The sequence below is a fragment of the Anopheles bellator genome, chromosome 1 (assembly GCF_943735745.2).
Source record: "Anopheles bellator chromosome 1, idAnoBellAS_SP24_06.2, whole genome shotgun sequence".
NCBI classification, from domain to species: Eukaryota; Metazoa; Arthropoda; class Insecta; order Diptera; family Culicidae; genus Anopheles; species Anopheles bellator.
The window spans coordinates 20,373,968-20,441,782 of record NC_071285.1 but is presented as its reverse complement, the minus strand read 5'-3'; the positions used below and the strand labels follow the sequence as shown (position 1 = coordinate 20,441,782).

General features: G+C 46.7%; 2 protein-coding genes and 1 non-coding gene across 3 annotated transcripts; 1 reads left to right on the top strand and 2 right to left on the bottom strand.

Moving 5' to 3' along the window:
* Positions 1–26,258: 26,258 nt before the first annotated feature.
* Positions 26,259–40,219, bottom strand: LOC131215187 (polyamine-transporting ATPase 13A3). The gene is made up of 2 exons (XM_058209574.1): positions 39,510–40,219; positions 26,259–32,371 (listed from the first exon to the last, which is right to left on the bottom strand). The coding sequence occupies exons 1-2, from the start codon at positions 40,217–40,219 to the stop codon at positions 28,867–28,869; spliced, it is 4,215 nt and encodes a 1,404-aa protein (XP_058065557.1). The 3' UTR covers positions 26,259–28,866.
* Positions 40,220–48,980: 8,761 nt separating this feature from the next.
* Positions 48,981–58,761, bottom strand: LOC131215186 (zinc finger protein 358-like). Its single transcript, XM_058209573.1, has 4 exons — positions 58,742–58,761; positions 57,342–57,560; positions 49,980–50,082; positions 48,981–49,907 (listed from the first exon to the last, which is right to left on the bottom strand). The coding sequence occupies exons 1-4, from the start codon at positions 58,759–58,761 to the stop codon at positions 48,981–48,983; spliced, it is 1,269 nt and encodes a 422-aa protein (XP_058065556.1).
* A 6,934-nt stretch (positions 58,762–65,695) lies between these two features.
* On the top strand, positions 65,696–65,767 carry Trnah-gug (transfer RNA histidin (anticodon GUG)). The gene has a single exon. It is a non-coding gene; the product is annotated as a tRNA-His (tRNA).
* The last annotated feature ends 2,048 nt before the right edge of the window (positions 65,768–67,815 follow it).

Sequence of the window (67,815 nt, the reverse complement as noted above, 5' to 3'; positions counted from 1 at the left end):
ACGGAAAAACAAAACGATGCAAATAAATATTTGCCATCCAACACAGCAGCAGCAACCCGACTAGGCGCGCAGATTCGACGCCGCTGTCGCTCTCATTATTCATGCTTTCATTTAGCGCTAATTACATGCTATCCATCGTCGGGCATCATCATCAACCACGCGCTGGTGTTGCCGAGCGGAATTGGGCCCCAGCGGAACGCATTCCTGGCCCTATGTGTGGTCGGGTGGTTGTTGTTGTGTGACAGGCTGACAACGCCGACGAGCAGGATCCATCTCGCGGAGCGCCCGAGTTAATAGCGCCGAGTACGACCCAAAGTGAAACTGACGGCGCAGCAACCGTCCCCGTTACGGGTTCTGGGTTCCGTTTTGCTAGCTGCATGCTGCTTCCGCTATTCGCCGTTAACCCCTGATGCATTTGAACATATCCGCCGTGTGTTGGCGCTCCGCGCCGACGATGCCACCAGGAAGAAGCAAACGAAGGACTCGTCCGGAGGGAGGAGTATGGCCACAGTTTGCTGGCACATGTTTACCCCTCCGCTGTTTTTATGCTGTGTCACATTTGCGCTAACTGAACATTGTGGACCAAATCGCGTGGTTTTTGCAACGAATGCTTCCCTTCACGACCACGAATGGGAATTTGAAAGGCCCAGTAGCAGCAGCCGCGGTGAAGAAGATGTGTGCGCATCTTATCTACCACCGCCCATATGCTGTGAACCACCCCGCAGGCCGCGCGATTGGGTCCAACCGACGATCCGGTTCGACACTTTATCATCGTGCGGTGTGGTGCGGCCAGTTTGGGGTACTTTTTTCTTGTCTTTTCACAGTGGCAATTCAATTTCGCCACCCGACTCTCCGTGTGCGTGTTGTATGCCAAGGGAAGCCCTTTACAAGCCAGCAAAATTGGGGAGTAAAAACAAAAGAAGGGCACTTGAGAACTCAGAGGATTCGTCGTTGTGAAGGGCCGGGTGTTTGAGACCCCTCTTTGAGGTGCAAAAAAAGCACCCGCCGATTGAGGCGCCATCAGCACGGGGAAAAGGGCCAATTAGGGTGTAAATATGGGAAGGATAAACATGTATACCGCGAGGGAAGCTACTGGTGACCTTTGGAGAATGACGCGTTCCTTAGAAAACAAAGCAAGATTTGCATTTTTCAATATTAGCTCAGCTTACGACCTCCCCCCGGCGGGGTCTCGGCCACCAGTGAGTGTGTGAGGTACCGCAATCTTATCAACCCCCGGCTGCTGCTGCCGATAAGTGTGACGAAAGAATGCAAAGCGTCCTCGGCGAGTGCAGGGTGTCTGGTGATTTTTGTGTTCCTGCTGACAATTATGTTGTGTCCCGTGCACTGTGAGAGATGTGAATGTTTTAATAACATGTCCACTAATGTGACGGGTGACCCGCGGCGACGACGGGGGTCATCTATTGCGAGAGCTTGTGGTCTATTAGAGGTTTCGGCGTTACGACGCTTGAGCGATAAGGAAGTTGAAAGCCGGTGTTGTTGTTGGCTGATACTGAAACGGCCCCATTAAATGGGGCATTCTCTCCAACACTCTCAACATTCTCGACTAATTGAGCATGTGCCGCGACGTGGCTGTGATTCAACGTTTGCTACTTTCGCCCCCAGAACTATCCGACATCGAGAATCCGTTAGTGCTCCTGACGTTTCTCATTGCATTGTTCGGAAACGAGGATCGAAAATGTTGGAATGTTGAGTGCAACTGGGCGCACCATGCATCGGCTATCGCGACCGTCTTCGGGACGGCTTCCTCTTTCTCTGTCTGTAGAGGTCCCCCCAACTAGGAGGTCTACAAAGAAAGAGAGAAAAGCAATTAGAACAGATATTCATTACGAAGTTTCGTTCCTCTATCAGCCAGCAGCCTGCGAGACACGTGGAATGTGTTTCGTAAACCACCCGTCATACCACGCACATCACACTAGCTCCAGAAGCGCACTCGAGAGTCATCGCGACATCGCGTTCAATTAAAAACTAATTCTGGGGTCGTAATGAAATAGTTGCCCCGGATTAGAGAGATTGTTTGTGGGATTTTCTGCCGGATTGGAGCCGTGCGATCGTGTAATAAACTCACGACACCCGCAAAGTCTCAAACGTCAAAAGGCTGCACGAGCGCGGCACGATAGGCACTTGAGAAGTCATATCAAGCAAGCGTTGTGCTGTTCGAGCGGCAGACAGGAACGCACAACAGTCGGCTACTAATACACACTATATGTGGTAGATACATTCACAAGGCGGGGAAAAGTCTAGAGTTTCCCCTAGTCATTTTAGGTTTACCACCAACCGGACGTGTCCCAACTTGACTCGGGGAGTTTCGACGGAACAGAGTAGTGCCCGACCGAAAAAGGCGTTCTTGAAACACAAGTTCAACAAGTTTTGGTTGCAGGTCCGGAGGGTCTCTATAATGTCTTGCCTTATGGGAACTACATCGATGGGTGATAGACTAATGACGAGCAACGGCAACGTTCCTCTAATGGGAACGACTGGACACGTATCGCGATGTCGTGCTAGAAATGTACACTGCGCCCAATAAACTCCCTTTTCTTTGTCTCCTCTTTGCCCAGGACGCGACCGGTGGACCCCAAAAAACAGAAAACAGAAAAAGGATACATTTTAAAGCAAATGGCAGCAAACAGCAGAGAATAGGGAAATGTGTTCCAAAATCCCATTTTACCAGAAAATCGTATCAATACCTTCAACAAGGCACCGGACAGTGTGATAAGGCGTAAATATTTAACAAATCGAGTGGCGCACGCTTTCAAATTTAGTCAAACATTTTTTGCACTCACTCAAATGTAGCACGTCCTTGTCACTTCGGGGCCGGCACAGTTTTTCACTGTTCGCGTGGCGCTCGCAGTGCAATCCGCAGTGCTGTGTGCCCAGGCAAGCGGAAAGTAATAATTTATCATAAGCTTCAATCACCAGCCCTGCGCCGGCCTCGGGTGCGAGATGCGACATCGCGAGCGTTTTATGCCGCTTTATGCTCGAAAATGTCCTCCGGCGCGCATAGGCGCCCCCCGCACACCGAGAGAGAATCAATTATTCAACCGATGATCGGGCGGCAGCGGCCGGTTCGAGAGGTTCGGCCCCGCCGTTGAACCGTTTCTACTATTTATGGGGTATTTTTGTGTGGGGCCTTTTTGTGTTTTGTTACGCTCTGTGCGCACTGCTTTCGGTCGGCCATCACCAGCGACCGAGGCCCCGATCCGAGGCCCCGCGTTGTGATACACATTTTTTGTGTTTCATATTTAGATTAACAAAAACCGAAAACCGATGAAAATGGAATGTGGCAGCGCGTACATGTCGCGTCGTTGAATTCGAGCATAACTGCACATCCCGACCTGGGAGTGCGGAGGCACCAGAGTGTGCGACGGGTGCGTTTGAATTTGTGACGGTTTGGGTGATTTATGTCGTTTATGCTCTCGCACGACTCTATAGGAGGGCTACTAACTGGGTGACCGACCGGGTGGCTTAACTGGGCCCACCGACCGTACTTTCCACTTCCGATTAATGAACAATGCGCTGTGACTGGCTCCAGGCTCCCGCCGAGTGCGTTTTCAACATTTCAGCAGCGTGGACCTCAACGACCCAACTTCACCGCCGCCTTGGGCCTCTGCATTCGCAGTTTTCCATTTTCTTCTGGCTGCCACTCGGCCAACGCGGCAAAAGATAAATAATACACAGCTGATTCGCGCCGTAACGCTCATCACGCAAAGCCGGAAGCACACTTCAAATATACTCGCTCTGCCGGACGCGTTTTCCACTGTAAAAAAAATGAAAATAAAACTCTGCCACCCGTCCATGCTGCTGGCTGTGGTCAAAACGGAGGTGGCCCGGGCTCTGAATGTTGAAACGGTTCGTAAATTCGTTGGAATGTCGCTTTCGATTGAATTCTAGCTCTCTAATCGCCCGAAGGTTTGAAGGCGACACACAGCACAAAACCGGATGCATTCGAACCGGGTTGATGCGGTTTTGTGAAATCAAACCAATGACAGATTATCCACTGGGCAGGGCAGGGACTATAAAAAATGCGTGTACATTAGAGCCCGCGTGCGCAATGTTCCGAGTCACGGCTGGCATTTGGCCGTGAGTGAAGGCAGCAACATTCTTGTTGCCCAAGAGAAAACCGTTTTAAAAGCGACTCAATGATTGATCAAGCAAGACGATCACTTTTGCGTTGTGGCAGAAAATGTTGTGTGGTATCCGGAAAAGCTCACCAGTAGAGAGCATACAAAAAAAATAAAATCGATCATTTGGACGTTTGAAGCATAAATCTGAAACATGCAGCAAAATTATGGCACAGTGTGCATTGAGACAATAAAGTGGATCATCTTCTTAATCTTCTGTAGGGAAGTGCTTTGAAATCTCGAATGGTTAATCTTACATTTGGTTGACCTGACATGAAGTTTGCCTTAATGGTACTTCACCATTTCTACTCACAAAACAAAGCTCTGAGCTCAGTCCGAAATCGTTCAAATCTTAAATCAAAAAGCTCAATGGACATTTTGAGTACTTGTATCATAATCAAACATAAGCTCAAAGTTCTGAGTGCACGGCGGCCTTATACAGGGTGTTTCATCACGATCCAACTATTTAAATGTTGAATAACTCCGCTATTTGTCAGTCGATTTTGACAAATGAACAAGATTTATTTGGGGTATAGAATGCCGTTTATTAACAATTCACCCAAAATACAATATTGATCGAATGATTGTCTCCATTCGACACACGAAAAGCGGCCTCTTTTGAGAATTTTTCATTGTATTTGACAACATTTCGGGCGTAATAGCAGCAATTTTGAGCTGTGATATTAGCTTTCAGTTCTTCAATGGGCTTCGGTTGGCTGGCATAAACCTTGCTCTTCGAAAAGCCCCACAGAAAGAAGTCAGAAAAAATTCGGCATTATCAAGAACCCACAGTTTTTACAGTTTTGTTGAACGATTATATTTAATGTAGAACGCTACAATTTCAGCCCGATGTTGTACCGTAAATTGATCCATAACCAAAACGCCATAGACTAGCAAATAGCGGAGTTATTCAACATTTAAATAGTTGGAGCTTGATAGTACACCCTAAGTAGTATCGGTAAGGTAGATTCATGAACGTATAACTTAACACCCAGCGACTGTTGCAAAAAAGGGAGTCATATGAATTACAGTTTTAAAACAACAGACCGCATTTGATCGGCATCCAATATCAAGATGGTAGAATTCAATTACGTAAAATGAACCCACCTTTTGCATCCATATTTCCAACATTAAACATGAAATGGACTGTGATAGGTGCAATAAAAACCGTTCTTGTGTTATCCTTGCGAGCTTTTCGAAGCAAAAGGTGAGGTTTACAGCAGAGGCCATACCGCGCGAAGGCGCAAGCGCGCTTCACCGATCGGCCCTGGCGCGGCTCTCGATTTAAACGAAAACGATTTGAGTCGGTTGACCAGATACTTAACTCGCTTCTTTATATGGGCCCCCACCTCACGGAGGCACCTTGCTATGCAATTGGGGGCACACGAGCTACGAGCACGTGGGTGTGTTTTGCGGTTCCTCAGCGTTAAATGAAGGGACCGTGGGGTCCCTTTGGTCAATGTGTCTCGTTGTTAACCATTTATTGCATGACCGCAATTCCCCAGCCGGGGAGGGGAGAGGGGGGCGCACGAAGAGTACATCACATCGGCAACGACCGACGACGACCGACACAAAAAGGGCACATCACGAGACGGTACAAAATACGAAGCATTTATTCCTGACCACAAGCGACGGCGAAGGCGAGAGGACGTTTTCTGTGAGATCCGGGGAGGTCCGGAAGACAGACAGAAACTGAAACCCCTGGAACCTTTATTTTATGTCCCAGCCCCATCTTGGGGTCCCTACCGCGGCGCTCGACACGCGCTACGGAGCAGTAAAGGAGCTCCCAAATGCCAACTCGCACCAGACCAGAACCGACCCTCGGTGGAGTCGGGGACCAGCGAGACAGACGTAGACAGAGAACCGGAGCACACCACGTGTGCTTTGTTTGTTTGTTGGGTTTCAGAGTCCAAAGTCACATCGATCGCCACAGCACGCCCCAGCCATCGTCATCATAACGCACACGCGGTGGCCACCGCCGGTGACACTGCGGCGTCGTAAATTACCGCGCGAAAAAGGACATGAATGTCGGCGCCCTGGTGCCCTTGCTTGGTGTGGTGAAATTCGCAAAGCAAAACCGCTCCGGAATTGACCGATTTTATGGGCTACCCGCGGTGTGAGGTGACTGAGTCTCAACAAAGAACCTGCCAACCGGCCGGACATACTTGTTTGTAACGACATATTTATCCACGTTGTTCCTGGCTTCCTCAAAGCTCACACCAGGGCCGAAAATTAAAAAGGTAAAATTCGATGCGCGTCTGGTCGATGCAACAAAAATCGCTTCCTGTAAAATTACTTTTGCTCCACAAAAGTCTAGTAGAGCTACACAGCGCACGAACCTTAGGCCGGAACCTTAGTCCTGAATCAAACCAACCTGAAATCCGCGACGAACGTGATGGACTTGGCCGGCACGTCCCTCGGCGAAAGGACTCCCTGGGAAGCTGCTGGCGGCCGATCCAGAGCACTTCGCGGGACGAAAAGTCTCCAAAGTTATTACACTTTGCCGGCTCTCGGTGACACAGTCCGGGGTTTCCCCGGGCCCTGCGAATGTTTCAGGAAAAGTTCAAAATAATATTAAAATCGTAAACAGCGGGCGCCATGAATACCATACGCGGCCGTCATCGGGCAAGATGTAAAGCGAAACACAGCAAGGAACCCGGAAAAAACTAACCGAGTTGAACCCGGCGACCGGATCGGATGGTGGTCGATACAACACACCACCGCCATGAAGGACCCGGGACCCGGGACCGCGCTGCTGCCCGTGAAGCAGGACATGGCAATCTGACCTTATTGAAATTTGATTTTCATTGCTACCTTGCGCATCGTTCTTCAGAGCGGCTTCGGGCCGGTGTGGCAGCCTAGGCCGAGAGAGCCACCCCCCAGATATATATATTTGAATTGAAATTGTGTTTGGAAAAGTTTATCTGAATTTCATTTCCATCGCATCGAAGAAAGCTGACACTCTGTGCTCGGAGAGCCCGGCCGACATCCGCCGTCTGATACCGCGAAGTGTGGTGTTGGTAGTGTAGAGGATTCCTATTGAAATGTCCAACCATCAGTTAATATCAGGATCCCCTTCCGTTGGTTGGCGCGCAACCGGAAGCACTCCCTGTCCAAGTTCCCGGAGCGCGGACGACGACGACGACATTTGCATAGATATGGGTAAAGCAGAGGAAGAGGAAGTGTATCGGTGGCAAGGTCTACACCACCCCGTTACCCCCTAGATAGTACTGTGCGCACCCGAACGGACTTGTTGAACTTTCGAGGCCGAGGCCGTCGTCTGCTGGTGGGTAAGGATAAAACAATTTAAAACCTCATCCAACAGTGCAAGCTAGGATCGCGGGCAAGCAGCTCCCGGGGACATTGAAATGGAATACCTACTACTCTCGGCAGCAGGACACTCCTAAACGAGTAGGAAGCCAACGAATGTGGGTTGAAAACGCCCAGAAGTATAAACCCATGACCTTTGCCGTGGCCAGCTTCCTTTAGTGTGTCAGCCAGATTGTCGATCGCGCTGAATATTATTTTAATGTTTTATATCAAGCTCTCAAGTGCATAGGAAATAAGACTGATCATTCTTCAAGCTACTATACCAATAAGTACGAATCGAACCGGAAGAAGGCTCATACCGATGGCAAATGGCAGCAACATATCCCTTCACAAAACTTACGGGCGGCTTCGGTCACTCGCATAAAGGCAACCTCCGGGACAACGTCCAATCGGAAAGAAGGAGTTGTGGGGCAAACGAACAATAGACGAACGGCTACAATCGTTGTGAAAGACATCTGCCATAAATTATTGCATTTGGCCATTGTGCTGCTGCTGCCCCACCGATCCATAACAGTAGTCAGTGCCAGTAGTGCCGATACACAGAGCAGGGAGCCCGTGAGCGGAGGAATCCTGCAGACTGCGCCACCCATGTGTGCAGCTAGGAGAAACGGACACTGGGGGTGGTGCCCTATTTGTGACTCTATCTATTCACTTACATGAACTCAGCGGCTGGAGTCCACTGGATTGAAATCACTTCCCCAAACAGACCCCCAGCCACCGGGTAGGGAGCTTACGGTCTTCCTCTTGCTCCCGAGCGTCCCAGGAGCGTCAACAGAAGGACTTGCAGTAGAAGCCAATAGGAATAACAGGAAGAAAGTTCGAGTGAACAGCGTGGAGAACCGCGCACAGTCTCTATCCGTAGCGGGGCCATTGGGTTGGCACATAAAGTTTGGAACAAATAATAATTTAATGCAAAACCAGGTGTACCTTAGTGGCAGGAAAAAAAAACTACAAATTGTCAAGTGCTTCAAGGAAAATTCGGTAGAACGCACTACTATGCGCAACAAATATCCAGACTGTCCGGGTAAAATTAAAACCTTATTTATTCTGCTAAATGGGACAAACAGAACGAAAGTTGTTCTTCTGGGATCGTTTCGCATTGACTTTTTTGTATCGACTAAATACGGTATCCACGTAGTAGTTCCTTGAGCTGAACAGATAGCCAGGATTCGCATGGTGCCATTTGTTCACTGACTACGACAAAGTGTTTTTGACCATTTTTGTTCTGTTTGGGTTAGTTACAACCACTTCTGCAATTTCTTGTCTTCACAGCTTTTTGCGACACCAGACGCGGTCATTATCCTTCAGATTGAAATCGCTACCATTTGAACCAGGCAGACAAATTATGAAAAAAAAATAAAAAAATGTGTTGACGAGGCTGGTGTCAAAACCTCTAGTTGTCAATCAGTGGCGATTATCGAGCACCATTTTTTCCATTTGATTGACGTGTTGCCCATCAATTGACGGCGTTGATCGTTTCTCGAGGGTTTCTAAACTTTTTCAATCGTTTTGGAATGCTTTATATCATTTGTATATAAATCAGAAATTATGAACACTAAAAACTGTCTTTCGGTCGCTCAGAAAACATGAAAGAGAGAGAGAGTTTGAGAGAGAAAGAGTGCTGCAGGCACTAAAGCAATTTAAATCCCAAGTCTCGCTATTTTCGCTCACAGTAGTACCCAACCTCAAACAACTTTTTGAGCCACTCTACCGACATCTTCGACTAGACTGGTCGGCTGTGGTGCTCCACTGTCAGTCCCCGGAAGCAAGGTGCAGCAGAAACCAATAGACCCTCCAGCCACCACCCGCTTCGACTCAGACCCCTTTGAGCCGTCGGGTGACCAAGAGTGACTACTTGATAAATGACTTCCGCTGATGGACGTGCAACCATCACCACATCGCACATCGGACACAATGGCGTTGTTTCGTGTGGCATCCGTTCATCGCAAGGGATAAGACACGGAGCCACGCGGAGCAGCATGGGTTGGGCGTGTCTTGTCTGTTTTGCCTCCGGTTTATTCACTCGCACAAAATGTCCTTTTTGTCCTGCGAACCGGAGATCGCGGTCCATCTCTGCTTGAGTAGCGCATAATTGACTGGCTGGCATGAAATATTCATTGTTTTCCTATTTTTCCGAACCGGGCCAGCAGGCGACAAAATAAAAGAAACCGAATAAAAAACAATCCAAAAAAACAGAAACACACAAATGGAACTTCTTTTTGTTTCCGCTTTCGCGCTGTCCCCGCTCGGAACTTATCGGCGAAAACCGAAAAAAATGAAAACCAAGTGGCCACGCCGGTAGATGGAAATGATTTTCCTCCCTTGGCTGGTCTGGTTTTATGTAGAACCATCATTTTCGCCGCCGCCGTCGCCACCGAAGAGACCCCGGGAACGGCGGCTTTGGGAATAAAATGTGTTTTTATGATGTTTACAACAATGCCCCAATGCCGGAGCACGTTCGCTTTATGTCGGTGTTGCTCATAAAAAAGGTGACACACTACGACGGTGACGGGGAGTGTTGTAGGTAGGTAAGATTCTTATCCTTTCCGAGCAACACACGCGTACCGCTGGCTGGACCCCGCGGCGAGAGGGAACGTTGCAATAAAATCCGTTTGACCATTGTTAATAAATTCTGTACCATTTTAATAAACTCGAACTCGGGGTGGGGGGGACTCTTGCTTGAATTTTCCAAGCGGGAGCCAGGACTTAGGACGACTTGGTCCGGGGTGGGGTCTGCGTGTCATGGGTATCCGGTACTTTCTGCGGTTACTTCATTGCCAGCCACCCGCAGAAAAGACTAAATAGACCGAAACATCCCGAAAGTAACACAGCCGAGCGAGCGCAAACACCCCTTCTCGGTGCGGTCCTTCTAGTCTATTACCGACGCGAATTGTTAAATTGACCAACTGCAACTGTAACGGCTGGGGCCGCCGAAAATTGGGGCCATATTTTGGTTTATCAAAAAGCATCGACGGCCTCTGCTCGATCCACTTAGCATATGGCCCGTCCTCCTCTCGGTGGCAATCATCTCACGGTCACGGTTCCGGGGAAAAATACCTGCCGAGAGCTTCGGTTTCGCTCTTCTGTACCGGAGAAGCGTACGATCGGGGTCCGGTGGCGTTCCGGGGCAATGGCAAAATAGCCTGCTGCACCACCGGCACCGGCTAGAGGTTTTCCATCCCCGATATCCTGGCTCCATGCCAACGAGAGCACGGCACGGCATGGCATAGCGGCAGCATCACCAACCCTGGCGGTGTTGGCGCGGAGTTTTCGCTGATAGTAGTACTCAACCATGCCATAAAAGGGACTTTAACGCAATTTGTCGTAGTATATCGTGGAAATATCCCCTGGCCCAGTCGATAGTGATATCAAAGTAATATCGTAGTAATATGAACCGGTTCACCGCACACTGGGCCGGGTTGAAGAGCGGCAAACGCAAATGATAATGATGTTTCCATCGCAAAGCGCGTTCACTTGGGAGAAACCATAACTAAGACCTCGAACCAACGTTGGGGCGAGCTGCATGGTGGAATTAAGCGAGTAATAAGTGTAATGTGCTGTGGCTAAAGATATAACATAGTGGACAAAAAGTAACGAGAATTTTGATTTGAACTTGTTTGTGATTCCAATAGGAGCTGTTCAATGTTTCATTATACGTCAAATTATATACGTCAATTATACGTCAAAGTACTAATTAGTATTTGCGATACGGATCCTTTTGTAAACAGTTAAAAGTGAATTCTTATTTTCTCATAAAATCAAAGAATTCAGGATCCGAAATCGTTGATTGACACTTCCAGACCTTGCTGACCTAGGTGGAATATCGAAAGGATCAGTGCAATCCATTTTTGAGAGACCAATTGGGTCTTAGAAAAGTTAAATTTTGATTGGTGCCAAAAACATGATGTTTTTGGATCACATTTTGTGATCAGTTCGCGATCATTTCCCCCCAAACTCGACCCATCGTTCGTTCCGCAACCGCCGTATTCACCTGAATTAGCACCACGTAACTTCTGGCTATTCCCTAAATTCAAGAGGCCGCCGCCCGTGGACATCGTTTTGAATCTTTAGAAATGATAGAAAGGGTAACGAAGATCGCAATTGAAGGCTATACCGGAAGAAGAAATTGTGGCAGGTTTTGAAAATTGGGAAAAGAAAACGTTCGCACAAGTTTAATGCACCCGCCGATTGGGACTATGTTGAAGGGGATGAAATTGATTTAAAAAAAAAGAATTTTTGAGTTCTCGTTATCTTTTGACCACCGTAGAATGTGTGTACTGTACTCAGAAACAATTGTTAGCAACTTCTTGAATTTAGTAAGGATAATATTTCTTTGAACGTTACGTTTCGTTACATTTCATCTTAACTTTCCCAGCCGAAATTGGTAAACAGTTTACTATTAGTAAATTGCTCTAGTTGGTTTAGGTTTTACTATTATAACTTTCTTAATACGAAAAACAAATAAAACCTTGACTTGATGAACATAAATGTCATCAGTCAAGTTGCTGCGTGGTCAAGGTTCCAAATGACGCCTTTCGCAGGCCCGACCCGATCAAACGATCTACGATCTACGGTCTACGACCCCAAACACTGTTTACTTTATTTTTTATCAAACTTTGTTCCAAAACTATCTTTTTCCATTAATTTCCATCCCATCGCTTCGTGCAGATTTTGGCGGGCGGGACCCACAGGAGGCGCACTTAATTTGCTTCGATTTGATAGCAGAAAAACGAAAACTAACATCAGGACACGTCGGTTGGTGGTGTCGGCAGCCAATACCGCGCCCGCGCATATGGACATCTGGCCAAACTACCTTCGCGTTTGAGCATCGGATCCAGAGTTTGTTGGGTGCGAAGTAGCCTTTTGGCGTAGCCAAAAAAATCCGGTACACACCAGGCGCGGTCCGAAAAGCTGGTACGCCGCTGATAACAATCGATAAACCCCCCAAAACAAACGCCAGACCATTTGCTGTGGGTGTTGTTTGGGACGGACGGGACCCGTTTACACCAAACGGCAGTAGCCGCCCGTGGTCGTTATTGCTCGTTTCGGTAATATTAAATTTCGTGGTAGGCAAAAAACAGGCTTTTGCTGCCACAAGCTGAGAGAGCTGGCCCCGTGTGATGTTCAACTCGTCGCCCACAACGGGAATGGTCCAGCGATTTTTTGAGGCAACTTTTCGTAACTCGGACCACAAAAACCGGTGCTCGGTGGCGGCGCTGGACACCGAGAGCAGGCGCTGCTGAAAGAACCTTCCGCCTGCCTTGTGTGCGTACTGCAACCTAAAACCGAACCCGAAACGCGGCGGCCGTCTGAAAGTGACAAAAAGCCGCCGCCCGGCTGATTGTTGTTCCGGTGGAATTTACTTCGTTACCCGCGTAACTCGGGAGCCCTAAAAACGGACCAAGACAGGACACAGAAGGCACAGCAAACAACAGAGTTCGCAACCGGGTGGACACGGGCCAGGCGGGCCGGGCCAGGGCTCGGTTTATGCTCGAGCTGTGTGATGGGCAGTGTCTTATCATCGCAGCACCAGCGCCGGAATCGGTTGTGTTTATTGTCCATTGCGCGCATAGCTATGCAAACACCGGCCACAAGGATCGGAACCCTCACGCACTTTCGAACGCTGTGCTGTATGTGTGCAATCAATCTACAAAATACAAAAAATAAACAGTGAGAAATTTCCAAATTTCCTTTGAAATAAAAGCTCTCTCCAGAGAGTGTGGTGTAAACACCAGAGATTAATTATACGCGGTTCAATACTTTCAACTTCAGTCCGTTGATCAATTTCAAACATAATCATTCGCGATAACCGTGAAACCCGTGATTTTTGAGGGTGGGCCACCCGCTTGGAGGACCTTTCTTGGAACTTCATCGTTACGCCGCCAATAACGAAAAAGAAACGTTCACAACCCGTAATTCTTCTCACGGAAGGAAAACATCACTTTCTGGCGAACAACCGAAGCCGACTGGTGGCGCGCGCCAATTAGTTTGATTTTCCTCGATTGTTGTCACTGTGTTCGCGTGGAACCAATCGAGCACGAATCGGGCTAACGATCAACGGGCGAACTCGAGCCCGGATTGATTATATTTAATTTATTGCAACGTTTCGAAAAAAGTTAGCTTGGCCGAAGAGAGTTGCTCGCCTTATCCCGAAGGCTTGTCGGGTGAGAATGTTGCGCGTGAACTGGAAGATGGAAAAACCCCGAAAAAGAAACAATGCTGCTGGGGTGCGTGTTGTGGTGTTGTGTCACCTCGGTTCGTTCCGGGAAACCTGAATCCGACTCCGAATCAAACAATCTCGATGGGACACAGACGATGCAACAACCGAAGTGTGCATACATTGGCTCTGGGCTGTGCCCACCGAAAATTCCGATGCATTCATCGTGTGCCACGTGACAAATGGGCGCAACATGGAAGTCATCAGTCATTCCGCCATTCGTATGCAAATCGTACATCGGGGTTAGTGCTGGTCCCGCGTCCCCGTTCGTCCGAACGACCGCTCGCAACAGCACCGGGAGCCACGCGGGGATAGAGAAATCATAAATCTTGCCCCCGTTTATGTGTCTTCTCTAGACCCTCCTTTTTTGTCGACGGTAACGATTATGGATGACCACGCTCGCCAGCTTCCAGTGTAGCCGGAAGTGAAGTCCATCTCATTGAGAACGACGGTTCACACCGGCGGCCAGCCGGACCACCACGGGCTTTCGACAGCTTTATTCGCTGGGACACAACGCAAATTATGACATTTTTATGTGACAGCTTCAAGTCGCGGATTCGGCCATCATTTCTGGCACCCAGCCCGGCGGCGCCGCACAGCAACATGCTTCCAGGCGCAAGAAGCGCGAGTTTAATGGTGTTGAATGTGCCCGGAGCTACAAAACATAATAAAACTTACGTACAGAGGGGGGTTGTTATTAAAATGGTGGCAAATTTATCGCTCGCGCTCCCCGAAGCACCCCACCATATCGTGTGTAAAGGGCGAATGAAAGGACCACCACGCAGGATATCCGAAACCTCGCAGCAAACCAAATTAATTTGTGCCCGACCCATCGCAACATCGATTTAAACTTTTGCTAGGGTATCACTCAGTGATTGAATTTTTATTTTTGAATGGTTTAAAAGCAAAGGAAATCTATGAAAGAGTGTTGAAAGTGTATAAGGACTCTTCGCCTTCAATTAGTGGGTTAAAAGGGGGTTTCTGAGTTTAAACGAGGGAATAGTACGACCGATCAAGACAATCCATGTCAAAAACGTCAAAAAACAGACCTAACACATGAAATCGTAAAAAAATACAGGATATGGTATTGGTACATCGTCGAATCATTAAAAGAGATTTAGTATAAGGCCATCTCATTGAACAGTATAACCAATATTTTGCAGTATTGCAAAAAGCCCGCTGCAGCGCCCTATGGTATCAAACGACAAAACTTAATGAACAACCTAGTATTTAAACGCAGGCTAGCGTGGAAAGATTCCCAATCGGGGTCGCGGGCTTGTTACAGTTACAGGGCCACCACTTAAATGGTCCCTCGAAACTGCATCTTCTCGAGAAATTAATTTGGAACATTCAATATCCGGCTGAACCGGGAAAACCCACTGCACTGTAGCATCAGTTAAAAAGGTCCTCCCACAGATGCGACTCGAATGGGAAGGTGAAAAATGAAAGCTCGAAAAGAATCCGGCGAGACCCCGGAGACGCCAGGCCTGCCGATAACAAGGCTGGATGGCTGCTCCAAAAGCAATCAAACCTCCCACAACCGCGCACACACACACCTTTATGAACCTCAAACATCGTCGTCCTCGTCACCGGCGGGGTCGGAAGCATATTTCAAGTCCCACCCCGGGGACCGACACTTCGCTGAAGTTGCCGGGGCGTTGTTACTCTGATGTCGATTGTTGGCACGGATATTGTCTTTGAATTAGTCCCGACGGAGGAATTGCCTCTTTTCCCCGGGTTCCCTGGTTGGCGGATGACGGCAGGACCACCATCAGCCCCAACAAGATCGGAGAGGAGATCGATTTTTCCACACAACAGCGAGCGAGCCGCACAAGTCTGGCGAGTCTAATTCGTCCATTCCCGAAGGACCACCACACGGCCGGATGATACGCGACCGTGAACGATGATTTAAAACGATTTTATGAGGCCAAAGTGTTTTCGCGAACGCATTAATCCTTCGCCTCCATTGGGTCCCCCAAACAGCCCAGACACAATAGACAATTGTTTCCAATTAGTGCCTGTGTTAAGGCGATTGAAAGTTTGAAAACTTGCTGAACGAAACTCCTTTAAAGTGAAACCTTGCTACACGAACCCAAAAAGACGAAACCCATTTTCCGCGCGGCCAGTAACAGCGAAAGGCACAACGAAACGGAAGTCATCCTTCTTTTCCGACCATCGGCCACCGGGAGCACCGGGAGTTGCTTCGGCTTGTCCGCGGATGCGAATGCGCAGCGAACAGAAATAAAAAATCGAAAACTCGTCCGAAACATACCATTGTTTCTAGTGGCACAGGACGGGAAGGAAGGACGGGCCTGCCGGAACTGGTCTAGCGGCGGAAAAGAACCGAACACGCCAATGCCAGTGACACGTTTCCGTGCGAGCGCACTCTTTTCCCCATTTCGCCCCACCTGCACGCCATTCGCCATTTTCTCGGGGCGGACCGGGCGAATCCTTGCGCCGGTACTCTGCTTGTGGTGTGTGCGGATCAATTGTTCGGGACGCGACCCACACAAAAACCCACTACGACGGAAGTGCTCGGCAACGACGACGGTGTATGCTTCGAATAAAAGGAGCAACCTCGGAGTTCGACATCCTCTCCTTCATCGGTCTGTTCGAACACATTAAAGCCGGGTTGGGACGCAATCCGTTCCACCCTTCGGTGTCTTTGACTTTTCTTATCAAAGTTCACCAGCCAGCTCGTCGCGAGCCGTTCCGTTCTCCATCAGGACTCGTGTCAGGACAGACCCGCACGCTCCGGCAGCAATTCTCTTGCAGTTCTCGGCCTTGAGTGGCACGAGCGCCCTTCAAACAGGATGTTGGGAACATTAGGATCGGGTCGGGACACCGATAGTCACCCACACGGAACATGGTCTGAAAGACGAAAACAAGATCATGTTATAAGCTCTGCACTAATAAGGAGCCTGGCAGGGGAGCTAGTAAGTCTGAACTGGTACGCTCCCTGCCAACACTTGATCTCACATCCGGCACCAGGCATCTTGTAGCTCCTGCTCAAGAATCCCGTAGTAGCCCTTCATGAGTTTCGATTGGCAATGTCGTTGCTAGCTCCCGGGGAACGGACCGCTGTTTTCCTTTCGCTGACCCTGGTGCCTGGCATAACTCTTTGGAGTTTAGTAGTAACTCTGTCCATTACGGAAAATCCAATCACGAATGGGAACGCGACAGCCTCCCGGCAGGAAGTTCGGTTTTTTTGCAGTGTGCGGACAGCGACTGTTGCAGCACTTTAAGTTAATACCAGCCGGCTTTCGACGCGATCCAATCGATCTCTGCGCTGCTGCACCACAATTTAATAATTGAAAATATTGACACAAAATGAAAAATGGACACTCCCCACCATTGCGGGGTCTGCAGGCCACTCTCCGGGGCAGCCGCGGACGGCTGTGTATGATGACGGGCCGCAGTGATTAAGTTGCACCCATAATCGCTAGACCGATAATTAAATGATACACAATCAATCTTTTCGCCGAATGTGGGCACCAATTGAAAAAAGCCCGTCCCGGGGTGTACCACCGAGAGGATTAATGTCGATCCCGCCGTTATCGCCGTGGAAGCCACACACCACATTCAATTCCGACTCAGGCCGTAGGCAACGCGCATCCCAACACGTGTGGTGTGTCTGTTTCGCATTTGACCGTAGCAGATCCTTTTTTTTCTCTCTAAAAAGGAAAACAAAACTATTGCGGTGCGCAGCGCAGTTTTGTGTGTTATGCTGCCACAAATTGTTCGCGGCCATAGACACACTACACTCGATTTTGCGGCTAATTTTGCACGGCACCCGGCGCCACCGTTTGTTTGGCATTCCGAGAGGAGATCCTGATGAAACGCGATCACTGCGCGGCACAGTATGGGAGGGCCCCGCGTAGCGCCATCCATTAATCACTCCATTGCCTTGCCATGTGCCAGGAACAATTTAACCGAGCAAAGCGTAACTCATCTGCTCATCTTCTGCTGGGTGCGTGGGGCGCCACCGTTCGTTCTGCCATTGTTGGTCCATTTTCTTGATTAATTTATTATTGCTGTTGCCACCGTGTTTCACTGTTCGCATTGTTTCTGCGCCTTGCGCCCTGCTCCTTTCGGCTGAGTATGTGCGAGCGTGCTACACGAGCACTTGAAGCACCGGTTCTACCGTCGCCGTAGGGGAGGTGGTTTTGTGCTGTGCAATGTTGCTAATAGCCAGGCTTACGGGCGAGAAGAAATATGTAGCAGACACAGAGACTACCGCCGAGCCGGGACCGGGAACCCCACTGACTGCTGGACGTTCTCGCGCGGAAGAAAATGTATACATCATTCTTGCGTAAAGTTATTACCGGCAAGCAACGCGCGCCTAGCGGTTAAGCTGTGGCCCGATAGGAAGCCATGCGATGTTTGGATTTTTAGGAATCTGACTGATTTTCTGATTTGTGAACACACTGAAACAACACACCCAGGTGGGGGGTCGAAAGTATGCCCTCGAAACGTCGCTTAAATTAAGTGGGTCTATTGAGCGGGTGAACCTTATTGGGGAAGGATTGGTTCAAGTATCGTGGAAAACGCGATCAAGTGGCGTAAGTTTTTCGCATATGATGTTGATCTTGGTGTGTTGTTGAACTGTGATGATTGTTGTTCCAAAAATATAATGGTTTTCTTAACTTACTGTTCATTTCGTAGGTTAAACTATATCCTGTTCCACTCCAAATGGTAGGCTCGATGAGAGCTGGCCAACACAAAATTGTGTCCAAACAGAACAAAGAGGCTGGCAAACTTATCAAGCCAATTATACAGGTTGGAAGGAAGTTACCGGGATCAGCTAGTTCCTAGATCCAATTGGAGATGTCGAATAAAACGGTGCACATTTGACCCGAAATTCGAACCAAACTAAAACCATTCGCAATATTCAAACTAGATTAGAATAGCTTATACTGCAAAAATATTGCAACAGTTTCCGATTAAGTCCGATTATCGAGTCGAAATTCTGATAATTAAATTTACTCACTGACATCAATAGCCAATAGAGTCAGACTCCTCCCGTGACGTTGCCTGTTCCGGCATTGAGCAAACAAAGTACCAAACTAACCTCGAGTCAGCAGAGTTTTTTTTTTCATAGAGCCAAGCACATCCTTGTGCATTGATTTATCACAGGAAGTGCATCCCGCAAAACATTACCATAACGTCGCCCGCTTTTGTCGGAAAGCCTTCACCCTCTCCGCGTCACTCCGTCACTCCGTCTCTCTCTCTCTCTCTCTCGCGCTCAATCCTATTAAGTCCATTAAACAATCCTATTTAACAAATTACCTGATTGCAAATTATGTTTCATCCACTCGCTTCCGGCCAGAGATTGCCACAGAAGGATTGACGACGATCGACCGGAACTTTGCCAGGCTAGGACGAGGGGGGCCGAACCGAAAGACAACAGAGTGTGAGAGACAGAGAAAACAAAATCGCCCGGGAAGGTAAACACAGCACCATCCGCCATCTGTGCTGCTGAGGGGAGACCGACCGATTTTTCCTTGCCCTATCTTCCCAGATCTCCTGCGCGAGGTTCGTCGGTTCGCCAAGCGAAAGCTAACTAATTCCTCGTACCAGATAATTCCCCGCACGGGCCAGCAAACGAAGTTAAGGCAAACGATTGCCACCCTCTGTCTGCCGGTTGTTTGGACGCTACGTCTTGCCCCGAAGGACACTAGGTCGTCGTAGACACTGGAGTTCTGGCAGCGGCGTGTTTTCCCAATGGTTGGTCCGGGATGAGACTTTTGTAGAGAGCGAGAGACAGATTGCTTTTTGTCGAGCTTCATTGGCGATCCAGCAATGGATCCACCCCCACCAAAGTCCCAGGGATTTTGAGGAGCCCGGTGCTCGGAACCCGAAAACAGAAGATTAAATTTTTACTATATTTTCAGAGCAAAAAACCACTGCCCAGCGTCTGGCGGTGGTAGTGATCCAGCGTAATCGTGCACCGCCAGTCACGCGAAGGTAGATTTATCGTCGGCTATAGATGATCACTGCCTCACAGATGCTGATGAGTTCGCTCGCCGGTAGACTCAGCGACCAAAGCTCCCAACACAAAAAAAAACAAGAAGGGCCGGACCCACCAGAATGATAGGACCAATCCTCGGAAATAATCGAAAAAGCAGAACGCAAGAAGGGCGTAGTAGAGCGCAAGTGCACTTTGTTACCTCTCACTCGGTTCATAAGATTAACGTGATGTGTCCTGGAAGCAGCAGCAGCAGCATTGCGCCATCATCATCCCAACGAGTTTCGACCCGTTTTTCCTTGCGTAACTTTCGCTCGTCCCGAACGAGAACACACCGAAAAAAGCTCGATTCTTATTTTTCCCAACAGCAAACGACGAGCGACACGTGGGACCAGGACCCAGGACGAAAGGATGTTCGCCTTTTCCTTGGTGTGCGCACTTTTTCTTGCTCCCCGACCGACTTCCGACATCCGCTTTCGAGCCAGGTTCGCACCAGGGGACACCGGGCAGAGGAAAATGCACTCACAGACATACTATCACAGGATTCACCGGGTCACCCCGTACCAATGGCAACCGGAAGCAGGGTGCGCGCGCACCGCGCAGGGGCAAAGATTATCTTATTATCAGGTGTTTTATTCGCTTATTTCGCCGCACCGGAGTGCTGGAAGCTCGTCGGTATCATTCTGGGGCGACGATGCGACATCCCGGGTAACCGGTTTATCTCATTTGGAGCCACAGTGCCAACCCGTTCCGCCCCCAAAAAGGGAGGGCTGCATCGGCGGGAAAAGAAAACTTGGAACGACGGAACACACCGGCCGCCGTGTGCGAGGATTTACTCGAACCGTTTACCGGTGGTTGTTAAAATTAAAAGGATGGATGGCTCTGCCCTCGAAACCGTACCGTCCCCTTTCGCCATACACAGAAGCTTGTTACGAAAAGTAAAACTCCGCACCAACCAGTGAATACTTTGCACCGAACGGCATTAATCGTCTTTGGTGGCATAATTATCCATTAGATTGGCCGGTAATGACGAAAGTGATGAACTCCGAACGGAATGTAGCAGGAACGTTATTAAGGTTGCGCGTTTATCGATTCGGAAGCGACCCAGACAGACTGCAGACTCCCAGTGCCCAGTGCCCTTTTGGGGCCGTTTGAAAATAACGAAATTAAAAGCGTTCCGAGTGGATCGAGCATCGGTCGCATCAAACTCTTCGCTAGCCCGACGGAGGGACATTAAGAAAGTGTTTTGTCTGTAAAAAAAATGTCTAGCGATTGGCGTCATTGTTTTTTTTAGTGCGCAAGAAACGCAATACCACGTCTGTGTCTTTGTTTGAAAACATTACGTCGAACAAAGAGCATAGCCCGTTTGCATAAAACACGATCAACCCGAACACACAGCGCCGGAAGCCGCTTCACGTGCGCTGCTCAACCGAACGGATAGGTAAATATTTAGCATGGGGACTTCACAGAAACGGTCCGCGTCCGGTTGATAACCGGCGACGTGCGAAGATAACACTCAATTCGAGACAACCGGATGCGCTCGTTATCGGCCCTGGCGGCAGGGCCTAGTTCGTCCTCGGTTGGTTCCATGAGTGATGAAAATAAAAAGCAAACCCTTGACCAATTTTAGATGCAGAAACTCTGAGTCTGACACTTCCGCCACAAAGGAAATATTCCTTTCAGAGCAGACAGTAAGTAGGGTAATTTTAAGCTAAATTCACTTTTCGCAGACTCATACTCAGCTTTCGTTTTGAAGAAAGAATGATTTTGCAAATGAAATAGATAAATACAAACGAAGCAACTGATTCAAACTAAGGTTGGGCGATCGCACCGCCCATAGTTCAGACCATCGGCCCAGAATGGAACATTTCGACAGTTTGTCCAAAAGCTGACCTGGCGCAAAGTAGGCAGTGTGGTTGTTATTTGCACGTCATCGCTTCCGCGCTTCATTGACACCCTACGACAGGCTCAGTAAGTCACGTTGCTGCAGCGGAAACATCGAGAGCATCGGTGCACCACCCAAGGATATCCAATTACTGTGCGGTGGGGTCGTTCCGGTTATTCACCAAATGGGGTTCGGTTCAGCGGCAGTGCTTGTCGTAGCGGCCGGCACAGCTCCTCACCGTGAACGCATCCATCATTTTGGACGTTCTTTTTACCCGGTCTAGTTGCGGGGATATTTCGACAGCTTGCAAACGCTGGCATTAGCATACTTATCAGAGAGCGGGTTCTACTTTGACGATACCTTTTGCCGGCTATTTTTAGCTGAACTGTACACTGTAATCAGCACGGGGTGACACAGGAATGAAATTCGATCTTGATCTACTCGGTGCGGTAGTTACAGTTACTAGTCACTGCGTTCGATAACTAAACCGTGGTTGTCGTTGGCTTTAAATGTGCACTGACAAGTGAACTGGGCAAAGCATGCTTCGCTCCGGAAATTTAAAATCGTTGATGGGGTTTTCTGTTTCGATTTTGGCTTCCATTAGAGTTCCAACAGTTCCAGAGTTTACTGTAACGCTGCGGGACAGGGCATTGAAGTGGCGTAAACTTGAGCAACCAGAGCAAATGGGTGGTAAAATACAACACAAACCCGGTGGCATTCATAGCCACGGAGTACGAATTACGCTGGAGACAATTGTCGTTTGGCGTACTCTTTCCAGTTGACAGGCTTGCAGCAGCAACGAGACAAAATAATTTGCACTTCCCGATCGGGAAAGCGGAGAAAGTGGAAAATTAGTTTCCCTGCGCACACAGGGCGGAGTTTCGATTTGCACCGATACGGGCGTTTGCTTCTGCACATGGCAACTCCAATTTGTAGCTGGGTCTGACCGCTTTCTTAAGCTCGAGCCATCATTAGGTGGCCTAGATGGGGTTGTCGGTCGGTAAAGCGTACCGGGAGCTGCATTTGTCACAGCACGAAGCACACCAGAATAGGAAAAGAAATGGTTTGCGCTTTGAACACACAGGTAAAGCAGTGTGAGTTTTACATTAAATTTAAGTTTCTTGTTCCTGGGGTCGCAAAGTTAGATAGATATTCTCCGCTCCGTTCCAAGGCATTCACACCGATTCTTGTTCCGCAGACGTGGCTGCACGATTTGCAGCTTTACATCACACGAATGTACGCATAAAAAGGATCACATTAGGAGCCAAAATCGCGATTCCGAGAAGAAGAAAAGCAAGGGTGCTAACTCTAAACGCAACGCAAAACATCCGCTTCTCCGGCGGAGTGGCAAACGCTTCCCTGTAAATAATAAACAACGCGCCGAAGTTACACGCGTACAGCAACGTGCGTGCGAGAAGATTGGTGCGTGTCCACCGACCGGTGTTTGTGTGCGTCGGAGAAAGGAAGAGAGGATGAAAGCACCTCACCATCCGCGCCCCGCGTACCGCAAACCGACCGCAGAACAGTCGGTGTGACAAATTTCAGAATTTTTTCTCGTTCCTCGTCGCGTTCAGCGCAACGCTCATCGCTGGAAATCTTGAGATGCTCCCTTCAGAACCTTCGTATGAACACACACATGGACATTCACGCCGGGCGTTTGAGGGATGCTGTGAAGTGTGTAAACCACCGCTCTCTCCGTGGATGGAGCGAAAGCAACTCCTTGAACTTCTCTCTTCTCAGCAACGTCAGGATCTAGCGATTATATGCTCACTCGCTCGCACTCACTCACTCCTGCTGTTAGAAAACCCACTGCGCTGACAACGATGTGGAACACACTGGCCCAAGTGCCTTCTCTCGCGAGCAAACCGGCATCTGCTACCGCTCTCGCGTTCAATCCTTGAACCTGGGACCTTTGCGGCTCTCTCTCACATGCACCCACACACTAGCACAGTCTCTCTCCGTCTCGTCCGTGTTGTTTGCCGCCACCCAGTTTGGGCTGCTCTGGGTCCGCACCCAACCACGAAATGGTGATACGATGGATGCTTTCGGCACCGACGTAATTTTAATCTCCTTTCACACCTTCGCTCAGCATTCTCCTGTTCACAAACAAGCACCGCGGAATCAAACCGCCATCAACGCCTGTTTCGCACACTCTGCACCGTAGGGATAGTAACCCAGATTCCTTTGAGAATGAGAGAGTGAAAGAGACACTAACACTGTACGGCGCGTTGCTGTCGCGTAATATTCATTGGAACGTGAATAAAACTACCAGATAAAGGGGATAAACTTTGAACCAAAAATTAACATTAAGATGGGAAGGAATATCCACCATCCAAGCACACAACCCGGCGATCAGTCTTTGCCACTGCGCGCCCGCTCACGCCTCTTTCTCGCTTCTCGCTCATCTCGCAAAGGATAGGAGGGATTTGTGCGCTATCGAGCCGCCGCACCCTTCTCGGGCTGGAAGCAGAAGAACACACATTACTCTTCCGAACCGCGCTCACACCCAGCGGCGGCGGGTGGAAGTGCAAAGTGCACACCGGAAAATACACACATCGACACACGCACGCACGAGCTGCACACATTCTGCTCCTTTTCTGCCGTTTTCCGCGAGGACACAGACGCTTCTCGGGGATATTTGATACACACCTTTTTCATGAGCTTTTCTTTTGGTGCATACCGAATCACGGAGAAACTTCGGAAGTGAACACTTGCTTCGGTCGCCGTAGCCTGCTGCAATCACAGTGCGAAGTTTTCTGCTGAGAGTGACATACATTCCGCGTTTACGGCTTTTCTTACGCCCGAGGGATTAATGGCCACCAAGTGACCCGAATGCCGCGGCACACAATGCACTTTACGACGCGTTTTTCTGTCATCCTCGATAAGCAAATTCCACGTCTTTTAGCTCCGTGACCACCGACGACGACGACGACGACGATTGCTTCGATAGGAACGTCGCGTTCGCGTGAGTTGGAGGCCTGCGGTTCTACGGAAGAACAATTGCAACGTTAATTTTTTACGCTTCCGATCCCCGCACACACCAGTCCGCGCAGCCTTCCGCCCCCGCCCGCGTACCACAGGACGGTGCAAAAGCACGTAAAACGGGCACCACCAAATGAGCCGCCCGATGGTGATCGCCGTCGGTCCGTTTGTGAGCCGTGAGTTTGTTGGTGTCCACTCTGGTCAGCGCATTTCGTTCGCTTGGCTCTCTGACTCTCCGCACAACTCACGGATCGCCCGTTTTTGCTCGCTCGATTCTCTCACGGTGCGAGCTGAACTTCTCACGCAGCAGTGAGCCAGTGCGATTGTGTCCCACATTCGGTTATCGGCAGCGACAAATCATTTGTAAAAAGGCTTCGATCGTTTCGTCATCACACCGGGAAATGGTTGTAGCTGGGTCAGGTGTAAATCAATTGCCAGCTCTAAATGCCAACAACTAATCAGATAAAACGAGAGAGACAGGAATGCACATTGCAATCAATGTTGATTTGATTTACTCCGCCCTGATTTGAGGTTGGCGTTGCAAGGTTGATCGTCTCCTCCCGACAATTACGGACGAGATGCTGACGGTCAAATGTTTTCGCGGACAAAAAGGTTTCACTCCCGAAAACCGAGCCTTGCAAGGTAAAATCTATCCTCCGCCGAAGGCTCATCAATAAATTATGTTTTTCTGCTTCGTTCCTTAGCGCTCGTACGCACCCATTTACGCACACACCTGTGCTGCGCTGTCACAACTTTGCTCGTAGCAAAAAAAAAAGCCGACGTCACCGTGAGGCACGGCGAGACCGGAATTTTGTGGCGTTCACCACCGCGACGAGCCACCAAACACTCACCGTTAATGCTCTGGCTGTTTCGCTCTCCGCCTTTCTCTTGTCACGTCGCTTCTTCCTGGATTCTCACCACCGCAAGCGCCAACTCACTCGTGCTTCTTCTTCTTCACGGCAACTTCTCGCAGCAACCACTCTCTTACTCACTGGGGTCTTGCTCGCATCGCACGGTCACTTCTCACCTTTCACCGTTCAAAGGAAATCACCTTTTCCTTCCTACGGTTTCTGCACACGAAATTTCACCCCCTCGCGCACCGCGTTGGTCAGGAACTTCAGCAATTTCGTGCTGCGTGCAGCTTGCACTATCGTTTGCACACAGTTTTCACCACACCCGAGCGGCTAGGTTGGGTTAAATTGACGAAACATTCACGAAACATTCACGGCAACCAGCTCAGCTTCGAACGGAGTCGCCATTTGTTTTCGTCGAGAGAGCGATTGAGCTTCTCTCCGCTGTGCACAGTGCTGGTAAAAATAATAGGAGAATGTGGACAAATCTGGCCTTGTTTTCAACAAAATTCCGCAGCTAACCAAGGCCAATTAAAAAAAAGAACGATATTTTACTATCTGTATGCTTTGAAATCTCGCTTTTGTAAGTTTGTTTTGATTTTGATTTTGCTCCTGTTTTGAAGTGATGAATCTTTGGTATGATTCAGAATTCATCCGTCCGTCCGAATGAATGTGTCAATATGAATGAATTAAGCTTTATTCCTTTTCGAAAATCTCCACAAACATGGCGAACTTCCCTTTTCGGAACAATTCGAAAATAGTTCCGTTAGTTTCGCTGAAAAATATTGGGACATCTGACGCAAAAAAGATCATGGCACGGAGTTGCACCGTTGCATCGTAGAATCGATTTATTTTGTTAAATTTAATCTGACTATATAATGCCACATATATACATCCACACAAAACCCTTATCCTTATCATGACCTTATCCTCTACATGTTATACATGATCGGTAGCAACACTAAGCGCAACGCTCGAAACGATCCAACCAACTAGTAGCAAAACTTTTGTCAAACAAAATGCGTATCTGTTGGGTGCAATCCGTTCGTTGATTTTGAATCAATCTGTGCTGTTCCTCTACAGGGAAGTTTAACGTTAATTTAAGTTAATTTACTAATCACCTAATAGCAATTAAAACTTGAGGCTAGAGTGGTAAGTTTTGGCGAAACAATATTCGTTTATAACCAACATATATTGTACAATATGTGAGGCTCTCTCTACGGCATAACGGCTACAACTAGTGACACTCGTTATCTTGCAAATACTAATACCGCAGATTTCCGCTTGATTCACTTACAATAACTAACGCGGTTCGTAAAAAAAGAGAAGTTGTAAAATCATTCACCTGTTCACATGTGTCGTGGGTTTTAAATAAAGCTCTAAGAATACCTAAAACGGAAGGCGACCAGTAGTACACAGATAAAGCACTCATAAATCATAAATAGTCCTAATATTCTCATCAAACGTATGCATGGGAGACCGATGTTCCCAGCGGTAGTAGATCATTTGCAAAATAGAAACAGCCTGACGGTATTTCTCAACTGCTACCAACCAACGCCGACGATAAAATCCACCGTATCAACTCTTATCTCCATCCTTCCGTATAAACCTAATGGTACGTCTAATAACTGACCTTCTTTCCTTCTTTCGCACTTCTACTAGTAAACTGTCGCTATCGTTTCTGCGTACCCTTCTTCATTTGGTATCGAGTGAAGATTGAAAACTATTTTATAGACCCGGGACCGAAGTTCCCTGAGAACGAACTGGAGAAGAAAAAGTAGAACGATGAAGATTGTGCTGAGAGAGTACTTTTTCTAAGCTATTGGTACGTGGTAAGCGAGAAAAGACAACGAGTTTCATAACTGGCAACCAATTTATAGTTTATATCATTTGCTTCGTCGATCAGTTTGCATTTTGTTTGTGGATCCTTGATTTTGCTTTCCTGTGGGAATTATTATCTGTGGTTGAGACTGAACCATTATTTGAAGATTAGGTTTCCTTCGGTGTTGTTTTAGGGAGACGGGGAGAAAGAATGAGGATTTCGAATATTTTAGATGTAAAATATTTCCCGAATATGACTCTGTTCACGTCTGGTGAACAATTCCCGGAAGCCCTGAGAGAAGGATACATAGGCTTGCTCATGGGGCCTTATCGATTCCACTCAACTTTAAATACAGAATATGTTGATCTTCTCGGAGCACGAGTTGCTAAAGTATTCGCGCCTCCGATCAATCTTGTAGCTCAGAGTTCTGTGGTGTCTTTCTTAAAGAATCATCCAACTTGGGAACAGAATAAAAACTATTCAAGACTTGTCTCAGCATTTGATATGTTAATGGTTCGGAACATGGATCATGAATATGCAAGACTCAGAATTTGTTCAATTACCACACGATTCAAGGATTGTTCAGTACTCATAGCATACCAGTATTTTCTATCCGTTCTGGGATTTAAGAAAAACGACATTCTCGCTTGGGTCTGGAATAGACCGACTGCAGAAGACTTCAGACGGATATTTAAGAAGGATCAGGAATAGGATCAGTTACATAGTTATTCCCCCTATATGTCAAGCATGAAATTGGTTATGAAGAGCCCTTACTCAGCAGCCGTTAATTCGTATCTTCATTACTTCATCCATATAACTTGCTCTTTTCTAAACGAGGAGAGATCAAAGAACTCTAGATGTCTAGAAGGAGGGAATATGGTGGAACCTCTAATCAATGCAATTATTCTAGCATTTGCAAGATTTTGAACCATTTTTCAACTAAACAATGCTGTCCAAAGACCTGTATGTTTAAAGCAATCCGCACGAATCATAAAACTGTATCTTTTTGGCCCTATCTATTAGGGTTCAGGGTGATACATTGTGGATACACACAAAACACGGTTTCTATTTACACGAGAGAACCTAAGAAAAAGAAAAACGGAAATAACATAATTACTATGGCCGTTTCCTGCTCATCACACACACAGGTAATTTTTACCACAGCATTCCGTAACTGTTCGTAGTAGTGGAGAAGTTTGTCGATAGAGGCCCCGGGCAGGCTTGTGGAGGGCTCTTTTCTCTAGACCTCTTTTCATCATCCTTAAGTCCAGGGGAGCAGGAGCTCCGTTTAGGGAATAACCCCCGGGGTTGCAAAAATACGCAAATATCATTCTTTTTTTAACATTTTTGTCTATCTGTAAGGACGATGAGGTGTAGTCTTGATGAGCCGGTCACATTCGCATCATTATTGTCTGTCATAATAATGGTGACTAGAAGCCTTTTAGAACAATGTGCGCACCATTCCGTAACATAGGCACCTGCTGCGAATTTATGACGAAAGAAAAGAAACAAAAGATCCAAGCCGAACTAAACGGTCACGGCAGAAAGAATGCTACCGAAGCTTGGCCTCTCGGTTGTAGTAACCAGCTTCTTTCCAATGGCAAACGATGGTCGCCTGCACCGTCGGAAGCATCCACCAGGCCGCTACTACTCCCATCCACGTAAGGTGGCGTCAGTAATCGTACTTTTCGTTCGACCACCCGTACACCGTTTTCAGATCATTTGGGGACTGGATCTCTTGCTGGAACCGCTGCTGTATCGTTAAGTACTTGCGCCGGGATTTGGCGATGTTGTGCCAGCGGTAGCGCAACCGCTTGAAAGCAATTTCGTCTACGATCACCTTCTCGATGAACAGCGACAGCAGGAAGTTGACGAACCCGTACGCGACCAGGTACAGACGGAAGTGGAACTCTCCCTCCGGGGGCATCACTAGTTCGAACTGCTCCATCAACCAATGCGGTGGGTAGAGGGTCAGCATGATAGCGAGTCCCGTGTTGATGACGATACTGATGATGAAGCCATAGTTGGAGAAAAGGGACCTTCGGTAGGGTGCCCCTTTGGAGAAGACAACCGCAAGGATCAAGTACTGGTAGCAGGAAATCGAAAATATCGTGTAGTTTTCGTAACATCCGTGATCGTTCAGATCCCGATCGGTAGTGTAGTTGAACGGCTCGAACCAGGGTTGCGCATGTACGTGGTACCAGCCAGCCAGCTGGAAACCGATCGCTACCAGCATATGCAGGGCCAGCGACAGAAGGGGGGCGAGCGAGATTAACGAATTCGACGGTGTCTCCTTGACTAGGGGGCCCTCGTATGACGACGTTTTCCCAAAGAAAAACGCCACGATGGAGATGATGAACAGATCAATGTAGAGATACTCCCAGTCGGTCAGATTGGAATCGATCGAGTACAGGATAACGACGGATGCGAACTGCACCAGCGAATAGGCAGCCATGAATTTGAAAATGCCGAACGACGTAACGAGTGCCGCCCGGCCTTCCTTGATCACATTTGGTACGCAGGCAATGGTTGGATTTTTTGACGTAAACGGTGACGCTACGGATGATTCCGCTTCCGAAAGGGAAATGCCCGTATGGGCCGCCTTCAGTGCACCACAGTCGTTCGCACCGTCCCCGCACATTGCCACGTAGTAGCCGAGGCTTTGCAGGTGCGTAATGAGATGTTGCTTCTGATCCGGGGACATTCGCGCAAATACGGTACCGTATGTCGTGATAAGGGGCACCAAGTCCTGGAAATGTTCGTTGATGATGGCCCACGTTTTGCCAGTCAATGCAAAACGGAACGAACCACCGCCTGCCTTCGTCGGGCCGTCTCGTCCTTCGTCGAGCGCCCCGTTTGGTGAGACGCTGCAAATGTCCGGCTCGATCCTTATACGATGCACGTCCTTATCGAGGGTGCTCAGCTGCGTCGAGATGGTGCACGTATCGATCGAGCTGCTAATGCTGTTCGATTCCGTCATCAGCGCATAGTTACCACCGCCGTTCTTCAGCTTCTCTCCATCTCCTCCGCCTAGTACCCGATCGTTATCGTTTATTATATCGGAACGGGTTAGCTGTGCCTGGCCGGAGATGTCATACGATAGGAAGTACCGCTCAGGGTGCCCTTTGTCTGCGTGTGCCGTAACCGTCACCAAACTCTGGTCATCCAGTATCATTCCGCAATCGTGCGCGACACTTGCCGCCGTGAGCAGGTTGTCTCCCGTCACCATCACCGAACGAATCCGTGCCGTATTCAGACTTTCGATCACCTCCTCCGTGTCCGTCTTCAAGCGGTTCTCCAGAATGACGAAGCCAAGAAACTCCAGGTCACACTCGACCTTTTCGCGGGCGATCTTCTGCACCTTCGGGTAGTTTAGCTTCTTATCGAGCTGCTTGTACGCAATCGCAATGATCCGGTAGCCCTGCTGAGCGTAGAAGCCCAGTTTTGCCTGAAACTCTCCCGGAATGCTTTCAGCCTTGCACAACGAGCTGATCATTTCCGGTGAACCCTTGACGTACACGTTGAAGTGATTGTCCGACACCTTGCGCGTAATGACCGACATCCGTTGCAGGGCGCTCGTGAAGGAAAACTCCCGGACGATGCCAATGTCGTTCGAATTGTCGTACGCCACATCCAGCTCGAGGTTAAGATCATCCCGCGAGTCACCTCGCGGGGGTTTCACGATCGTCGGAAACAGCATGTCGTACTTCGTCTCATCCGAAACGTTCGCCTCCTCCAGTATCCAGCCCGTCGATTCGAAGATCTTCAAATCCAGCGGATCGCCGCGCATCTCGCCGTTCACGAAGGTGATCGAGTGGCACGTCACCATCCCGAACAGCAGGTGGTCGCTCATCGGTAGCCGTCCGATCTGCTTCAGCGGTATCTGGAAGTTGTTGGTCGCATCTTTTGGCAGCACGCCCCACATATCCAGCCCGTCCTCCGTCAGCGTGCCCGTCTTGTCGAAGCACACGCAATCGATGCTGCCGGAAACGTTGATCGCTCGCGGGGAAATGCAGTAGATGTTGCTGCGCTTGAGCCGCTTCTGGGCGTACATCCGCCCCACGGTCATCGCAGCCGGCAGTGCCGGCGGAACGGCGATCGTAATCAGATCGAGCGACTCCACGATAATTTTCACCACCCCGACACTGCGGCTAATTTTCGTATACAGCGTGTACACGAAGCCACAGAAAGCGACGATGCCCAGCACGGTGATAAACTTGTATGAATCCTTCTCGAACTTGTAGTCAACCGGTGGGGGGTAGAGAATCGACCGGATTAGGCCACCCTTCGCCGTAATATTACCCGTGTTCAGCACCTTCACCAGCACCTTTTCGCTGCCGATGTAGCGCGTCTGAATGACGCGAGTTCCACAAAAGAGCGTATGGCGGGCGTGCTCCTTCCGGTTGTAGATCAACTCACGCTTTAGCGGCAACGGAGTCTTCGTCACCGGCACACTTTCGCCCGTCAGCATCGACTCGTCTAGTATGCAGTTGCCGGATAATAGGACCGCATCGCAGTGCATCGTGCAGCCGGTGGCTGGTATCTCCAGAACGTCCCCTGGCACCAGGAATCGTGTCTCGATCGGTTCCGATTCCAGGCTGTCACGCACCACCATCGCCGTGTCGTTGCTCTTGACTGTCGAGTAGAGGGCACGCTGGTTTCGTTGCGTCTGTATGATCGACACGGTTATGCCGAAGGCACTCATCAATATGATTACGACCGCATAGTAGTAGTACTCGTAGCAGAACCACAGCACCACCGAGAAGATCTGAAACACGTAGAACGGGTTAAGCACCTCTAGGAAGAGAAGCGTCAGAACGCCCCGCAGCGGGATGAAGATCTCGTTGCTGCCGTAAACCAGCCGCCGGATGTTCTGCTCGTACACCGACAGACCCTTTGCGTGGTGAATCGCCGGGCTCGGCACCTCCACGTCCAGCCCGTGCAGCTTCACAAACTTCTTGCTCTCGTCGCACCAGATGTAGCGCAGTTTCTTGCAGCAAAAGTAGCGCATCGTGCTCGTGTGTTCGAACCGGCCACCACTTCGATGATACGCCACCTGGAACGGTGCGAGTGTGCGAAAGAAGTCGATCGGATCGGTGATCCCGTTTTGTGCCAATTCCTTCACGAGATTGCGTGCATTGGTCGATGAAGGCTTCTTTCCGCTGCTTGTAATGTCGCTAAAAGAGAGAACCGAAAAGAAATGAATAATAATTAAGTATTTTTTTCACAGCACAACGAAACTACAGAACCTTGAAGACACCGAAATAAGGCGAACATGATAAACGGGAAAGCTGAGCACACAGCGCGTGAAAAGACGCACTTCATTTTTTGGAACGAGTAAAGGAATCCTGAGCGATTCCCTAGCAGCAACACTGATGTTCCCGGAAACATTTTGCAAGGACGCGCCACGCAGAGCAAATAATCCTTCAATCAATGTTTGTGCCATTTTCTCTTTTTAATTGCTTTGCCACCGACTGTCCCTCGACAGAGATTCTGTGACGTAGGGCCACCACTATCAATCAGTGTTCGCTCGGCCATAGAGTCAACCGGTACCGGCAGATTCGGAGGAACGATTGCGTCTGCAAGGTCGCCACGCCAGCTAGCCAGCCAGCAGCAGTGGTCGATTTCGCAATGGAATGTCATCCAAGCGAATCGTTCGAACAAATAAACTCTAATTAAGATTGAACATGGAGCGCGGGCCCATCGTAGCTCTCGTCGTCGCCAGTCGGTGGTGATGTCGTCATCGCCACATCGTACACTCGCCATTCTTTCGATTACGTTTGGCGGTGTTTTGTACGACGCAAGGACTTATAGGAAAGATATTCGTTCGATATCGACCCACTTCTTGGGGTCCAAACTTCGGTCAGATCGAATGGCCTACCCTTCCGCCAGCGCACACAGAAACGACATATTGAACTAGGAATTGCCTTCGAAGCTCTGGGCACGTTTTTCGATCGTACGCCAGCGAGCAATCCTTTGGCGACAGCATCGCACCCATCTCAAAGTGAAAGGACCATTTATGCTAACCTTTTGTTTTTTTTGTGTGTTCGGGGGGATCATTGTAATTGTCTATTAAGAGGTATAATGTTCAACAATTTTCTCGTTCTCGACACACCTAACGAGAGCGACATACTCAATGATATGCTGTATGTTTTTGAAATTTGAAACATAAAAAAGCTTACATTACTCACAAACTAATTGTGCGACGCGGGTAAAAAATGGATAAATACTGAGTCTACAAACGGGTATAGATCCCTTAGCGTCGGTTAAAGGTTGCCAGTGAGCATTGTGGGGCGATCGGTAATCGGTATTCCAGGCACACACGGATAACCTGTAACGCCCAATTCAAGGAGACGGTGACAAGGACCCCACTCCGCATTCCTCAAAAAGTTGTGGATTATATGACGCAAACAACAAACAAAATGATGACAAAAATATTTGTGCTTCAGAATCAATATGTTGTTTCAGTTTCAGCGAAATATTCAACATTTTTGTCAGTAAACTAATATTCATCACGGCAGTACTAAGAAAGACGATTTGTATATTAGACTAGCAGAAGTGATTGGACTCGTGTAGAGGGACAATGGTGGGACCGTTGCTTCGACGGCGATGCGTTATTGGTCGGAAAAGCAAATCGGTAAACGAAGAGGCTCGATCGCGGCAGCGGAAGCAATCCCTGCGGCAGGGCAGGGATGCGGTGATTGTAATTGCCAAATAAGTAAAACCATTACATTACTGAAATGCTTCTAAATCCCATCATCGCTTAGGGCTCTGAAGGTAAAAACTGATCAGAGCTTTGGAGACTTCTAATGTCATATTGACAGTGGCCGGTCAATTAAACTTCCACTAGTGACGACACGACGCAGCTTATAGAAAAGTGGAGCGAGTTGTTAACGGCGTACAATTGATTCGATGCCAAATCAACACAAGAACCGGATAGAATCTCTAGCTTAGCTTAAAAGATGCTCATTATTAACAGTCCTGCAAAACTTCGCAGCCCATTATTACAAAATGATTAGATGAAATGGCAGCACCTGGTAAATTTGGGATAACATGATATTGATTAGGCAAGATGTTAACAGAAAACGAGATCTTCAAACGCAAAAATGAAATGAAATCAACGATGAATTAAAGAAAAAATTTGATTTAAGTTTAAAAATATCTGTTATATAAGTAAAAAAATATAGCTTGTTAAAAACGTACCTTTTGCCATTGATTTGAGGTGCTAACACGAAAAAAAGTTTAATACAACAGAAAGTCCCACCCCGCAATTGTTAGGAATCGATTGTGGTATTGTTGCCAGCTCAGAATGAACCACCAACCACATAGTTTGGGCAAACAAATACCAACGGGGTGCGCCGGCCCATTACGCGAATGTTTCGCCCATTACACAGCCACCATTCTATTGAATGCACCGTTTAACACCTCCACGGGTGGCTTCATATCCGAGGGCCGACAGTGCAACCATCGACCAAACATACTCTAACCGGCCCGCCAAGGGGCAGTTAATTACCATCGACGTGAGCATAGCTGAAATTATTTCGCGGCCACGTCAACCCTTAGACTGTGCCCTTAGTGTGGCACCTACACCCCCGAAGCTGTCCAACGGCCGTTGATATGGATGATTGGCACACGTGTGAACATCACTCAGAGACAGGCTCCAACCGGAGGATTGCGCACGTTTCGAATTTTGAATCGATCCGCGACGACGACAACAATGTGTGCGACCAAACAATTATGCTCGCCTCTGTAGTAACCTCGCGGATCGCGCTCAGAAGCAGTGGCACGTTCGTTGACTGACTAACTGTTGAAACACATGCCTAGGCCACCAACAGCAGCAGTGCCGGAGAGAAGCGTCTTTCAAACAACGAATCACGACTCAATGGCGATGATGATGTCGTGGCACACCGAGGTGGCTGTTTACTGGGGAGTGCGATTAGAAGCCGTTGATAAGCGATTGGTCGCAGGGTATGGATGTTGTTTTCCCTTTTTTAGAAGTACGATCACGTTTGGTGTAGTAATAGCGCCGTTTTACTGGTGAGTTTGTTGAGGCCGTTTGTTGTCGAGGATCAATATAATTTCACCGTAACAGTTGCATACAAAAGTGAAAAATGGTCGAAACAAAAAATTATTATAAATCATTTTTAATGTTGGTTCACTGGCAAGAAAAACCAGGTTTCTATGCCGATTTGGAATATTGTTTGTCCTTTACTGCGGTGCACAAGCCACATAGAGTTTTATAGAGACCAATACTTAACGCTACCAAACCCACTCTAAGTGTAGTTTTTCATCTTCAACCCTACAAATAGTCGCTTTGGTGTATGACTATTTTATTTAATCGTTTTGATACGACACCGATAGCGGCACATTATTTAATATAGCGCCTAGGCATACATAACGTGCCCTTGATTCAATACCTCGCATCGACATGCTTCGAGGGTACGACGAAAAGGTAAGGTCGATGTGCCGCGTACTTTGCAATAACCATCTCGTCCTTTAGACTCATTAGTGCGATTTAGGTCATTAAAAATGACGTGAGAAAGCAATGCCTAATCTAATTGGAAATGGAACTTCATAAATAGTATCCACCCATTAGCAGCCCTCCGTCGCGATAGAGGGATAAACATGATAAAAAAATTGGTCGGCTACCACCAGGAGGCTCAAATGCCACACATTGCCATCCTATCGTGTCCAGCGTCGTTTTACCTTTGTTGACTCGATGTTCACTCTGTGTTGGGTGGGTATCATCTGTGCCGCGGTATTGCATATTTCTATAATGATATGGCACGGGCATTGTTGAACGAAGAGATTGGCACCAAAGAAACCGGGACGTGGCAAAAGATAAGAGCAATAGATTTAAACGGAATGTTGTGCGACAGTTACAACCGCAGGATGCCAAAGCGATGATACAAGATCGCCCAAGAGCGTATGTTTCGTTCGTCTGTTTCTGCAGGTAACTGAATGCACATTATTCGTCCTTATTCAGCCCAGTTCATCAATACGGCACAACTCCAATCGGCAACCGTTTGTCGTTGAGAGAACCATATTTTTTCAGGAATGCTGTTTAACGAGCTTCATCATTACAATCTTATTACTATTGAAGGTGACGCATTCTACTGTTCAATGTTTGTTTGTGGGTGTAATGTATAAAGAAAAGCAGCTGAAAAGTTTTCTTTCCACAGGCTTCCACAGGCTTCCGCAAAAGAAATCTCGTCTGTTATCTGTTGTTATCTGTATGAGAAATTACCTTCAAATTAGCCCATACAATGGAAGAAAAAACAACATCTAAAATAAACAAAAGGAATGTAATATACACATACTAAAAAGAATATAATAAGAGAGCTTTTAAACGCTAATAATTGAAAGAAATAGGTTTATCACATTTTTCAAATTGAACAATTATAAGAGTATCTGTTTGAATGAACAACCAGACGGAATATTACAAAATAAAGACATGTTTTGCTTGTACTGTCAAAAACAACAGACGGTGATTATTTCTGTACACCTTTGCTGCTACATATACGTCTTCTTGCTCCACGCAAATCGTTGTTCGCTTGAACATATCGGCCAATGGCAACCAGTCGCGAAAACCGCGAAAACGTTAAAAGCATCATAAATGATCCTATCAAGTGTACAGGTACAGGAGGCACAATCTTATCGATTTCGGCATTAATACCGAAAACCTAGATTGGTCGCTGGCGGGCAACAGTGTGCATATGAAGGCACACATTTTAGAGCTAAAAAGATTGGGAAAAAGGTGCTCGTTATACACGGAAAAATACGGTAATTCAAACTTTTGGGCGACTTGATAAGAAACGATTGATTGATGAGACATTCCTAAGTGCGTATAATCGTTTTATCACTGCCCAGAATGACAGAACGAGAAGCAGAATTCGTGAAGGATATAGCAGCTCTCCTTCCTCAACTCCTTCCTCTACTATCAAAAGAAGATAAGAAGCGATAATTTTTAGACAACCCAATACATATGCCCAATAACTGGAGAGCACAAAACGGACACGTGTTAGGCAGCGATACGCAAAATCTATCGTTATCCGGACCCCAACGATAGACTGCCTAACTTAACTTGACAAACCGTTTGTGACGTGTTTGACGTTATTACCTTGTAAAGTGTGACTGCTGATCGCAATGTTAACTGATACACAATATTGCAATAGATAACCTATTGATCCTAAAAAAATGCAAGTGTTGCTTTCAAGCAATTCCGCACAAGGGCCCACATGGCCCTTACCTTGTTACTTTTAAAAACCGATCAAGGTATTAAGTTGAAATAATTACTTCCAACCTCAAACACGGTAATTTAAAAACCGCCAAGGACTTTACAGCACGTCATTAACCGGCCGGCAACTGAAAAGAGACAGAAATCCAGCTACATTTACCCAATACAACTTCCTGGCGCAATTTACTTCAGTGTTTTTTTCAAGAGTGTTTGCACAAGTTTGTTGGTAAATGTGCCAACTTGCGGCACAAACCACTGAAACCGTACCGTTTTTCCAATCAATAATCGAACAGCGTATCCGGCATTCCCCAAATGGAAACGGCCTCTGCATAACCGCGTCGTACACGTCGATCAATGATATCAACGTCTGAGGGTCCGGGGTTTGCCGAAAACAGGAGATTTTATAATACTTAATATCTTAGGTTTCACATCATTACAATTTAAAGTAAGGATTGTCGCAAGTGTCTTTCAATAGCTTGGTTTAGATACGGACTACCGCTGTCGTGTCGTGGGGTTCTGTCGCGACACAACAGTAGTTAGTTGAATACCTTGACTGGCGGATAATCACTGGCGTTTGGTGTTGTAGTGTTATAAGGGTCTTTAGTTTATACCATTTTAGTGTTGTAGTGTTATAAGGGTCTTTAGTTTATACCATCACATCCGCCATATATTTACGAAGCAGTAATGTATTCACTTTATTAACGTGTTCAATTTTCTTTAAATGTTAAACGCCCGACTCAAATTGTGTGTACTACAGAACGGGCCAATGATATAGACACGTTAAATGCATTTGCAAACACCCAAAACTCTGCCGCTCGTATTTTGGCCACATGCCGCCGCCCTGCTCCCCTGCGTGACTCGTCACTCGTCGTGCCCTTTTTTGGCATATCGCACAGCCACCTCGCTTCGGTATGGAAGACCTGTTAAATTCTGTGCGCGCGCGAACGGCCAAAACTCAACGCGCCGAACGGGACTGATTGGTTCACTGCTGGACGGGTCAGCAAAATTGCATTCATAGTCGGGCTGCTTTATGGTTGGTTCTGCGGATACCGTAAACATTAGTAACGTTCTTGTTGCAGCATTGTACAAAAAAAGAACTACCCGAAAGGACGACCGTAGTTCATAAGACCAGTTAAAAACAACGCATCCGCGAGCTATCTTAGTGGCACAACGGGGGAATGTCGTCTGGCAATTGACATCTCTGGGATGCTAGGAAATGGCGGAAGATGCAGAGCTCATGCAGGTAAGTGGTTGTTTACGCAAATGTTTTTGCTGTAGACTAAAACACGTGTTAACATCATCGAATGCGAACGGAAGCGTATTGTTCACTGCCTCCGATACGACCCCCTAGGACGGTGGGGTTTTTTTGAAGCAACCATCCGTTCTTTCACAAGCGTCTTAGTCACGCCCAATAGGATGTTCAACAATAAAGGTATCGCAGTCATGTTACTAAAATGCACTTCAAACACGTTATCGAACCGACAAAAAATTAACACTACGAGGCTTACAAGCGGCCTTTCCTGTGTCTCACTAAGGATCTACGATGTAACGAATTTTCGTAGCACGCTAGAAGATCGAGATTAGATCGTTTCAAGATCATTGCACTTTCATTGATTCCAGTTGCTACAAGTGCACACAACCGACCCTCACCTCGAGACAGAAAGCACCGTGTGATCGGAAAACTTCCCACGTAACTTCATCGTTTTGCCGCGCGAAAGAATCCTCTCCGTAAGTGAAGGGTGACGCACAAACAGCACAACACACACCTGTTGATCGACGATCATTACATAAATTTTCACCAGAAAGAGAAACGGCGCACACTCCAGTAAACTCGAACGCCGAAGGACGAAGTATTTACACTCGCACGAACCACTCAAAGGCACAACCCTGGACCGTGTGGAGCATTGTTTCCCTATCCTTGAGCGCATCGCTCGCGTGCTCTCGAGAAACGGTGCACCGGTGCACGGTTCATTGCAACATTACAATGTCGCGCTTGCTGAGCGGGTGGTTGATCATTATTATTCCCTTGCGGGACCACGGTACACCTTCGTTCTACCGAGCGCCTCTCTTTCACTCACCTAATGGCGTCTCCACTGAGCGTAATGATGTCCTTCACGTAGTACAGATCATGCTTCCGTTGGTAGGCTTCGTGAATCAGCACCTTCTCGGCGCGCTCCAGCGAACACTCGCGGTGCGTGGCCAACAGCAGCCAATGGCGCCGCCAGTGCATCACCAGCCGCAGGATGCCGAAAGTAAACACGATTGCGACGTAACACAGGAAGGTTTTGCGCCGGCAGCTCGCATATCCGGTGATGAACATCTGGTCCTCTTCGCCATCGTTCAAAATGTCGTGGACGGATGCCTGAAGGCGCGACTCGTGCAGCAGCTCGGCTAAAGTGGATACACCGTCAGGATGGTCTTGCTCTTGCTCCAGATCGTACCGGGGCGTGTAATGGTGGTGATGGTGGTTGTGGTTCGATTGTTTGGACTTACGCGCTGCCGTTTTGATCTGTACTGCCGGTGGCGACGGTGGTGCTGGTGGTAGTCCCGCGTCGCCGTTCACTTTCGTACCGTCGTTAGTGACCGAGAAAGCGGACGGATCAGTGGGGGCCGCGGAACTGACGGTCAAAACTGGTGCATGATCGGGCTCGTCAAACACCACCGATAAGGAGACGGTATCCCCGACCGTTGCGTTCGTGTTGAACAGCTGATCGGGACCTCCGTCTGTCGGTATAGGTGAAGGCGACGGCTGCCGATCTGCACCAGCGGTGGACCCTTCCAGTGGCATCGTTGCGTCCTGCGAGCCCACTTAAAGGGCCCCAATCTTTAGCAGCCAATCTCGGCCTCTAAGCAACGACGAGGATCCTTTGGCACAACCTTCCACAAACACCACAGCGAACCGATGCTGAATATGGAGCGCCACTGGGTTAACGCACAGTCGTCTCGTTTTTCTAGAGCCACGCGTGGCGTCAGGGAGGTTTCACCCGGGCACCGACTCGCCGCCGTGCGATCACGCTACTGACCAAGTCGTACTCGCGGCAAACGTTCGGACCGTCTTTGCCGGGCACGACTGCGTCGGCCGTAGCACGCGGCGATGAAACAACGCGGCCTACAGCAACAACGGAGCCGACAGCGAAGGCACTGGCACTGTGTTGGTGGCGCCGCTACCCGTTCGCAATGTCTTCCCTTTCCACGGGCCTACGGCTAATCGACTCGCGCCGCAGCTATTGGTGGAACCGGCGTCGATTACTCTCTTCGTTCTGTGCGACTCCGTGGGCTCCCTCCTTTCCCGAGTGCCACCTCGGCGGTTCGCTGCAATATATGTATCAGGTACTATTGCTTTTGGTGGCCGCGGCGGCTGCGGATGCGTTGCCCAATGATACTGATAAGCGGCCCACCAATGACCGCGGTTGAGGGCAGTGCGCGAAGTGGGCAACGACTGTCGAGCGTTCGGTTGCTCCGGCTGTTAGCACTTTAACAACGTTGTATCTATGCTATCTCATTATGAAGATGTCGCTCACCGGCACGGCAGTACAGATCAGCCACATTATTGTCCCGCGTTATGCGGCGTTCCGGAGGCGTTCACGTAAACAATCGGTGTGCTGAAGGGGGTACCAGAGCAAACGAGACGACGACTGGTGGCTGCTACGAAAATCGATAGCCTCTAGCCGAGCTGCTGCTGTCGACTGCTAATGGGTTTTCGCATCGATTGTCGCCTGATGAAAAATCTGTCGAGACAGGAAAACGAAACACATCAGAATGTGCATAAATGTAATCCACAGACCTGGAAGCCTTACACGTTGGACCTAATCAGAAATCGACGAGGGCGACTCTCGCCACAGCTGATGCGCAAGCATTCATTCATGATTCGACAAGGATGGGACATACGTCTGGGGCCTTGACTGGCTGATTATGCTATGTGCCGGACTTGCGATGATCATTTTACGGTTCTATGCTATACTTTGTTTGAAGAGTCGCCAAAAAAATACAAAAAATCGCGAAACACCTTTTTCAGTATATTAATTTTGAATATATTAATTTTGTCGTAAAAGGTGAACATGATTATGTTCTTTGTGCATTTTTCGTTACGCTATTTTGGGTGGGATCTTCGTTGAACACATCTCACGAAATCCGTTGAATCCAGGCATGTAAACTATACGTTGGAATGCAGCCAAATCAAACCCTTAAAATAATATCCGGCGAGGCATGTCCCATTCGATTATTATTGATGCATTTAAAACTGAAACTGGGTATGCCATACCTCGACAACTGATCGATGATGGTAAGTGATTAATCAAATTCATTATGGTGCCAACATTTTTCGCGAAAAATAACTAATTGATTAAATCGGTCCTAACAAGCGGCTCACGGACCGATCTATCTTCATCGATCGAAGAACATTGAGAAACTGCATTTTCACCAATCAATCGATCAAGATAACGTTAGATAATATAATCATCTGCAATTTACTTGAGTTCAACTGTCACGCTCTTATTTGATTTTGTACGGAAATTACCTAATTACCTAGTTTTGATACTCGCTTTTTTATCAAAGACACTTATTTACTCAGCTTTTACAGGGCCTCAATTGTTCGTTCCAATTTGCCAGGGTGCATAATGGTGATCGAAACTCTGTGACCTAGAAACTCGATCGAAACTCAGGTTTTAAACCTCTTTGGATTATACATCAGCCAAAGAAAGATCAATCAAAATGGAACATTCGTCGTTGACATCGGTAGCTTTTCTCGCTGCGCGACACCATCACCAAAACTAGCGGATGACTAACGCATGAATGACGCAGAACGGCCACACTAAACCGATAATGTTAAAACATTACGTCGTCTACCGGCTGACGCGAACACTCACCGGATGTCGGTCGATCGATTATGGAAATGGTCCGAAGGGGCAACAAATAAAAATCTATTTTCTTCGCCCCGTTAAAGCACGGAAAAGAGTCCTGCGTTGTGGCTCACTTCTCGGGACGACGCATTTTCCACCAAATCCAAGGACACGTGCGGCCACGTAGACTTTGTTGTGGTTCCAGAGCACAACAACAAAAAGGAAATACTAAAACGAGTCAAAGAGTACATCCAAGTTGTGCTGAATCACCCCGAAAAAGGTCCTGTGCTCCGGTTTGCGGCCGAAGTGTCACTTCCTGTCCCCCTTGGTGCTACGCAATCCCCCGTTGAATCATCGATCGATAAACACCCCAACAGCTCATCGTACTCACCCTGCCGCCGCACGTGGAGTAGTAGGCTGTGAGAAGCGAGGAAAATTGCGTCTTCGTCGCTTCGTCCTGATTTCCGCCAGAACAGCGCTGGAGAGTACCGATACGTCGGGCGCTCCGGCCGCTAAATCCACTGGACCGAGTTCGGATACGAGCAACGTTCGGCCAAGCGATTCCTGCTTCCTGCCGGTGACTTTATCCGGTGATGGGCTTTGCGTCAGATGAAGATGAATCACGTAGAAGGCAGTGGTGGGAATTCGCTCTAGGTTCGTTTCGCGTTTTTACTTTTGATGATTGCTGCCGCTTTTATCAACTCTTGCGAATCACACAAAAAACCGTACGGAATGCAGGTATTTTGCATGATCTCAAGGGACTGCAGCATGCATATGTTCCTTTTTGTGTGACACGTCGTAAAGAAAAGGGACTAAATCGTGAGCATACTCCCAGCCGACTACATTACACTTCTAGTCGTCTGTTTCCGTCACCAACGTCGCATCCCACTTCCGGTCGTGGGCCAAGAGGAAAACATTTCCGCCACCTGCCAAACGTCGTTTTTCACCGTCTGTCCCGTCGACGTCGACACCACCAGCAACGGTCCTGCGCTGGCACGATCCGGTAGCACCTTGACACTTTTGTTCCACTTTCAACTGGTGCGGGGCCACGGAATATTTCGCACGGAGTTACGAACCTTGTCGAATGCCCGCTATTGACGTACATAAGCGAAAAGCAAACTCTAGTTTTCCTCGCTTCGGTGCCTTGAGCAGAGCTCCGTACGTTTCACACGCACCACAGAATATCGGAGGAAACCAATGCTGTCACAGCGGCGCACACAAGCACGTAAAGAGGTGAATAAAAGTGGAAAACCATGGGCCATAAATAGGCGCGAACAGGGTTTGTGGCACCGCACGGTAACGCACGAGCAGAATCACGGAATTCGGAAGGATTTCGATAAAACTTGCGGTATCGCGATGAAACTGGTTGGTTCGGTTACCAACACTGGAAACACTGCTGCAGTGCGCTTTGGACAGCTGCTTTGCTCTGCCAACGTTTCGCGAGCCGCCTCCCAGTCGCAGCGGACCTTACCGCAGGGGTTTTCCCGCACGTTTTTCCACCCCGGCCAGCGACCGGAATCCGGGGTAGGAGAACCGTATGCGAAAAACGAGGACGAAAACGGCCGGAAAACACCGGAGAACGATTTCGATCGCACGGACTGCTGAGACTGAGTGAGTGGCGAGCTGTCAAAAATTTTCACTCGGCGATCTCGCAGGGCAAACCCACCACGGGCAGAGTGGTGAATTTTCTTGCTACCTCGTGGCGCTGGCGCACTATGGGAAAAAGCGGTAATAAACCAATGTTAAAATGTGAGGATTGTAGTTATATTTTCCTAAAACAGATAAGTTAGCTATGAGCGATCGGAATGTTTCGCCATCTGCGTAGAGTAGATTCCGAGAATTCATCTGCCAAAATCGAAAGAGTGATAAAAATTATTCTTTAAAACCTACTTTCTCAGCTACCGAAACGCGATCGTTAGCATAGCTCTGCAACGATAATATACCTAGATTAGAAACATGGTAATGGATCCTTATTTGATATGAATAAATCAAATATTAGCGTTGACACGTTTGGCATTGCTTGTCCGTTTTTTTTGGGAAAACTATGAAGAAAACTACATAGTTCTGACGTTTAAATTCCTTAAAATATCGTAAACAAACTATTTATTGTACTTCAACGCGTATATTACACATGAAATGTTGATTTTGATCAAAACACACACAATGAAAATAAAAACGTTGAAAGAAGTCCGTAGATTCTTACTAGAACGAAATATGTCCTCTGATTCTATACAAATTCCCCACCGTGTGTCGTTCGCAGAAAAATATCCGGTTGCCACTGGATTTTTAAAAGAAGTTGCGATTACTGCTGGGACACGATGGGACACGTTAAACCCAGAACTGCCACGGGCGCAAAAACGGAAACAGGCGCAACAACGGAAACAGAGCGAAGAAACCGCGCCAGGCGGCGGCAGACACGAGCACGTTTAGCCAGCACGTGTGATTCATCGTCTAGGATTGCACAAGATTTCGTTGGTTCAGCGTTCGGATGCTCGGGGAACTTCGTTTACGTCATGTTGGTGCCAAACCTGGTTGATTTCAGCTTAGCGGCCCATTCCAACTATTTGCAACCGTCGATTAACATGCTGAGTGCGGTCTCCAAATGTCTCCATCACAATTAGCAGTGGCCGACAGCAGCAGATGGTAGCGGTGCGCCATGTTTCAGTTTTCCCCGAACGCGCGCATTCGTTAAAGGTAATTGAGTCAAACAAATCAAACTGCGACCGCGGCATCCCCCATCGGAACCGTTTTGCGAGGAAGAATGTGATGATTGGTCTAGTAAATGCGATTCACACTGGTGCCAGGCCGGGGAGCCGAGGCGGGGATCTATGTTGCGAATTAAATTCATTTGGCCTTGTCCATTATGTAGAGCGACAGGCGGCCACAACGGAGCGGATGCGGCGGCCGCGACGCGGCTCAATTGATTCGGTTTCTCTCGCACCCGTCTTGACGCTCTGAACAGCGCATACGCAAATGACCTTCCGCACGCCCACCGATTTACCGTATGGTTACGAAACAGAGATTACATATGAGGACACGTTGGGCCACGGCAACGACTGTCCTAACAACGGTCGACCTGCGTCTCGACACACAACCCACGGCACAAACGTGGCGCTCCGATATCACGCTTATCTTTTATCAGTTGCCCTACAAGTTGTCTAATCTGCGGACGCTTGCTACTTCAGAGAACTTTGCCGGTCGAGAATCTCGGGATCCAAGTTAGCTCCTACGTCACCGGTGTCATATTTCCTTATATATTTGTATTTCTTTTATTATTTCTCGTATTTATATTTTCTCTCACTCAATTGTGTACTGCTGTAAAAATTATTTGGAATTATTCGCAAATCTACAACGATTATTTCGTTTATTATTTGGTAATTGTTTTAATTAGTATTTATTTTTTATTACCCGAATTACCGGCGTAGCGCGAAAGAGAAGCAAACTTGCTGTTGCGCTCTCTACCTGGTCTTCGTCAGTATGTGCCGTTTTTTTGTTCGGGATTCTGATCGAGCCAAGCACTTTTAAACACGTTCTAACACGTTCTGTCCTGTTCAAGATTGATGAATTTCCGTAGCAGTTTTCTTCATTCGAATCAGGAACACTTCTTCACTTTCTTCGCTTCATCAGGAACAAAATTCGATGTTTTTAGAGGCGTAAAAAGGGTGTTGTTCATACTTTAAACAAAAAAGCTGTATTGCATCGGATGCAAAGCTAGCACAAATAGCTTTCAAACACATATTGCTAAAAAAAGGAAATTTGTGACTATTGTGATGCCGATGATTTTTAATATGGAAGAGTATGTTATATCATATTTACTGGGAAAGAGAAACAAAGCAAAGATTATGCCAAGCAAAGAACCATTTTCTTAACAAACTAGAAGGTGGTAACTACAACATGTGGTTGTCGGGTATTTCGACCAAGACTACTCTTAATTTACGGCCGTGATCACTCTTCCACCATAAGACATGTTTGGCTGGTTCTTTCGACGGTCACGATGGCTGATTTCAAAATACAAAACTGCAAAAACAACAACAGTTCTAAAACTCATTTCACTCGAAAAATCTGCTCTGCTGCTCTTACTTGTTGCTGCTCTACTCTTAGGCTTCACAACGTTGTTCTTCGTTCCATACCGCCGATTTGTTGAGCGGGTTAGCCACTGCAAATAAGAGAACCATAATTAATAATTATAAACTAGCTTACAAACCTAGCTTGTTGTTTACGGTAGCTTCTTCATCTGTACTTCGCGTGTTTGACGTACGATTCAATTCGACGACGCTTGAGCCGGTCGCAAGAGGTCACCGGAAGCTGAAGCTCATCTGAATTGCAGGCAGCGTCACTAGAATAAAGCTGCGGGTCGGAGGTAGGGCGAATGGCGACAGTCTGGACTGGGTGGTGTAGTGGGGAGCTACGAAGCGGAGGACTGCGGGGCATGCGCAACGTTCAATTCTGCCTGCTGAGCGGAAATCAATTTCGCAAGCTGCGCGAAGAGCTTTTTAAATTCTACTAACTTCTTCTCCATCTGCTCCAATCGCGACGCATCGCACTTCATTGCCACCTTGAAGGTCCGCCATCTCCAGTAACTGGTACAACTGGTCCTTTATCAGGAACAAAATTTAACATTTTTATTGGCGTAAAAGAAGTTTTGTTTAACTTTAAACAAAAAAGCTATACTGTATTGGATGCGAAGATAAATAGAACACGTAGCTTTCAAACACACATTGCATAAACACAAAATTGGGGTCGTCGTGAGATAACAAACCACCAAATTAAAAACCATCCAAAAAAAACACAAAAACCGAAACCATTCAAACCAACAAACCCGCAAAAAGAGACGAAAGAAGCTTCAAGCTCAAAGTCTCTATAAGGATAATAACAACAAACAATCAGGTGTAAGTTACAATTAAGAGAAACTCAAAAAACAATACCTATTTACGATTCATTTCCCTCTCTAGGGGGCTACACGAAGCGTGAAAACTAGCGTAAAATTAATTTGTAATGTCAAAACGTTTACGCTTCGTGTGGCAGCAAAAATATAAAAACGAAACGTGAAACGTGTTTACGTTCGTGTTTTTGGTCCAAGAAAATAGAAATAGAAGAGAAATTAATTGATTTCTGAATTTTTTTTATCTGTTTTTTCCGATTTTGTTGCTATACCAGCAAATAAAAACATAAATTATCTTCTGTTTGTAAGCAAAGCGTATGAAAAAAATAATTACGCTCGGGTTTACGCCTCGCGCGAGGCGTAAACGTTTTGACAGCGCCGCAGCAGTTTGGCATTAATCGTTAATGTCAAAATCATTACGGAACACCTCATGTAGCCCCACAGTCTGACTTCTTCACACGTGTTTCTGAAATAATGCCTGTTGAGAAGAATTAGAGAAGCGAAGAATTATTTGGAAGTTTCATCACACACTTTTCATTTTCCACAATTTATTCACATTTTGAGCAGCTTCGCCTTCGCCTATTCAAACTAATATAATATTATTATTATATATTAAAACATACAATATTAAACGTATTGTAATTATTAACAATTATAAGTATTGTATGGTATGTATTTTATTATACCAGAAGAATAAACAGTTTAGAAATGGTTTTTTTTTATTATTTCCGTTTGCAGTTGGCATATCGCTATAAAATAATCTTGCTATAAAATATTATTCTGCCATTGACAATTGCACAAAAAACCATTGCATGCGATTTAGTCACGAAACTGTGTAATTCAGTAATATTCAGTAATTCAGATCAAAAATAAAATCCTGATACTGAAACTCGGCATTTTTAGCACTTTAACCAAAGTTAAAGTACTAAAATCCAGACGCTTCGTTCGTAAATTCAAATTGTGTACAAGAATGTGCGTTACTATAATAACGCCACTGCGTTACGTGCCATTAGAAAATTTTATTTATGGTAAATACTTATTTTGTGGTAAATTATTTAATTATTTTCTCTAAAAAATCAAGTTTGTGTGAGTTTAAACAATGATTTCGAACAACGATAAATCATCATCATCTAATAGGAATAAAAATAATAATACAATTTTACCGACTGCGTCATTGGGTTATGTATTATCAAAATAAATGCAAAGAAAACAAAAATGGGGAAAAAAGTCCCTAGATTCTTCCTAAAACACAATATGTCCGCTTGTCACAAACCACACACGGAGGCCACGTTGACGACGATTTGTTCGCCTCCGAAAGTCAGTCGGGATCCAACAGTCGAATTTTTTGGTTCAGCATAGAAATATTATGTTTTTCCTATTTCGTTCTTTCTTAATTTCACAACGCAACAATTTCTAAACGAAGTTCTATTCCTTAACAGATAAAATCCTGAACTGAAGTCTGCCTGGTAATTTTTAGAAAGACACGAAGCGAACTTTAAATACTAGTTAGAAGAGGCAAGGAACATTGCTGTTGCATTGAAGGAGTAGTACATTACCTACCGAATCTCAAAACTCGTTCACTAGACCATCACCCCAAGAAATGTCACATAACACATCACACAATAATATTTGTTCAAACGCTCAACTATTTATTTTATACACATCTACACCACCCGCATATCCTCGTAGGCCTTTCTAGAGCCTCGTGCACGTTGCTGCGACGTGAGCAGCATGCGTTGTGTCCATTTCGTCCCTTTACTTCGTCCTTCAAGAAAATGGGGAAGCTTGTGCTCCACTTTACAAGCCAACTTCCTTCGCCAGGTCGTTCCTTAGCAACACGGGAGACCCTCGCGTGGGACCAGCACTTCCCGCGGCACTCCTTCGTCGCCGCCCGCCCCATCGACGGTTTCCCGCCAGAGCCGCACCGGGGCCAGTCCGCTCCGCTCGTGACACTTCCGGTGTTTGGCGAGGGCATTCGATTGGACGAAACTTTTCGAACACACTGCACACTTGTGGGGCCGCTGACCACTGTGGATAAGGGAGTGGCGCAGCAGGTCGTACTTCTCCTTAAACGTCTTCCCGCACACCCCGCACGCGAACGGCCGCTCGCCACTGTGCGTCTTCCGGTGGCGCACGAGCACGTGCTTCTCGGTGAACGTCTTGCCACACTGCTCACACCCGTACGGCCGCTCGTTCGAGTGGCTCCGGATGTGGGTCTTGAGGGCGTGCAACCTCACAAACTCCTTCCCGCACAAGCCGCACCGATGTCGGCGTACTGGGTTGTGCAGATGGCGGTGGTTCGATAGGGCGCTCGGTTGCGTGAACACGCGGCCACACGTTTCACAAAGCAACGCTCCTTCGGGCCCGTGCAGCTTCTGGTGGGCGGCCAGCGTCGACCGGAGCCCAAAAGTGCGCTCGCAGACGTCACAGCGGAACGGCCGTTCGCCGGTGTGCACCCGCAGGTGGCACGTAAGCCCAAGGCGTGAGCCCAGCTGCTTGCCACAGAGCGGACAGCCAAAGGGCGGTGGCGGCACACCAAAGTCCTTGCGGCACGACTCACACCGCCGAACGCTGCTGGGAAGACGTCCTGTGACGCTGACCGCGAGCTGTTGGCCACACACCTGGCAAACGGGTGCGCTGCTTGGGCTAGCTTCCGGATCGCCGACGGCACCTGGTTCCACATCGAAGGCCACCGGCGGGACATCGTTCTCCGCGTCGCTACCAGCGTCGTTGGCCGAGTCACCGAATAGCGTATCCTGTGCGGGGCGAAAGCGTGGACAAAAGCCAAATATAGTAAACGTTTGAACTTTGAAGCTCTGCATCCTTACGTCTTCGATCAGTGATGCATCGGTAAAGGATTGGTTCACTTCACTGGCGTGGCCCGAATCGTTGTCACTGTCCCTGTCCTGTAGATCGTCCATCACTGTACTGCTGTACGTAAGAAGAGCACGGAAGGAAAGATAAAAAGATTAGATCAAGTTGATTTTTCTACGCCACGCCAACGCCTAAACTATGCCACGTGAAGGTTTTGGCGTCTATTTTTCGTAAATCGCTCAACTTATGCTAAAGCAAACAATTTGTTTCGAATGTCCTTGCCTGAGGGAACTTGTATAAAATAAAATAAACGTGAAAACCAAATTGTGAACCAAAACATTTCATGTAACAAGCAATAATTTGAATTGAGCGGAACACCAATCATCACTTCCGCGTGTCCCAATCTTCTTTTAATGTAACTCCAACATTCAAACACTTCCCACTCACAAGAAACTGTTGAACTACTCAAATAGCTAACTTTGCTCGAAGCCCGAATTGCATGGTTTAGGAACAATCTTGGGACGCCTAAAGATTTCGCACAACAGCGAGCAGAACGCAGAACGCTAAGATTGAATAATTACTTTTGGTTTTTGGTTCGAGTTTGTACACCGCCGCATACAATTCCACACTAAGCCCGACGCACTGTTTAAAGAGATTCCGACTGAAGGACGCCCAAGCTTCGCCCAATCCTTACAATCGATTTCTTATGCCACACACCGTACACAATGCACAAATTACCAGTGTCTGTGGTTGGTAACCGTTCCAAACCACAAACCGTTATAAATTCCGTCAGACTGAACCGTGGTCTCGGCCAGCCAGCCAGAAGGACCCTCGTCACGATTCGGATGCGCACCCCGCGTGAAGAACGTGATCTGTACGCCATTGTGTTTCTTTCTCCCCGGGAGAAACGGAAACCCCTATTGGTCGATAGTCGGCCGGTCGATAAGCAACCCAAAACGGCAACGCCCCTTTCGACGGCCCGGGACGACAAAAAACAACATTTCCGGCCGCAATCCTGCCATGTCCTGGCCGTGAGACGAACAGATCCTTTGGTGTCGGTTGCGTAGGAGTCGGACGGTAATTGACTCATCGCTGAATGTGTGGCGCCGCTCGGTTGGCAAGAGAATTGTCGGGGCGAGATAGTATCTCTTGGCTGGTTTCATGATGGCGATGATTGCACTAGATAACAGCGTTGGGCTGGGGATGCTAATTTAGGGTTTAGATTTCGGTAGCCGTCGGCAGTGGGTTTGTGGATCAAATGGGAGAATCCTTTCAAGTGTTTTGAGATTTTTGAGGGGCTAATCGGGTATTTACAGTTCGTGTACATAGGTGCTCGCTAGCTGGTGTTGGAACTTGGCGTAACAAGGACTGTGATTTATTGAACACTAGATTGACCCGCGGGTTGACTTTTCCCCGATAGCGGATGCCAGTTCTGTGGCCGGATTTTATCGTTCGAGTATGATATAAGGTGCTGCAGGCCCCCTCATTACACACTACCGACGTAATTAAAACAACAACGATTTGTGAAATGTTGACATTACTAGACTATATAGAAACTTTTCTGTTCGCAAAAGTATTTTGAGTTAAGAAGCCTTATCTTGTCCCTTAAAAAACGGACCGAGCCGTATTTATGAAGAAACCTTTTTACCTTACAGATTTTATGTTGCTATGCCTTTTCGGAATTCGGGTTTAAATGAACATTGGAGATCTCTCAATTTTGTTTAAATTCAACAAAACCTTTATTTACAACTACAACAATTGTAAAGAAATAGTTCGATTGCCACCGTGCTTAGAACTTCTTTTAAGGACAGCGGAACAATCTAATTTTGTTGTATGATTTTAATAATAAATAAATTAAAAAATAAATAGACTTATTATTGGTTCTTATTGAACATTGTCGGCCTCGTTTACTTTTATATGTTGCTTTTGGATTGGGATGTAATTGTCACCGAAGTGAAGATTTGTCAATCATTAAGAAGTTTAAATATTCCGTCATGCAGGCCCTTATCCAATATCAACGTCCGACACCGAGCTAGGTCGTATTTAATTTCCGGTTAAGGAAATATCGGAAAGCGGATTGCCAACAATATCGATATAAACCCATTTGGATTCCCTAAAAGAGGTAAGCTTTGGTAAGCTTTTTTGCTAACAAGAGATTTATGGTTCTGTCCCACGTAAAGCAGGCAACAGTCTTCCTTTTTAAGTTCGTTATTTTTGTATTTAAGTAAAACATGTTAGATGACTATTTTCAAACACTTGTAACATTTATTGTACACATTAAAAACGGGTTTGCGGAGCTATTTTGTCATTTGTTATTAGATTGTTTTGATTAGAAACATTTAAAATCTTTGGAAACTAGCGAAAGCTGGGAGGTAAATGGTATCGATTAAAACATACACTCTGTACGACATGGTTTCTTATTAATTCATTTTCACTCTGGTGATTCGAAACATGCTATCAAAACATAGCTAAAATATGACCATTACTGGAGTGCGCATAACGAATCTATGATTCAAATGTTCATCTATTCGCCCGCACCGCTCCGCAGCGTCTCGATTCGATCAATTCCATTTGCAATTGGATTTGGTTTTCCATCTGCAGCGCCCCATCCATAATTAAACGATTTTCTAACCCACCGTCCAAGTGTCGGACCAAGCCAACCAACGCACCTAAACCGCCATTTATTTAGCGGAAAACTTTTCGTTGCGCTACATTTCCGGATACCGAGGAAATATAAATATATTACCGCGACCGAAGTTTCACAGTTTTCTGCGTCGGTGAATTCGCTAACCCGGGAGCCCCGGGAAGAACCAGAACCGACTGAACCGGGACTGTTCATCCATTATGCACCGCCACGACGACCGCGGTTCATTATTATATTGCGCGGTTTCTTCGAACGGAACCTATGCAAATAGTGGCATAATTAGCAAACGTAGGCCAGGGTTTCGCGGATATTGTTTTAATGCTTTCGCCCCGGCGGCGCGAGGTTTCATTTGGCATGCACACCGGGCGAAACGGGTTATGTTTCAGCATAAAGCCCCGTCCGGGACCCATTTCCCTAATGACGCGTCTTCGGTATTTATTCGCGCCGCATTGTTTTATTTCATCATCTTTTAATTTAGCGGATCGCATCTGTTTGAGTTTTGGCGAAGGATGGGCCATTTTTTCCGGGGACTTCGAATGGAATGGTTACTTCACAAGCGCTCACTGTCTAATCTCGCTGCGCGATAGCAGTTTCCACGGGTTTTGCAGTGAACTCGACTCGGGAAAATGTTCGCCCGAAAAGCAAATCGCTCGTCTATAAGGTTTCTGGTTTTATTAAATCTCAAAAGCGTTTCGCAAGAAGAATAGGGTGGGCTGGATGAAAATTCGGTGCCACTGTGAACGACGCCCGTGGGCCGACCGTCGAACCGATCGATGCAACGATGGAAACCGGAAAGAAAATGTGCGTGATCCTGGAAAATTCTTTGATTATCCTGGCCGAAGGTACGAAAAGAGGAAAACGAATGGTAACAAAAACACCACTCGTTTTTCGCTCTCCATCTTGAAAACATAATTTACTCGGCTTTACACCTAGTCCAGGAGCCCAACAGCACTAATTAGCTGGCTTGGGGAAACCCCTCACAGCTTGCGTAAAATTATTGGCGCAATGTAACAGTACCGGCTTATGAAGCGAATTTTTTCATTGGACTTCCAGTTTTTTTTGCCACAAACTTACTTTTGCGGTACGTTCTTCAGCTTCATTTTATTGATTAACAGGCCTTGGAGATTGATTCGCAAAATTATTAGGCCATTGATTCAGTATCCACGACTTTTCGGTCAAATTTTGAATATTAACATTACCCTTACGACCAATGGACAATTTCGTAGTTCAATGTGCTGTTCAATATCGGCGAAATATTAACACAAATGATTTTCCGGATTTATTTTAAAAACTCTCTCAAAAGCCATTATTTTCTTCATCGAAACACTCTCAGAGAAATCGAAACAAATATACGTTGGGAGTAAAGTTGGTGCCATTGGTCCATTAATTTTCAACATCCTATTATTAATGATTCTGAATGGAGATTTGTCTTTTTACTCACTTTTACTTGATTACCAGGTAATAATTTAGTCAACAATAGAGTTCAGGGGCAAACCAAATTCGGCCAAGTGGTGACATTCCTTTATGGCTGCCAGTTCCACCGTACAAATGCCATTACGAAAAACATTTTCAGTTTTAAAGATCAGTTTTATAGTAGAAAATTCGCATCAAAAATGGTACGATTATGTAACGCCTTGTAAGTGTTTCTGTTCAAACTATAAGTGTTTCTTTTAAACTGTTTCCCTTGTAAGTGTTTCTGTTAAACTACACATAGAAAGATTCAACTTGAATGGTTTTAACTAAACTTGGCACGATTATTCTATTGTTAAATATTCGGGCTTTGTTTTATAAAAACTAAAGCAATGTTGGCAGACCTATGGAGTATTTCTGATAAAAAAGGCGAATAATAATGGCTTTTCAGATATAAAATGACAAATATTGGAAACTAACGAAAACTGCAAAGCTTAGTTAACACTAGACATACCAGCGAGATTAATATACCTTAATTAGTTAGTGACGTTTGGAGATTTTTGGTTGACTCCTCTGACTCATAGTACTGGAACAAATTGATCGTTTCCACTTCTTGTTCCATAAATATTAAAGCCTCGAAGTATTTCCTTCGTACGCTGCAAGAAATACCATCACTTTTACTTGCGTAATTTTTCAGTTGTTGCCCAAAACTCGAGTAGTTGCCCAACTCTGTACAAAATTCGTATATATTTATATTTAAAAATAAATATGGTTGTTAATCAGTAATGAGAAAGCACTTCTTACATTCCCGATCATAATGTTTCTTGTAGCTTTTGGCTCTTTTGGACATCTTTGAAAGCACTCTGTCATGTCTCTCTATCTTGAAAACCAAATGTTATATGCACTGGAAATTTTGAATTGAGTTTGCAGTTGGGTCAAAAGCAGCCTCGTTGTATTTGGCACAGATTTTCCTGAAATTGTGCCACTCGAAAGGCCGTCTCAGGTCGATCGATCCGAGCAAATTTCCGTCGTCGGTAAAATCGGTTCCATTCTGTGCTCACATCTCCGAAGGCTACCATCAACCGCCTTGGGGTCATTAAAAATTGAACAACTAATAAAACTTTTGCCACCGAGCGTTCGATTGTTTTAGAGTAAACTTTCGCAACTCACGGAATCAAATTGTTTGCTATCCGCATTGTCATCGTGCTGAGGGCCGCAGATTGTGGGGGAGAATAAGAAGCGGTCGATTTGAGGGCGTGATTGAGTTGAGGAAAGTTTTGTTTATGCTTCAGCTATGCTCGGGCTCCGGGCTCAGTGTAGTTGCCGCACGCAAGTGGCACTAGCGGAAGTACATGCACCTTTTCAGGCACCGCCGAGAACGACTTGAATGTTTCATGGACAGACTTTCTCTTTCTAAAGCGACAGTTCCGGATAACGGACATAACGTTGATGTTCGTTGGGCTGAGCCGAGCAGGATTACGAGTTTGAGGAACAACAAAGTTTTCCTCAAAGCCCGAGGGACAGTACAGGCCAGGTTGTACCGCTTCTGGGATCCTTTGGGCTCGCATAGGCTCAACGAAAGCCGCCTTCAGCGTGAGTGTTCGTACCGCTTTCGTAGGTCTGCGCATAGCATTTATGGCCACAGTTACGAACACGAGAAGCGCCCCCAAAAGGATATACGCCCCGGAGGGATCAATGACCTGCGGGAGGACTCGCACAGAGACAATGTTGGCAGGAAATGGCTCTTTGGCCATCCAGCTTAAGCAGCTTCGTTACGGGACGTGCAATGAGTCGTGAAATTGATGACTTTGTAAATAAACTGTTTTCTTTTGTAGAACGATGCTTTGGTGCCTTTCTTCTTTCAACGGTCCTTTCCTTTAATTGTTTTTCGATGGTTTGCACACATTCATGGGATGGATCTTCAGCATACCAACTGATGAGTGGAATTCGTCAGAACGTATTACATGGGACTATTGCGAAAAAATCTCCCTGTTTCTGCAGCACGTTTTACAGACATCTTCGAACTAACACGAATTCTCCATCATGTATTCTGTTTCATGTATGGCGTGAATGGTTTCTGAATAGTTTCATCTGAATAGTCAGTTTCTGATATGTTTTGTATATGTAATTTCTGTTTGATATTTACCGAAACTTTCCATGATTTGAAAAATGCTTTACTCAACACCAACCGCTCTTCGGGTGCGCATTCATGCACGCATTTTAACGCATTCATGACAATTTTAAAGACGATTTAATCATTCGTTCATCATTCCTGGAGAAAACTGAGCCAAAACAATTGCAAATTCAATTGGCAAAGTTGGCGAGTAAACTAATTGACAGAGTTTATAATTCGGGTAATTGGGTATACAACGTGTTAATTGTTTGTATTATTGTGTAATTTTTCATTTTTGGTTAAAATAACATTTAATTGAGGTCACAAAATCTTGATGTTATGGAAAAACGATTACTAGTTTTAAGAAATCAACATGTAAACGAGAAAATCAGTTTATAATTAAATGTGACACATTCTACAGAACGATGGCAGAATACAGTGAAGCCATTAAAGACATCAAGTTGAGTTAAAAAAAAATCAATACGAAACCAACAAACTTTTACACGTCTAAAAAATGCTCTTCTCGGTTTCACGGGCGCGTGGATTGATGTGTTTGATTTAAAATGTGTAGTGAACGTGGGACAAAAATTGAAAAACGGTGCGTGTTTATGGATTCATTTGTTATTTTTTCCTACGCAACCGCAAAAGTACATTCACTCACATTACGTATTCATAGCCTTTAAATGAAGCCCATAAAGAAAGCATGTAAATTGCCGCATTACCATGCATTCGCGATGATATTTTGTCTGCGGACACATACGGGGCACATGCCAAATGGGATTCACTGAGGTGGATTGAGAAGAAAATCATATCAATCGATTCATTTTCCCTGATACAATCTGTCCCGCCGAATGTCGTCACCCGGAAGCCCTATCCACTTGCACCCACACAAGTCGGGTCTCGGTGCTCTCTACATTGGGAAGCTCTACGCTTGCATCAGATACGACTGAGGGCATTGTACACCTCCACCCTACAGCCGGTGTGTCAATAGCTTCAATGACCGAAAAACCCATTTTGACGAAAATACTAATCCACACAGTGCTTCCGAAGGCTGCCAGTAGACAAATAGTTACATTTGGCAACAGATTGGCCCCCGGTTCGTGCGTGTTTGTGTTGTCAACTTCTGCGTGTATTTACCCACCGCAAATGGTTTGAAAGTAATTTCTTAATCCGAGGTGTAGGGAATAGTTTTGGCAGGAGGGTACTTACGTGCAGCTCGATGGCTTCCGGTACGGGTCCGGAAGCTGAAGCGGAATCTGCTGTAGCTGGAGAGGACTGCTGGGATCCGTCGGAAGGGTTAGTAGTTCCGATGGCCAGGCGGTAGCCAGTGTTTGATCAGCAACGGGCAGCATCGTCGCCGGTTCGTCCAGCAGAATCGAACGTATGCTAAGGTCCAGCTCCTGTTCGTCGAATCCGTCAAAGTTGAAGCTGTGGGGAGACGTTGTTGGGTGTGTTAGAAGAAGTGCGTCCTCTATTTGCTTTCCCCGTCGTTATTTAGTCTTTTGGAGTTAGTTACAAAGTGACGATTTCTGTAAGCCAATCAGAACGTTTGCAGAATAGCTCAAGTCCTTGTGGAGAATGCGATAGTTTAGCTTAAAGAATGTTGGCCTGTCAGCTATAAGCTATATTTAATACGATTTTCAAAATGTAATTGTATAACAGACATTGTTTACACTTGAACACTGAAACGCTTTTATATTTAGATTAAAGTGTGTAAAGTGTATCCCTTTTCTTCAGAAGGATGAACCGTCTTTTTCGGTACTCTAATAAATACTAAACTTTGACTACATTTGTTTCATTTTTTAATGTAATGCCAACAATGTGGCAAAAAAGTTTTTTATGAAAGAGAAAACGTTGGTTAGTCAATGGTGTAACTTTGTGTAACAGTTTTATAATTACTCTAATCTGCCAAAACTATCGAACAACTTTTAAGATTGAAAAAATATTTGATTCAACATAAAACGGGTATTGAAATAGCCTTCTAGCTAATTTGATCAAAACTTACCTTTTATCAAAATAAATGTGACCATAAAAAGCAAACCGATTATTGTTTCGTTGTTACATTGAAGTGTTTGATAAATGGTTTCTTTCATGGGAAAGAAATTTCCAAATAGCACATTATTCTTATTGAAGCATTCCAATTGATTCCATGACCAATGATGTCTCATTTGGAGAAAAATTAACCGTTAATCACTTCATTCAACTGACTAATAAGCCCAATTATACACAGTTTATTCATTTTTGATCCCCATGTCAGAATTTCAACGCATTGCCACATCTATCCTTCTGCCTGCACATCTTTCATGGCGTAGTGAAACATTAATAAACCAGCAAAAGCCCTCATTTTCCGGATCACTTGAAAAATCGTTCCGGTATCGGAAAGAAGCCTCATAGAGAGACGACTAGCAGTTGCATCTGTCCATCTGCTTCGTGACGACAGTATCGTATCATATGTCTCTCTCGAGCTCGCAAAAGTAGCGCAAAAATTATTTTTTTTAAGTGATGAACCCACGAGGTCCACAAAGTGTCGCCATGTCCCTATCCTATCGACACACTGATTGACGCAATTGCGCAAGCCGGAAAGCCAGCAAACCAAACAATATACTTACATGTCGATGTCCCAGTCCATCATGAAACTTTCTCCCTGCAACGCGATGGGAATCATCCGGAACTTTGGGACTGGGACCGCCGCCGACGACGTCCAAATCGACGTTTAGAAGCTCACACGCGCTCGCTCTTGAGGATTGCGCTCGTAAGGTTTCCAGCTGCTATTGTTTCCACCACACACACACGCGGGTTGTTTGCGAGTTCCTATTGCTGTTGATACGAAACCCAAACACTTCGGCTCCGGTCTAGGTCGCTTACGTGCGTACGGTTAGCACACAATGCAGGAACGTCCTTCCATTACGGAAGGATTTACGGCTCACTTAACTAGTCCTACGGCCTTCTGTCGCCAAACCATGCGGGGAACGGGCGTTTTTTATTGTTATCGCACTGCCCTAATTCCTTCCGGTACACTTTTCGACTTCCGACTTAACAATGCCACCAATTAAGGGGACTTCTTCCGGCACATGGCTACCTGGCATTCAGGTTGGTTAAGATGTTTTTTCGCATTTAAACTGTAACTCTCGCGTAAGAACGTTAATTTTGAGTCTATAAAGATGTTTTCTCTCTGCTAATTTCGCGTTACGACGACAGTTTGACGACGACCCTGTTTGAATGCAGAATAACCGTTTGACAAATCGCGCGGAATCAGGCAGAATGACAGCCGGAAACGTCAACCAGTCGGGCCGAGCGTTCGCTAGAAAGTGAACTGCTGCAGCTTTCGGTAACCATCGAGAAGCCTACTTTTGCTGTTTGCTGCTGACCTCGGATGGTCCGGTGGTCGGTGGGCGCGATATGTGCCTTCCTGGCCTTCCCTGGCCCTGGCCGGCAAGGATACCGAAGGATACGGACGGCGGACCGGGCTAGGTAGGTAGAAGAGTAATGTAAACAAATTTAGTGCCGGGCGTGCATTCCGGCTGCTGGCCGGAACGAGAGCGAGCGGAAGCAGAAAGAGACGGAGATGCAGCATCTTGTTTTCTCCCTCGGTCCCCATTGGCCCTACTATCCGTGGCCAGACAGCGACCCGAGGACACGACACTGATCCGCACATAATCCGCGTGGACCGCGCCGCGGCGTCATCTCTTGAGACGGCGGCAGGGAAAACAAAACCAAAACAAAAAGTGGGCCATGAGTCCGTCCGGGGTGTTGCCATTTTCTTTTTTCTCGCCCTTCTCGCTCTCGCATGTGCAATCGGAACTGTGTAATCGGCGGGAACGGCGCAGAGTGCTGACGGATTTTCCGTTGCATCAACATTATTGAACTTTTTTTTCCTTCTATTGTGTTCACTCGCGCATATAAACAGCGTGCACACATACAGGCAAACGCAGCGCGCGGCACATAAGCGATTATTTATTTTTCTAATATGATTTAAACCTGGGCAGGGGAAGAATGGCGTTGGCGTTCGGCCCGAAACTCAATTCCTGCTGCTATGTGTGGTGCCTCGTTATGTCAGCGCGGAAAGGACACAGTCTCGGAACGTGCAGAAAGAAGGGACGAAGTGAACCTCATCAGAAGATGTTATTTCCGGTTGCAGTATGGTGCTTCGCGGAGCTTAGGAAAATTAGAAGGATTATGTATTTATCAGTCTCCTCGTGCCCGACCCGAGAGAGAGAGAGACTCGTCGAGTCCTATTTATTTGGGCCTTGGCTCTCCTGCCTTGCATTTCGTTTGGGCCTTAGGTAGAAGTTATTTCTCTCTTTCCCAGCGCCGTGCCTGAACCGTCTGAAGGAACGTCATTCGTCTTAAGCACTTGACGAACCGGCCACCAACACCGGGCTGGGGTCGGATCCTTTGGTGGTAGGATTGGAGCGAGCAAGCAGGCACGCACCATCACCAGTGTCCTCGCGGCGGAAATGCGCGCGAACGAGCCGGATCCTGCCGGAGGAGAGATAACGACATCACCGGGATCCCATTCTCGCTCTTTCGTACGCGCGTTTTCCGCCGGGAAGATGTTGCCATGCGCGTTGGAGGCTTTCCTTTGTGTGACTCTGACTTCCACCCCAGGCGCCGGGAAGGGGAGGACATTTCGGCGAGCGGCGAGAACAAATGGGCGAGCTCATTTATCGGAAAAGCGATTGGCTAAATGCCAAGAAAAACACACTAATCCCCGATTTTCCGATCTGCCTGCGCGCTCCAGGAGGGCCCAACCCAAGCCGGGTGCAGCCCGAGTCCGAGGAGACCCTTGACACACACACACACACATACGGACACTCGTGTACACGCACGATCGGTCGTGGTGGGTGGTCTTCTGATGTTAGATAATGTATTTATAGCCAACTCCGAGCTCGTCGATTCGTCGTGTACCGTTTGAGCCCTTCAACCTGTGTCGCTCTCGGTCGGTCGGGTCGCCCGGGCTCGGGGTTTATGTATTTGGCATAACCTTATTAACCGATTAGCGACCGGCCAATGGGAGGATCCGATCTTCCCGCACAGACGGCTCGGGCCCAGATACAGATGGCGGCCCGGAGCCGGCGGGAGCTCGCATGAACTGATTTCCCAAAATCACGATCGATAGTACTCTTCCGAGAACCGTGCGGATTCACGGGAAACCGGAATCGATTTTCCCAGCTCACGGAGTGTATTGCGAGGTAGCGAGGATGTTGTTTTTCTTTTCCCGTTCACTTTCCTGCAGGGCGCTTTTGGATTTTTGGCGTGAGGCTTTATTCGAAAATCCAAAATATGGTCAATATTTGCCTTACTCGGGGATATCATTCATAAAGGCACTTGGGGTGTGGTAAAGGGTCTTTGCTAAGCCACGGAGTGTACGTGTACCATTGATTATGTGGTAGCTGTTAAGTTCAAACGTGACCCTGTAAAGGTTCCAAATTGGCGTTAAATTAGGCATTAGGTTTCCACAAAATTGAGTACACAATTTATAACAGCAAAGTCCACATTCTTGTGATCTTTTACCGATTCTTTGCCTCTTTGAATTCTTTGTTTAGGAATCGTCTTCCCGTTGTGCCATGTATACGACTTTATGGAAAGTTTATGGATTAAATCCGTTACATACAGCTACAGGGCATTTTTTAGTTTCGAAATCACAGGGCTTTACAGATGATGATTTTCTTGTGGGGCTAAGGCCAAAGATCGTGTTTACGCTGATAAGCTGGCAACTTTGGAGCATTTGAAAAATAAAGTCCGATAGGTTATAGCCTAGCTAACACCCGTAATGTGTAAACATTCTTTGAAAATGATCTCATCGGAATCGACTGTTGCTCGAAGCGGTCATCTGAACAATATTGTGTTTAACGCATAATGGCAAAGTACAAACTTATAGATAAAATCAATGTTTCGTTAGAAACTCAATTTTTCATGTTCCTTTTTGAAACTAGAAAATAAATAACGCAGCAATGGCTAAAATTGTTCATTCACGAGCCGTTCAGTACGAGATCAAATCAATCGAATTAGATTGCTATTCAAACAACATCACCACCAAGTTTGGATTAAACATTATGACAAACTCGTTGAAGCGAATCAAATGGTGTTTATTATTAATGTCTGCTAGCAATGGTTATGGTTTCACACATCACATAACACATCGCACCATTATTTGCATAAATGTGAGATTAGTCAAATGGTAAAACATGGCAAAGAAAGTCCAGAGCACGTTTTCGGAAATCTTTGATTTGAAACATGAAACATCTTATCTGAAAAAATATGCTAATCTTACGACATTGGTGTCAGTTTGATTGGCGAACAGAGGAAATAATTGGAGACGAAGCCCTGGATGGACTTTGTCGAACTTTTCCAGCGTTTCGAAATAATTCTGTGCTTATAGTAATTGTTGGCTGCTCCCATCATATCGACGCGAATCTTTACAGTGAATCTCATTTTTAACGACATTAGTAGGACAAACAATTTGGCTTTGATTTTTGCAAACGATGGACAAAACGGTATTGCCACAAATTGTGCGTTTTCGTGGATTCCACAAACGTTTTCGTGGAGAGTTGTTAAAATGGTAAGTTAAAGTTATCGGTGAACGAAGGAAATAGACTCGTTTAATGAGAAACTAAGTTAGAAATCGAAAGGTAACAATTTTTTTTAAATTTGAGTTCAAACGTAGACCAATAGCGATTGAACGTACGCACAGCAGTGTAAAGATTGCAATTTCTTGCACAATATAACTGGTCAACATAATTTAAAACTCCTCGGTAATCACCACCCAAAATTGCATCACCGTTCGATCCAGCGTGCGAGGTGGCACTTGCTGCCACCGTAGTTCCCGGTTTGATTTCCGAAAAGTAAAACAGCACATAATTCAATCCACACGCATGGTACCGTAAAAGATTAAGACAAACATCAACACGGATCGTTGCGTCCGCTGATTGCTGGAGAGTGAGTTTGTCCTACAACAGCAGTGAAGCTCCGTGCCGGAAGCGCTACTCACAGCGTGCTGCTGCTGTTCCCAGTGCGTGCGTGCAGGGCTCACCTCTCGTCACGGCTAATACCTCTGAGCTGGTTCCCGAGGAAGAAGAAAAACAACAATTTATAATTAAATTTAACGTGCCTTCCAGTTATTTTCCTTTCGCCTATCGGCCTATCGCGAAAAGCGATGCACCCGACGGTGGGGGAAAAATAAGGGCGCAAGAGGTGGACGGGTCCGATGGATACCGGCAGGCCGATCGTCTACGAAAACGGCTACTAACCTCTAACATCGTCGCCCTATTCCGCGGCGGCGTAGACTGAGTGTCTACGGAGCATCCACCGTCCCTGGATTGCCGGGACTGGGATGGATTTTTGCTTTGTTTTTACATCCTGAGCCACACGGTCTTGGCATGCACAGCCTTCGGTCGGTGCGTTCGGAAAACACAGCATCTGCCACGTCAATCACCACCACGTGACGTATGTATGTGCTGCCCAGCTCCAAACACAGTGAATGAAAAAAGGTACCGTGGAAAATCACCCAACTAGTGTGCGGCTGTATGATATTTACAATTAATTTGGAAAATTGTTTGTTTTTCCGGAAAGCACTGTTTTGGGCGGAAGGGTTTTTTTCCTGTGTTTTCCGCGGGAAACTTGCTGATGGCTGGATGAATGTGTTTTCCGATTTCCGTTTCCCTCCCTGTGTGGCCCCACGGCGGTGGGGGGTTTGCAATTGCATGCTCGCCGTAAATTGGTGTAAAAAATTGAGATCCGTTCCCAATCCGGTTCGCGTTCGCGATCGAGATTGGAAATGGGCGACCCTCGGGGGCCTATTTGTGTGGTTGAATTGTGCACGGAAACGATGTTTGGGTTGGGACCTATGCTGTACGAAAACCCCTAGAGTGGCAGGTTGGCCTCCTCGGTGACCGGTGGCCACTTAGTTAGCAATTCTTCTATTTTGCAATATTTCCATCTACTGGTTGTGGTACCATGATAGAAACAGTCTCATGTTTAGGAATGCTTACCAAGTAAAAATTAAAAGCCAGCAATAAAACACAGAAAACAAAATTTCTAATACTTCGATGTGTATTATTTGTCGACAAATCGATGGATTTCATAAACATGTTTTGAGTCAACATTTTGTGGCTACTGAAACCAGCATTACGATGCCAACATTTTCTCAATATTTCGTAAAAGAAATCAATTATGGTAATGAGGCGTGAAAATAATCAATCGGCGCTCTGAATCGAGCCTGACCGAACCCTCCGGTGCGGTGATCGCTTTCCACCGTTCACTGCACGGCTCAAGGAATTATCGAATATGCGTCTGATTAATTAATGTTTTCATTTCGTCTGCAATTTGCATCGAACGCACGGGCCGCCTGTTCCTGTTTGCGTTGCACCGTTCCAAGCAACGCATGTCGCTCGGTATGGAAAGGGGTTTTCCATGCTTTCGCCCGTCTGCCATGGCGCACACGAGCCACGAGGAGATGAAGTGTTCCCCATGACGGCATGGCACCGTTGTCCGATTCGCCTGTGCAATTCCCGCAAAGTTGTGCACTTCCCAGAAAACGGGACTCCGATTACTACTACTGCCAGATTGCGCTACGGTACGGATGCTTTTCCCGCGGACGGTGCAACCAAACCACGCCCTCGGAAAAACACGGAAAACCGTGTACCATGTTGGCGAAGGTACGGTCGACAAACGGGACCACGGTCGCGGTCGTAATCTGCTGGGAGAGTTCTGCATGTCCTTGCCTGCGATGCGTTTCACAATTTTTATGCTCGGAACATGTTGCACATCCGCTCGGAGATCATCCCTAGCGGAGACTGTTTTGGTACTGCGTAGGCCCGGTTTGGAGGTCATTCGTAACGTTCCGCGGTGGACGGTGTTTGTAAGATTTCGTAAAATTTGTATTTGTTGTGAACCAAGTGTTAACAAATAAAGTTCTGATTTTAAAAAGAAGGTAAATTTTTTAATAGCAAACCGAGAAAAGAATGGAAAAGGAAACATCAAAATTATGTTGATAGATGACGACTCATTTCGGTGGCTCGACTGGAGTCTAAAGGGGTTCGTTTCCATTACTACTTTTCCATTAAACACAATTATGTTTCAAGGATAATGGAAGAGAGTTGTCTATTGAACAATTCGATTAATATACGCAGTTACTGCTGCAACCGAAGCCGAAAGATTCCAGGCAGGCGCTGCTCATGTTTCTTGCAAACGATAAATATGATATTGAAGACGATCAAAAATGCATTTGAAACACCGTAACGTCAAATGTTGGGTGCACAACAAACTGTCCCCACCATTGCTTGTGACATTAAATCTATTTATACCTCATGTGATCTCTTTTATACCAGGGGTCCAATCGTATCAATTATCCCAACTCCGCCGAGCTCGGCGTTTCCCTTTCTCCGCATTCGAGGTAGGGTTGTGGAGCCTCGGGGTTGTCGGGGGTTTCTTTTTGCTCACCGCTTTCGCACTACTTTCACTATACTTTTCGTGGCGATTGCTCCACGTTTGTGGGGTCTGCGTTTCGCTTCAATTCGAAACTGGTGCTGGATGTCTTACACTTACCCAATCCAGCGTCCGTAGCCGTGATCGTCTAGTGGTTAGGACCCTACGTTGTGGCCGTAGTAACCCAGGTTCGAATCCTGGTCACGGCAGTGTCTCTCGTTGGTAGTTGTTAGAAGAGTTTAGTTCTCCTCCTCCTCTTTCGGAGAACAAAAGAGAGGTGGTCAAAGGAACTCACTTCTTCTCTACTCTACTCTACGAACAAACACTGTCACGGAGGATGTGTCTGCAAACGGAAAAATGTTTTTTTAAAGTATTTGTAAGTTGATAGAAAATAGTAGACAATAGTAGTAGGTAGTAGAAGATATAATTGCAGAAAGTTACGAACCGTTTCAGTATCGGGCATGCATTATGGGAAGTTTGTAAAATCTTAAGAAAATATAAAAAAGGCACAAAGAAACAGCAAAAGCTTCATCAAAGTTTTGTTCAAAAACTATTCAGCCAAAACAGAAACACTTTTCGATTCACTTTTCGGCTAAGCGAAGCTCATCCCTTAACGTACTCATCAACCCATTCCTGTCGGACCATCTATTCTGAAACCCCATCTACACTCCGTATCGTGGCAAAAAGTCCCGCTCCAAGCTAGATACCGTATCTCCACAGGCAGGCCGGAAGGAGATGGTCGAAAAATGGCGGTGCGTCCCATCACTTTCCCAGTTTTGGGCGCACCGGAAGCCTCCGGACCGGAGCTCTGTTTTCGTAGCCAAATGTGGTTGGCGATCAACAACACGGTGGTGCTCTTGCGTTACCGCTCGCGGCGCTGAAGGCCTTCACCGGCGCCTTCCGGCGCCTGGCGTAGCGAGTGAGGATGTTCGAGGAAAACTGTGGAAAATATTACTCCCCCCGCTCCGGTACTGGCTCCGTTTGTTTTTCCTACATCTGCATCAAAGGTTTTTTTCACCGTAGCTTAGCGTCTCGATGACAACCACCGCAACCATGACAACCCATCCGGCCCAGGAGGTGGCTGTATTTTACACAGGGGGGACAGCGACATTTTCCTCAACATTGCCTGAGGCACAGCAGAAAGGGCGACAGGAAAATATGTCACAAATATTGTCTAATTTGCGTAATGTACCGGGAGGTGGTGGCGTCACGGTCACCAATCCCGACATCACCGCCGGCGAAATGATGGCGTAGGTGTCATCCCGCCGCCTGGGTGTTGACTGTCACGCTACTTCCGTCGATGTTGCCGTTGGCAATGCACTGCTTCCGGCGGGATTCCGGCGTAAGATTTGGCAGTGGATTCAACGTCGTTTGTCGCCCTCAATGACAGGGAGTCGATTCCGGTGCCTCAATTACTGCGCGCGTCGTTAATCTGTTCGATGATTGGAGGATTTTATGATTAAGATTTACCGATTGCGTACGGAACTGGAACGAACTTGTCATGGTAGCGGGTTGTTTGAGGATTTATCCTTTGTTTTGTAAATTCATGTAAGAGTACCAGGGTTCTTTGTAAGTAAACATTAAAGCATACTTATCTTTCGCCACTTAATACCTCTTATAACACATTATTTGATCATTCAAAGTGAAACAAACCTTATTTGGTGCCGTGGCGGTGCAAGGAGAAGGATTCTGCAGAATTTCGTAAAAAATTGTGGTCAGATAGTACTTGTTTGGAAAGGTACAGTAGATACCAGTCATTGTTAACTAAAGTTTTGGGAAACTGGCTGGAGCTTTTGAGGTCTTGGAGTGGAGGTTTGGGTTTTGAGATAATTTCGTTTTCGTAATTTCGTTCATTTAGTAGAGAAGGAAATTTCCTTAAATACATCAATTTCTTTGATAAATACAACAAAACTATCTTTCTCAAAACACTTGTTAATTTCATATTTCCCAAATGCTTCAAAGTGTTTGACTTATTTGACATTGAAGCGGTAATTTATGAGGTTCAATTTGTATGGTCTAAGCCGATTTATTCACTCAATCTGCTGATCTGCGTATGGGTGTGCCGATGATGTAATAGACTCCGTAGGCCATGGCATCATAGGTTACAATAGCAAATTGCTAGTTATGAAAAATCGTACCTATCTCAAGTTTTCGAGGGCCCAAGGGCCCTTGGACCCTTCACGGGTCCACGGCAGATGAACGTTGATTTGCCAATCCCAAAACCCAATTTCATGGCCCTGCAATTGCACAATCGGCC

Excerpts from the sequence above, each read along its gene's own strand:
- LOC131215187 (XM_058209574.1), bottom strand. The coding sequence starts at position 40,219 with ATGCCACTGGAAGGGTCCACCGCTGGTGCAGATCGGCAGCCGTCGCCT. Across the intron at positions 32,372-39,509 it reads CTCAGTGGAGACGCCATTAG|CGACATTACAAGCAGCGGAA; the intron begins GTGAGTGAAAGA and ends TCTCTCTTTTAG.
- LOC131215186 (XM_058209573.1), bottom strand. The coding sequence starts at position 58,761 with ATGGACTGGGACATCGACAT. Across the intron at positions 57,561-58,741 it reads ATGGACTGGGACATCGACAT|CTTCAACTTTGACGGATTCG; the intron begins GTAAGTATATTG and ends GTCTCCCCACAG. Across the intron at positions 50,083-57,341 it reads CGGAAGCCATCGAGCTGCAC|CAGTACAGTGATGGACGATC; the intron begins GTAAGTACCCTC and ends TCTTACGTACAG.